This window comes from Heptranchias perlo, chromosome 5 (assembly GCF_035084215.1).
Source record: "Heptranchias perlo isolate sHepPer1 chromosome 5, sHepPer1.hap1, whole genome shotgun sequence".
Classification (NCBI taxonomy): Eukaryota; Metazoa; Chordata; class Chondrichthyes; order Hexanchiformes; family Hexanchidae; genus Heptranchias; species Heptranchias perlo.
Window position 1 is genome coordinate 46,635,534 of NC_090329.1, and position 72,089 is coordinate 46,707,622.

The following is a 72,089-nucleotide window of genomic DNA, read 5'->3' on the forward strand; positions in this document are numbered from 1 at the left end:
AAAATCAGATCAGCCATGATCTCATTAAATGGCGGAGCAGGCTCGAGGGTCCGAAAAGCCTACTCCAGCTCTTATCTCTTATGGTCTTATGACTTGTGTGACCATTACTGTCTTTCATATTCCAAACTGGTGACTGTATGCTGACAGAAATGATTGATGACAGTCATTCTTTAAACTACGGTACTTCAAAGCTTAACATTTACACCCCAATGCATATTGGCGCAATGTTGATTTGTCAGATATCCAGAAGTTCTCTTTAAATGAATAAAGAAGCTACATCATTTTGCACGAAAATCTGAGGGGAGGAGAAGAGTGCCAGCATTCATTCGAATAGAGGGGGAAAAGAATTACAATATTATCTGGGGGGGAGAGGGGTGAAAAGTGCCAGCACGAACTTGGGGGAAGTGAAGAGAGTGCTGGTGTGACCTAAGAGGGAGGGAGAAGAATACCTCTGTGTCACTGCGACAAGCATATTACCAATTTTGAATAATTTAACAACCAAGTTTAAAAAGAAAGGAAAGAACTTGTATCTCAGGGCGTCCCAAATCACTATACAACGAACAAAGTACTTTTGAAGTGTAGTCACTGTTGTAATGTAGGAAACGTGGCAGCCAATTTGCACACAGCAAGGTCCCAGAAACAGCAATGACTAGATAATCAGTTTTAGTGACGTTGGTTGAGGGATAAATATTCGTCAGGACACTGGGGAGAATTCTGCTGCTCTTTGAAATAGGGTCATGGGTTCTTTTATGTCCAACTGAGAGGGCAGACAGGGCCTTGGTTTAACATCTTATCTGAAAGACAGCAATTTCGACAATGCGGAGTGCCCTAAATACTGCGCTGGAGTGTTAGCCTAGAGTTTGTACTCAAGTTTCTGTAGTGGGAATTGAACCCACACTCTTCTGACTCAGAGGTGAGAGTGCAACCAACTGAGCCATCAGCTAACACTTTAGCGGCAGCAGAATTGTATTCCAGCACAATCTGTAACCTCATGGCCCGGCATATTCCTCACTCTACCATTACCAACAAGCCAGAGGATCAACCCTGGTTCAATGAGGAGTGTAGAAGAGCATGCCAGGAGCAGCACCAGGCGTACCTAAAAATTAGGTGCCAACCTGGTAAAGCTACAACTCAGGACTACATGCATGCTAAACAGCGGAAGCAACATGCTATAGACAGAGCTAAGCAATTCCACAACCAACGGATCAGATCAAAGCTCTGCAGTCCTGCTACATCCAGTCGTGAATGGTGGTGGACAATTAAACAACTAACGGGAGGAGGAGGCTCTGTAAACATCCCCATCCTCAACGATGGTAGAGTCCAGCACGTGAGTGCAAAAGACAAGGCTGAAGCGTTTGCAACCATCTTCAGCCAGAAGTGCTGAGTGGATGATCCATCTCGGCCTCCTCCCGATATCCCCACCATCACAGAAGCCAGTCTTCAGCCAATTCAATCACTCCATTTGATATCAAGAAACGGCTAAGTGCACTGGATACAGCAAAGGCCCTGACAACATCCCGGCTGTAGTGCTGAAGACTTGTGCTCCAGAACTAGCTGCGCCTCTAGCGAAGCTGTTCCAGTACAGCTACAACACTGGCATCTACCCGACAATGTGGAAAATTGCCCAGGTATGTCCTGTCCACAATAAGCAAGACAAATCCAATCCGGCCAATTACTGCCCATCAGTCTACTCTCAATCATCAGCAAAGTGATGGAAGGTGTCATCGACAGTGCTATCAAGCGGCACTTACTCACCAATAACCTGCTCACCGATGCTCAGTTTGGGTTCCGCCAGGATCACTCAGCTCCAGACCTCATTACAGCCTTGGTCCAAACATGGACAAAAGAGCTGAATTCCAGAGGTGAGGTGAGAGTGATTGCCCTTGACATCAAGGCAGCATTTGACCGAGTGTGGCAACAAGGAGCCCTAGTAAAATTAAAATCAATGGGAATCAGGGGGAAAACTCTCCAGTGGCTGGAGTCATACCTAGCACAAAGGAAGATGGTAGTGGTTGTTGGAGGCCAATCATCTCAGCCCCAGGACATTGCTGCAGGAGTTCCACAGGGCAGTGTCCTGGGCCCAACCATCTTCAGCTGCTTCATCAATGACCTTCCCTCCATCATAAGGTCAGAAATGGGGATGTTCGCTGATGATTGCACAGTGTTCAGTTCCATTCACAACCCCTCAGATAATGAAGCAGTTTGAGCCTGCATGCAGCAAGACCTGGACAACATCCAGGCTTGGGCTGATGAGTGGCAAGTAACATTCGCGCCAGACAAGTGCCAGGCAATGACCATCTCCAACAAGAGAGAGTCTAATCACCTCCCCTTGACATTCAACTGCATTACCATCGCCGAATCCCCCACCATCAACATCCTGGGGGTCACCATTGACCAGAAACTTAACTGGACCAGCCATATAAATTCTGTGGCTACAAGAGCAGGTCAGAGGCTGGGTATTCTGCGGTGAGTGACTCACCTCCTGACTCCCCAAAGCCTTTCCATCATCTACAAGGCACAAGTCAGGAGTGTGATGGAATACTCTCCACTTGCCTGGATGAGAGCAGCTCCAACAACACTCAAGAAGCTCGACACCATCCAGGACAAAGCAGCCCGCTTGATTGGCACACCATCCACCACCCGAAACATTCACTCCCTTCACCACCGGCGCACAGTGGCTACAGTGTGTACCATCCACAGGATGCACTGCAGCAACTTGCCAAGGCTTCTTCAACAGAACCTCCCAAACCCACGAACTCTACCATCTAGAAGGACAAGAACAACAGGTACATGGGAACAACACCACCTGCATGTTCCCCTCCAAGTCACACACCATCCCAACTTGGAAATATATCGCCGTTCCTTCATCGTCGCTGGGTCAAAATCCTGGAACTCCCTTCCTAACAGCACTGTGGGAGAACCTTCATCACATGGACTGCAGCGGTTCAAGAAGGCAGCTCACCACCACCTTCTCAAGGGCAATTAGGGATGGGCAATAAATGCCGACCTCGCCAGTGACGCCCACATCCCATGAACGAATAAAAAAAAACTCTCGGGTGAGCTCATTAACATAAAAATGTAAGAACCAGGAGCAAAGGTAGGCCATACGGCCCCTCGCGCCTGCTCCGCCATTCAATAAGATCGTGGCTGGTCTTCTACCTCAACTCCACTTTCTCACCCTTGCCCCATATCCCTCGATTCCCTTAGTGTCCAAAAATCTATTGATCTCAGTCTTGAATATACTCAATGACTGAGCATCCACAAACCTCTGGGGTAGAGAATTCCAAAGATTCACAACCCTCTGAGTGAAGAAATTTTTCCTTATCTTGGTTATAAATTTCCGACCCCTTATGGTGCGACCATGACACCTAGTTCTAAAGTCTCCAGCCAGGGGAAACAACCTTTCAGCAGCTACACTGTCAAGCCCTCTAGGAATTTTCAATGAGATCACCTCATTCTTCTAAACTCCAGATAATATAGAATCATAGAAAATTTATGGCACAGAAAGAGGCCATTCAGCCCATCGTGTCCGCGCCAGCCGAAAATGAGCCACCGAGCCTAATCCCACTTTCCAGCACTTGGTCCGTAGCCTTGTAGGTCATGGCACTTCAGGTGCACATCCAGGTATTTTTTAAAGGAGTTGAGGGTTTCTGCCTCTACCACCCTTTCAGCCAGTGAGTTCCAGATCTCCACCACCCACTGGGTGAAAAAAATTTTCCTCAGCTCCCCTCTAATCCTTCTACCAATCACTTTAAATCTATGCCCCCTGGTTATTGACCTCTCTGCTAAGGGAAATTGGTCTTTCTTATCCAATCTATCTAGGCCTCTCATAAATCAATTAAATCACCCCTCAGCCTCCTCTGTTCCAAAGCGAACAACCCCAGCCTATCCAATCTTTCCTCATAGCCAAAATTCTCCAGTCCTGGCAACATCCTTTGTACCCTCGCTAGTGCAATTACATCCTTCCTGTAATGTGGTGACCAGAACTGTACACAGTACTCAAGCTGTGGCCTAACCAGTGTTTTATACAGTTCCAGCATAACCTCCCTGCTCTTATATTCTATGCCTTGGCTAATAAAGGAAAGTATTCCATATGCCTTCTTAACCACCTTATCTACCTGTCTTGCTACCTCCAGGGATCTGTGGACATGCACTCCAAGTTCCCTTTGTTCCTCGACACCTCTCAGTATCCTCCCATTTATTGTGTACTCCAGTGCCTTGTTTGCCCTCCCCAAATGTATTACTTCACACTCCTCCAGATTGAATTCCATTTGCCACTTTTCTGCCCACCTGACCAGTCCATTGATATCTTCCTGCAGTCTACAGCTTTCCTCCTCACTATCAATCACACAGACAAATTTTGTATCATCTGCAAACTTCTTAATCATGCCCCCCACATATAGGCCCATTCTACTCAATCTCCTCATAGGACAAACCTCTTATCCCAGGAGTTTATCTAATGAACCTTCATTGCACCCCCTCTACAGCAAGTATATCCTTCCTTAGGTAAGGAGACCAAAACTGTACACAGTACTCCAGGTGTGGTCTCACCAGAGCCCTATATGATTGCAGCAAGACCGCCTTCTCTTATACTCCAACCCCCTTGCAATAAGGGCCAACATGCCTTTTGCCTTCCTAATTGCTTGCTGAACTTGCAATATTAACTTTCCGTGATTTGTATACAAGAAAACCCAAATCCCCCTGACTACCAATATTTCTTAGTCTCTCACCTTTTAAAAAATATTCTTCTTTTCTACTCTACCTACCAAAGTGGATAATTTTATATTTCTCCACATTATACTCCATCTGCCATCTTCTCACCCACTCACTTAACCTGTCTATATCCCTTTGCAGTCTTTTTGCTTCCTCCTCACAGCTTACTTTCCCACCTAGTTTTGTATCATCAGCAAACTTAGATACATTACACTCAGTCCCCTCATCTAAGTCATTGATATATATTATAAAGAGCTGAGGTCCAAGCATTGATCTTTGCAGCACCCCACTAGTTACAACCTGCCAACCTGATAATGACCCATTTATTCCTACTCTCTTTTCTGTCTGACAACCAATCCTCAGTTCATGCTTATATATTACCCCCAATGCCATGAGTCCTAATCTTGTGTAACAACCTCTTGTGTGGCACCTTATCGAATGCCTTTTGAAAATCCAAATATACTACATCCACTGGTTTCCCCTTATCTACCCTGCTAATTACACCCTCAAAAATCTCTAATAGATTCATCAAACACGATTTCCTTTTCATAAAAGTGTCGACTCTGCCTAATCATATCAAGATTTTCTAAGTGCCCTGTTACTACGTCCTTAATTTTCCCTACTATTGATGTCAGGCTAACTGGCCTATATTTCCCTGTTTTCTCTCTCCCTCCTTTCTTGAATAGTGGGGTTACATTTGCTACCTTCCAATCCACAGGGAACGTTCTAGAATCTAGGGAATTCTGGAAGATGAAAAGCAATGTATCCATTATCTCTGCAGCCACCTCTTTAAAACCCTCGGATGTAGGCCATCAGGTTCAGGGGATTTGTCGGCTTTTAGTCCCATTAATTTCTTCAGTACTTTTTCTTCACTGGTCTTAATTACTTTTAGTTCCTCACTCTTATTAAACCCTTGGTTCTGCATTATTTCTGGTTTGTTTTTATGTCTTCTACTGCAAAGATACAAAATATTTATTTAACGTCTCTGCAGTTTCTTTATTCCCCATTATAATTTCTCCTGTCTCTGCCTTTCCCTTAGCAGAGAGGTTAATAACCAGGGGGCATAGATTTAAAGTGATTGGTAGAAGGATTAGAGGGGAGCTGAGGGAAAAATTTTTCACCCAGAGGGTGGTAGGGGTCTGAAAGGGTGGTAGAGGCAGAAACCCTCAAATCATTTTAAAAAGTACCTGGATGTGCACCCAAAGTGCCGTGACCTGCAGGGCTACGGACTAAGTGCTGGAAAGTGGGATTAGGCTGGGAGGCTCATTTTCGGCCGGCGCAGACAGGATGGGCCGAATGGCCTCCTTCCGTGCCGTAAACTTTCTATGATTCTTTGCCTCTAAGGCATCCACATTTATTTTCGCTAATCTCTTCCTTTTTATATACTTGTATTCTTGCAATCTGTTTTTATAACCAATACCAATTCCTATTTTTACTCGGTGGCACCAGTCTGTATTCCTCTGTCAAGGTAGCAGAAAGGATGCTGGAACAATGAGAATTAATCCTTAAAAGTCCTAGACTTGAGTTCCTATCAGAAACCTAGCTTAAACCAACAAAATCCTGTTAGGTCAAGTAATCAATAATCCCTTGTTGTGACAGATGCCTAAGTACGCATCATTTGTTGCACTTTCCCAGTGTTAAAGTTCCCCTTTTCATATGTTTTAGTATCAGTATAGAACAACAGACATAGAAACTTAGTGAAAAAATTAAGAAATTATTAATAGAAAGTAATAGCAATGGCTTTCATAGCAACCTATTTGGAGCTGATGTTACAGGGGCCGGGGGAACTGAGAGGTATTAGTTTTTGGGACTGGCCAAATGGACTGCAGTCTTTTATGGTCTTGTACTTTCCTATGTTCCTAACTGAAAGTATTATAGAGAAGATACTGTACCCTTGCTTTGCTAAATTAGTTAGTATTTTGCTCAGAGTACTAGGCTGTTAGAATTGTAATGCAGTTAAACACATTCCAATCCATATTAAGTGACAGAAATAATCAACTATATAATTAAGTTAGGAAGGAGTAAAGAGAATTGTGAGCTAGAAATATGGGGCTAAAAAAAATGGTGTAATGAAATCAACATAATATACTAGGGTTGTTTTGCAAAGAATATTCCCTTGTGCCTTTTATTTTCTACAGAAAGCAAATACTGCTAATCACCCATCTTTTCATCCCGTCACAAACCTAAAGACTTTTGAGGTGGTGACAGTTAACGTATCTCCCAGTTGTGGTCACTGATTTTGTCAGATTCAGTGTATTTTGTAAAGATCTGACTGTGCTGAAGCCCAAATCAAAAGGCTGTGTGTTCCTTGTGACCGCTGCAGAGCTCTCTTGCTGTAGCAAGTGCAGGTAATAGTCAAGCATAGCACATGTGGTTTATGGATCATATAAAACATAGACATTCATAATGTCTCGTGGTCCATTGCGCAGACTCGATAGCAGAAAGGAGAAGGCAGTATGAAAATTATATTACAAATGAGTAAATACTGTATTGGCTGGCAATGTTCTCTGCTAATAATGATTCTTGAGTTTGCTGAGTACCCTGTACTGAAAAAAGATAAATTTAAGTTTAAAGAAATAGATATTACTTGTAGACAGCCCAAATCAAAGAATTATCACAGAATCACAACACAGAACAGGGCTGGTTGAAGATTTTATGGAGAAAGGACACAAATAAATTGTAAAAATGAACTGTGTATTTCCAAACAAACAAAAACACATGAACATACTAAAACATGCTTAATGAGTGAGAAAAGACCATCACACCCATCAAGCTCACCCCATCTAGACAATGGTACAACCACATACACCCATTGATCCACCTCCTAACCTCACGATCTCCTGGGAAAAACAAAAAAAAAGAAAAAACGAAGGGCAATTTAGAAAAAAAATCTTGGAAATTACTTTCTGACTCCCTTTGCCAATCAAGCAATGCTCCAGAAGACCATGATAGCCCACAACAATAACTCCTCATAATCCCAGCTAACTAACAACTTACTCTCTATAACTGAAAACATCCCCTTTTCCAGGAACTTGTCAAATTCCCTTTTAAAGGAATGTAGCAACTCCATACTCACAACCTGTCTTGGCAATTTGTTCAAAGGCGATGAATCTCTGTTAAAGGACATACTTCCTGGCAACAAATCTAACTCTTTACCTATAGCAAGTTAGCCTCTAGCCCTACCATCCCTATCCATCTCAAATAGCCTATTCACCCAGACTGAGCCTAATCCCTTCATAATTTAAAAAACTTCAATCATATCCTCTCTAGGGCTGGATTTCTCTAAAATTAATAGTTCTAACTCATGAAGCCTATCCTCAGAATTAAGGAGTAAGGTGACCCATCATCCTGATTACCTTCCTCTGCACCCCTCCAGATATCCTTCACCATGTGCAGGGATCAAGAATGGCCAAAGTTTTCAAATGCAGATATACCAAAGCCTTGTACAGCTTAAGTATAGTACTCTTCATTTTGTACTCAGCGTCCTAGAAATACAACCTAAAACCCCATTTTCTTTCCCTGTAGCAACTTCACATTGCTCATTAAGGGTGCACAAGCAATAAACTATTACTTCCAGGTGTTTTTCTTGATCTGTTACTTTTATTGTGTACCTCTACATGGCATATACATGCCTGGAGTTTCCCAACTCCAAATGCATGGCTGGATTTGTCCACATTAAAGACATTGCCACATATGATCCCATTTCCCAAACTTATCTAAATCATCTTGAAACCTATTGATTTGGTCTAAATTATTTTCATGTCATTAGTGAATTTAAAAACTCTTTCAAAACTGTTTCATTAATGCCCAAATCTAACTCATTAATGAAAATGATGAACAGCAATAGTCCCAAGCCTCGTGGAACTCCACTCATGATCACACCCCATTCAAATCTACTCCCATTAATAACAACCGCCTGCTTACAAGATTTCAACTAGTTATCTATCCCATAAGAAAATTTGTCCTCAGTTTTGATATCTTCTGTATACCATCAGCCCAGTTATTTTACTAAAGCTTTGTATTTGGTCATGATATGCTTTTCTATTTGAAGAAAAAAGTATTTTGTTTTGCATTTTTGCTTTGAAGATATTTTAAATAGTCAATATAACAATGACTGGTAGGATGGTAGGTGTAATGATTACTCATTCTTTCAAGTTCCTAGTGTTAATTGCACTACTATGGGGAGGCACTGAGCGGAAAATGTGTGTCTCACCACAGGGGGGGGGGGGACGGGACTGCAGGTGGAATTGTCAACTGGTCACTTTCATGTTCCCAGCTTGAGTGACATTGGTGTAGGCTTGGAAGCAAGTCTCTCAAGCCACTAAAAATATCACATGGAAAAAACAATTAATGTGTCTCAGCAGACATTAGTTCAGAAGAACACTGGAAAGTACAGAATGAGAAAAGGCAATTCAACAATACTTATGTTTCAGCTGTTCATATTTGAAATACAAAGCTACCCAACCCACTGCTGATGTTTTTTCAGTTAGAGAGCCGTCTCCACTTATTGGACACTGGAGACGAACTAGACGTTGTATTTGCAGACATTTTGAAAGGATATAATCACTTCAATGAGGCTGCATTCTTGGAACAGGCAGAAAAGGCCTATCAAAATTCCACTAGTACACAACTGTATTGTTCCTGTAACAGGCTCAAATTACATTACTTGATATTTTTTGAAGCCATCCCTCCTCCACCCCCCCACCCCACCCCCACCAAACTCAATTTTCTCCTCCACTAAAAGCTAGGGCATTTGTTGAGGCCAGTCCTCCAGTACTTACTCATTTTTTCCTTTGTGAGCGTAAACAGTGAATGCCAATGAGGGGGCCATCACAGCCGAGCCTGATCCCATCACACAAATGTTTTCCAAAAGGATCACTGGGCATGAGGGAAAATAAAATCCAGTTTTAGATTTACCGCCCGAGTAATATTTGCCCTCAACTACTGGCCACACAAGAAAATAGAGCCCATCTTGTTGGTGGAAAACCTTCTAATTCAGGAAAACACTCCATTTTTTTTTTAAACCAGTGACTACAAATCCTAGCAGTTTCTTTAAATAAAAGTCCTATTGAGTCTGAGAAACAATTGGCTAATTTTCAAATCTGTAGTCACATATTCAGAGCCTAGAAGAGGATATGCACTATTCCTAATTTTCAGTTTTCTTATTTGACATAAGCAGCTAAAAAATTAGCAAAAAGCTTGCCTTCTACAGTGACAAAAAAGCAACATTTTGCATCATGTTATTTGCTTCTTTTTGTCACATTAAATACTGGGTTAAAACCAGGTTGATTCAGAAAATGACCCCAGCTTGTTTTGATGCACAACAGCCCCAGAATTGATGTGTCTATAATAGGTAACCAAGGAAGGGACCAAGCTATTCAATTCAAATACAAGCACAGTGAGTTTTCTTTCAATATATGTTTGATTGGCAGCTCTATTAAAAGATGCATATTTTAATTTCCTTTGTCCTTGTCACATTTTTGCAAAGTATTTCTTAGCCTGTTTTGTTCGAATTGAGTAGGGTGATATAGGCCAGAGAAACTCACCACGTGAAGTTAATGTTCAGAGACTTTGTGCCAGTTCCAGTTCACAAGTTTAGCAAAGCATTTGTTGCTGTTTAATACTCTTTATCTTCTAAGAGATAATTAAGCCTGTAACTACTGTAAAACTATAGTGTATTATTGCTCCTGCTTATTTATTTACTATTGAATAAACTAGCATTACAGTTTATAGCTTAAATCATGGTCAAGTTGCATGTTCATTCTATCACCTTCTGAAGTCACAGCAGCTCACATAAGGACATGATATAACCAGTAAGTCAAATACAGTGATTAGGGTTTTCTGTTCAACCTTGGCTTGCTAAAAATTACTTGAATATTTAGGCAGGTAAAGCCAACTGTGATTTGTAAGGAAGCAAAGATGTGCCTATGCGAATGGTCTTCAAAACTGAGCCCAAGAATAATATCTAGAGTAGAAAAAAACAAAACACATTTCTGAACTGATTAGGTAATGGTTATGTGATCTGTCCATGGGCTGTGTACACCTATGCTAATAAGCTGCGTTGAATCTAAGAAATGTTCTATATATATATATATAATATATATATTATATATATATATATATATATATATATATATATATATATATATCTATCTAGCTTTTGTTTATGGTTTTGCAGACATGACATGGAATTTAGACTTTGTTCATTAAAATGGGCCATGCCCCTGTAAAAATCCAGTGGGTTTCTTTCTGAAGATGTCAAATTGGAACATAAGGCATGTGCCATAGGATTACTCATCAATTGGTTTACTACAGCTCCAACTTGTTAGTAATAGAGCCTGAGTTCTACATGTGAAAAAGTTCCCTTTTTGTTTCTATTATCTATAAATCAGCAGTAACCATGTAAACACTATGAATAAGATCCTGTACCTTAACATGTAAAAATCACATTATCCTTTTAGGAGCCCTGTAGAATCTGAATTTTCAAATAATAAAGTTAAGACTTTTAAATCTACAGCAATTTTTTTGTTGACCAATCATAATGTGTTTGTTTTTACATTGGAGAACAGCACAAGGAACTACTGACCTGCCTTGGAGCTGCCCTTCTTTCACTGGTGAATAAATGGTATTTGAGGCACACACACATTGTCAATGATCCAGAGCACAGTTGTGGCTTCTATCCACAAGGTGTGCCCTAGTAAGTCCAGAAACTACTGAGGAATCTCACGGATATCAATGGCTCAGGTTTCATGGTAAGCACAGGTCATCTAGAGGTCCATGGAATAACCAGAAAGAAACAGAAGATTTACTCTCGAGGAATGCGTAAGACACATTGGGCTTAACAGGAGATTGTAGGTCATAAGGCTTGGGGGAACCCCACTTACACTGCTTGCGTCCATTTTCATAAGCCTTTAAAGCCAGTGCGTCCCTGAAGTACCTCTTGAGAAAATGTAGAACCTACATTTAGAACAGTTGGGGGTGTATTCAGAGTAGGGGTTTACAAAGCGACATTTTGGTTCATACTCTTAAAGAAACTGGAAGCTATTGGAGTCCTATGCCAAATCTTGTGTCCTCCAGCTACAAGACATTTGTACGAATAGAGAGAGACAAGCTGAACCTACCTCTCTGAGGAATGAGGCACAGTTATCCATTGTTACTCATCCTATTCGACATCTTCATCAATAATGTGTTAGATACTAGTTTAAGGGATAGACTTGGAGTAACTGTTCCAAGTATTTCTACAAATATTACAATGTTCCTTTTAGCAGATGATATTGTTGCTGGGAACCATAGGGTAGATTATCTAGAGTCCTTGCATGCTGCAAACACAAATTGGAAAATCACAAGCAGCAGGTCCATGATTCACCGGTGTACGGTTGAAACGTACCTCGCTATAAGCGAGCACACGGAAAATTTATCCTCTAGTGCACTATTCATCATTAACCACTATTTCCAGCAATGTGTTTAGCATTTTTATTTCTTTTTACATTATATATGGAGTGTTACTCTACATGAGAATTTTTTTTCAACTGTATGTTATGGCATATCACCAGTAACTCTGGAGACATATTTAAAATCTATTTATGCTAATTATGAGCCTTAATTACACACCAATAATCCTACTCCAATTTACAAGCCTCTTTTAGGAATTATAATCAAAACAATAAAGTATCCTGTATTTTGGCATAATTTTGAAGTCAGTAAACAGATCAGAGGAATACTTTCAAGAGAAAATTAATGAAGTTTCACGTGAGGATACTTCTATTTGCTCAAATTTGCTAAACTCGGGCTTTCATGAAGTCAATAGAGCAGGTAATGTGCAGTGAATATGGACACTTCAAATTAATTACTTTTCATTTTGCCTCAATATATCAGAACGCCAAATATATTTTGCTAATTGTCAGCTTGTTCATCGACCTATAAAAGTATTTAAATTGATTTCTGTGCAACAATGCAATTTTCTTGTGGAATAGTGATTTCTATGCTATAGAACCATGTCTTATACATTTAAAAAGGTTCAAGTTAAAACAAGGGAAGTAAGCATACTGATGCATACCAACCAAATGTTTCCAAGGAAGACTATATTTATTCTGTAGAAGAATGTTTTTCATGCCCACAGAAATTAACCTTCATACTAATGAAAATTAAAATCTGGGAGGAAACATTTAAAGGAGTTCAAAACCTTAAGCTGGGTGTGATTTGTTTTATTGGGTTGATCATCAGACATCATATGCTTTTGGGAAAGCAATGGCACCTAATGTAGTATGATAATGAAATAAATACATGTTCACTAACTGAATTATTCACTTGTAAAAGCAGTAGCAGTGTTGCTGCTGAAATTCAGTAAAGCATAGTGTTGTACATGTCAAATTTTGCATTATGTCCTCTTGAACTGTGAAAAATATTCAATAATTGTATGTTTTCTTATTCCAAACAATCTGTCAAGACAATAAAACATTAACTCATATCAGCAATATCACTTGACATTTAAAACTTTATAACCAGCTTCCTTTAATGACAAGAACCTTTTAAGTGAGGGGACAGGACAAGGAAGAATGGAAAGTCAGAATAATGAGATGTAGGTGGAATTTCCTCATCTGCCTCCTCCCCTACCTGCCCCAAAGCAAGCTATCAAAAGCTTCAATGAAAGCCATTTTAATGACATTAAATAATATTCTCATCTTGACTTAAAGGAAGCCAAGAATGCAGAGTAAAATAGGAATGGCCTCCTGTGTTCTGGCCACTTAATTCAATGGTGTCAACAGGCTTGGACCACAGGCAACAGTGGCTTCATACTCACATGTCAGAGTGCAATTATCAGACTAATGCCTCAAATATAAAAGCATTTTACATTTTAATGTACATAAATAAGTTTTTGAATACACGTGTGTACATACTTGACAGTGAGAAAAGCTTCAACACTGGAATCACTCGCTGGTAACTGTTGTGCATCCCCAGTAAAAACACTTGGAAATGTAAACACAACCTTTTGGATTTAAACTTAATTATGCTACGCATTAAATCAAAAAGAACATACATCAAAGTTACATAGACTTGACTGATTTTTGATCTCTGAAAAAGCCAAAATAAATGGCACTAACATTTAAATCAATAACCATCCACTTTGTTATTCTAAGTAAATGGTTTTCTTAATCTACAATAAATGGGTGATATTTAGCCAAATTGCTAACAGTTATTTGAAATGTTCAAGAGCCCCGTCAACGATATTTACAATGCAAAATTAAAATATAAAAACTCAAAGCTTCATTTGGTTTCAGTGTTGATTCCATACTTTTCCTTGAGAATTTTGAGTTGCTCTTCCTTTTTCTTTGTATCCATCTTTTGGAATGCCTAGGGGGAAAAAATACATTTGTAGAACAAATGCTAAAATGAAGATCACTGAGAAGATCACAAAAACAGCCAGACTTAGGCTACAGATTTACAAATGTGCATTTATGTCAATAGAAAATATACATGAGTTACCACGACTTAAAGCATTTGAGAGTTTCAAAGGTCATTGACCACAAAAGTACACCTGGAAGAATTTAAGAGGACCAAGATTTCCTAAATGTCTTGAACCCATGTTGCACTTTTTAACAAGGCATACAATCAGCAATAGTAGCATGCCCTAATGTACGATTGTTTGTGGATCGTTTATTAAGAGTTAGACACTGTGGAATACAACATTTAGAATGGTTTTCAAGGATGACATTGTAATCCATGCAAAACATAGTAATGTTGAGAATATAATTACATCCATAACAAGCAAGCTTGTAACTTCCTGATCATATTATTGTTAAAAGGGTATTACAAGATGTTATTTTCTAGGCAAGTTACAGTGCTTGTCCAGCATCAAGTCCTGGATGAGTCACAATTTCCCCTTGTTCAACATTCAGAAAACTAAAGCCACATTCTAAGCACCACACCACATCCCCACCTCCCCCCAACTTCCACCTCTACATCAGTGTACACCTCCACAACTACCACAGATCGTCTGCTCCTGAAACACTCATACATGGCGTTATCACCTCCAGACAACTACACATATGCGCTTCTTGCTGGTCTCCCATCTTCCACTCTCATGAACTTCAACTTGTCCAAAACTCTGCCACAAACATCCTGTCCCACCTTAAGCCCTGTACTTACTTCCTATCCTCCATACTAAATTTAAAATCCTTGCCCTTGTCTATAAATCCCTGCATTGCCTTGCCCCAAATCATCTCTGCATTTTCCTTCAGCCTTATATTCCCTCACATACAGTACATTCCTCTGACTCCAGCAATCTGTGCATGCCCTTCCACCCTCCATTGGCAGCAGAGCCGTAAGCCACCTTGGTCCTAATCTTTGAAAATTCCTCTCTAAATCTGTCTCACCACCTTTAAAAACCTTAAGATCCATCACTTTAACAAAGCTTTTGCTCCCCCCTTCCAAACTCTCCTTTCCTGGTTTAATGTTGGTTTTCTTTACAACCATTTGTGAAGTGTCTTGGGTTTTTAAGCATTAAAGACATTATATAATTGTTGATGTATCCACTATTCCTACATCAATTATATCCATCATGCTGTACATTAAAATTGTGAGCCAAGTAACTAAACACTTACCCTGTTTGCATTGTAGTATAAAACCACAAGATATCTGTTGCACACATTGAATCCAGATAAATGGTCACAAGCATTCTTGGCATCAAAAATATCTTCATACACCACATATGCAGTTCCTCTTGTCTCAGGCGTATTTCCACTGCAATGCAATTAAGAGTTACTTATGCAAATTCAAGATAGCTAAAAATTTTACATTGTTTGCTATTAGTTTCATTAAATCATTTATTCTAGCAATTCATTTGCTGAACTGACATTACTGTACAGCATTTTTTTTTAAATTGTGTTTTTAAAAAGTGCTGTTAGAACCACTAAGGAACTTCCAAAATTAATGAGATTGCAAATTTCAGTAAAAATACAATATGATTAAAAGATTATGAGGGATGTCTGCAATTTATCTAGTGAGCTTGTGAACCAGCAATAGGCCAAGTAACACAGTCTACTTCTCCTCTGAATGCTAGTTTTGAATGACTTTGTTGGATCTCAAGAGTTATGGGTGAAATGAGCTTTCGCTTAGTTAAGGCAGCTCCCAATGAGTGTCTGTCCACAGCATGAAAATACCAATAATTATGTACCACTTAGTTTCATTAGAATGACAAATGTGTGCTCTAGTGAAGTAAAGGGCACTCTTCAGAAGTTGGTGCAGGGTACAGGCAGCTTTCACTTGCATTTGGATAGTGTCGTTCTGGACTTGGTTGATATGGTTATTGGGTACCAGGAGAAGATTTTAAAAAATCCCATTCCCAAAAATGAGGAAAAAGTAAATCTTCTAATTCCCCTTTTTTCACAAAATCATACTATAAATTACCTTGTGCAAATATGGTTATGGTTAGACCAAAGTTGGAAAACTGTTTTGGGAGTCTCATTAAAGAATGAATATTAGAGCCAAACAACTTGCAGTGCCTATGCCTCGGGATGACACCAGGGAAACTAGTTATGAAGATAGGCTTGATGTACTGAGTTTACTTCCACTGGTGCAGAGATGGTTAGGAGGAGATTTAGTAGAGGTGTTTAAAATTGAAGTGTCTTGACAGTCAATAGGGAAAGACTTTTTTCTGGTTGAGGAATCAGTGTTGAGAGGTCATCAATTAAAAATTGTCAGGACAGTAAGGAGATAGGTTAGGTAAAAGTTCTTCAGAGTTTGTTACAGCTTGGGATACTTTGCTACAGGAAACAGGTGAGGCAGAAACTGTTGCATCTTTTAAAAGGAAATTGCAGAAATATTTGCAGCAGATGCAGGGCTATATGGAGAGAATGCAGGGACATGGGATTTGTTTCGCTCTAGCAACAAGATAGGCTAATTGGCCACCTTCTGTGCTGCGAACTTTAAGCATAAAGGTCTGCTTACTTCAACCTGGAATTCATCAGCATGCAGCCATTACAAGACATAAACCATGGAAATACTGAAAACACATTAGTGCAGAAATATACAAGAATTATGAATAGTATTGCTGGAAAACTACAAGTCTCATTTTCAAATTCTTCCAGCTTTTTAAACTATTTTTCTTCTTCCTCTCACTCTTCCAAATTCTGTTTCTATTTTATGCCCTTCTATTTACTTCTTGATTCTAACCACAAATGAAATACAAATGAATATTAAGCAAATTAATTCTCTCTTTCTCCCATACAAATCTCAATCTTTTGATCCACAACTTAAAAAAAGCAGCTCTCAAATCTGGGACAATGACATGTTTAACCCTGCAACAAGGCATGATGAATGGTGTGTGTCCTAGTTCAGCATGAAGTAAACCTTTAACTGAACTTGAGACATTTAGGGAGATGTAAGCAAGCTGGATTTTATTACTGGGGCTTATCTAAGCTCTTTGAAAGTGATCTGGGGAACTTATGCTGACTATTATTCTATTAATAACGCAGTCTAGGTCTTCAATGGCACGAAGCTGCATTTCTTCACTACCTAATCATGTTAAAGTTGACATCAGCTTGTGGGATAAAGGCTTCACCGCACTATTCACAGATAGCCAATGTCTCATTACATTTACTGGCAGCAGGGGAGCTCTCCTCAGTGTCCTGGTCAATATTTATCCCTCAATCAACATCACTAAAAAACAGATTATCTGGTCATTATCACATTGCTGTTTGTGGAACCTTGCTGTGCACAAATTGGCTGCCATATTTCCCACAGCAAAACAGTAACTACACTTCAAACGTACCTCATTGGCTGTAAAGCTTTGGGACATCGTATGGTCGTGAAAGGCGCTATACAAATGCAAGTCTTCCCTAGCAGTGAGCAGCTTAATTTCTTTGCTCGCTCACTGGCATGTTCACATAGAATTCTAGTTTTAAAAAAATACATTTAGGTTTCTATGCAGTAACAGCTTCCAGCAACAGTGGATCTTCAGCAGTATTAGACTTTACCAAGGTATCCGGCCTTAAATAGTTGCATCTTCAGGACCAAACTAACAGACTGAATTCTAATAAGAAACAAGAAAGCCACTTGTACATCTTGTTTAGACACGTATGCCGGAAACACATCACTTTAACCTCCATCCTTTGGCTCCAAGCTGGTGTACTTTTATTCCGTGTTGAGTCAAGAAGTTGTCTGTCTGTACATTTTAGTACACTTCAGAACCACAGACTGATTACATTCTCTGTTTTCTGTATTTCTCAGTGTCATATACGCTTAGAAATCATCAACTCCAATTTTGCTGGCTACTATTTCAGGCTGAGCGCAGTGGTGCTAAACGGTAGTGCACTGTTCAACCCTGATCTTAGTCTTTTATGCCACATCCCACCATTCACTGAAACCATATTCTTTCATCTCAAACATGTTTGACTTATATCCCAGCCTACCACCATTATTGAAACTCATACCATCATCACCTCAAGGACTTTTCTTAAATGCCATCACCGTTTCTACCTTTTGCAAATTTCAGCACATCCGGAGAGCAAGCTCCACTGGCTCGCTGTATCCCAGGGAATGATTTTCAAATCCTTCCAATTCACCCTTGTTCAAAAAAGGGTGCAAGGATAAACCCAGCAACTACAGGCCAATCAGTTTAACCTTAGTGGGCGGGGAAGCTTTTAGAAACGATAATTCAGGACAAAATTAATAGTGTTTTGGACAAGTGTGGATTAATAAAGGAAAGCCAGCACGGATTTGTTAAAGACAAATAGTGTTTAATTAACTCAATTGAGTTTTATGATGAGGTAACAGAGGGTTGGTGTGTATGTGGACTTTCAAAAGGTGTTTGATAAAGTGCCACATAATAGGCTTGTCAGCAAAATTGAAGCTCATGGAATAAAAGACAGTAGCAGCATGGATACAAAATTGGCTAAGCGACATGAAACAGTACTGGTGAATGGTTGTTTCTCGGACTGAAGGAAAGTGTACAGTGGTGTTCCCCAGGGGTCGGTACTACGACCACTGCTTTGTTTGATATATATTAATGGCTTGTACTTGGGTCTACAGGGCACAATTTCAAAATTTGCAGATGAGACAAAACTTGGATGTGTACTAAACAGTGAGGAAGATAGTAATAGACTTCAAGAGGATATAGACAGGCTGGTGGAATAGGTAGACATATGGCAGATGAAATTTAATGCAGAGAAGTGCGAAGTGATACATTTTGGCAGGAACAACAAGGCGAAGCACTATAATCTAAATGGTACAATACTAAAGGGGGTGCAGGAACAGAGAGAAATGGGGATATACAGAATCATAGAAAGGTTACAGCATGGAAGGAGGCTACTCAGCCCATCAAGTCCACGCCAGCTCTATGCAAGAGCAATCCAGCTAGTCCCACTTCCCCACCCTTTCCCCGTAGCCCTGCAATTTTTTTCCTTTCAAGTACTTATCCAGTTCCCTTTTGAAGGCCATGATTGAATCTGCCTCCACCACCCCCATGGGCAGTGCATTCCAGATCCTAAGCACTCACTGTGTAAAAAAGTTTTTCCTCACGTTACCTTTGGTTCTTTTGCCAATCACCTTAAATCTACGTCTTCTGGTCCTTGACCTTTCCGTCAGTGGGAACAGTATCCACTCTGTCTAGACCCTTCATGATTTTGAATACCTCTATCAAATCTCCTCGCAACCATCTCTGTTCCAAGGAGAACAATCCCAGCTTCTCCAGTCTATCCACGTAACTAAAGTCCCTCATCCCTGGAATCATTCTAATAAATCTCTTCTGCACCCTCTCTAAGGCCTTCACATCTTTCCTGAAGTGCAGTGCCCAGAACTGGACAATACTCCAGTTGTGGCCGAACCAGTGTTTTATAAAGGTTCATCATGACTTCCATACTTTTGTGCTCTATGCCTCTATTTATAAAGCCCAGGATCCCATATGCTTTTTTAACAGCTTTCTCAATCTGCCCTGCTACCTTCAACGATTTGGGCACGTATACCCTCAGATCTCTGTTCCTGTACCCCTTTCAGAGTTGTGCCCTCTAGTTTATATTGCCTCTCCTCGTTTTTCCTACCGAAATGTATCACTTCGCATTTCTCTGCGTTAAATTTCACCTGCCACGTGTTCGCCCATGCCATCAGCCTGTCTACATTCTCTTGAAGTCTATCACTATCCTCCTCATTGTTTACTACCCTTCCAAGTTTTGTGTCAACTGCACATTTTGAAATTGTGCTCTGTACACCCAAGTCCAAGTCATTAATATATATCAAGAAAAGCAGTGGTCCCAGCACCAACCCCTGGGGAACACCACTGTACACTCCCTCCAGCCTGAAAAACAACCATTCACCACTACTCTGTTTCCTGACCCTTAGCCAATTCTGTATCCATGTTGCTACTGCCCCCTTTATTCCATAGGCTGCAATCTTGACGATCTCTACTATGCGGCACTTTTTCAAACACCTTTTGAAAGTCCATATATACCACATCAACTGCATTACCCTCTCCTACCCTCTCTCTTACCTCATCGAAAAATTAACGGGTTGCCTTTAACAAATCCGTGCTGGCTTTCCCTAACTGATCCACACTCATCCAAGTGACTTAATTCTGTCCTGGATTATTGTTTCTAAAAGTTTCCCCACCACTGAGGTTAAACTGACTGGTTGCTGGGTTTATCTTTACACCCTTTTTTGAACAAGGGTGTAACATTTGCAATTCTCCAGTCCTCTGGCACCACCCCCATATCTACGGATGTTTGGAAGATTACTGCCAGTACCTCAGCAATTTCCACCCTTACTTCCCTCAGCAACCTAGGATGCATCCCATCAGGACCAGGTGACTTATCTACTTTAAGTACACCTGGCCTTTCTAGTACCTCTTCTTTATCAATTTTTAGCCCATCCAGTATCTTCCTTTCCTGAGGCTCTGGCAGAATCTTCTTCCTTGGTAAAGACAGATGCAAAGTGCTCAATTAGTACCTCGGCCATTCCCTCTGCCTCCATGAATAGATCTCCTTTATGGTCCCTAATCGGCCCCACCCCTCCTCTTACTACCCATTTACATGCTTGTAGAAGACTTTTGGATTCCCTTTTTTGTTGGCCGCCAGTCTATTCTCATACTCTCGCTTTGCCCCTCATTTCCTTTTTCACTTCCCCTCTTTCTATATTCTGCCTGGTTCTCACTTGTGCTATTAACCTGACATCTGTCATAGGCCCCTTTTTTCCCCGTTTCATCTTACTCACTTACAGGTAAGTCTGGCTTTAATTGCCCTACCTTCCTGCCTCGTGGGAATGTGCCTAGACTGTACCCGAACCATCTCCTCTTTAAAGGCCGCCCACTGTTCAATTACAGTTTTGCCTGCCAATCTTTGATTCCAATTTACCCAGGCCAAATCTGTTCTTATCCCATTGAAATTGGCTCTCCTCCAATTGTGTATTTTTACCTAGAGTGGTCCATGTCCTTTTCCATAGCTGTTCTAAACCCTATGATAGCTGCTTCCTAAATGCTCCCCCACTGACACTTGCTCCACTTGGCCCACCTCATTCCCTAGAACCAAGTCCAGCAATGCCTCCTTCCTCATTGGGCTGGAAACGTACTGGTTAAGAAAGTTATCCTGAACACATTTCAAAAATTCGTCCCCCTCTGTGCCTCTTGTATTATTGTTATCCCAGTCTCTATTAGGATAATTGAAGTCCCCAGTTACGTACATAAACCTTTGAAGGTTGCAGGGCAGGTTGAGAAAGCGGTTAAACAGGCTTATGGGATCCTGAGCTTTTTTTTTTATTCGTTCATGGGGTGTGGGTGTCGCTGGCAACGCCAGCATTTATTGCCCATCCCTAATTACCCTTGAGAAGATGGTGGTGAACCGCTGCAGTCCGCTTGGTGAAGGTTCTCCCATTTATAAATAGAAGCATAGAGTATAAAAGCAAGGAAGTTATGGTGAAGCTTTATTAAAAAAGCACTGGTTCGGCCACAACTGGAGCATTATGTCCAATACTGGGCACCACACTTTAGGAAGGCCTTAGAGCGGGTGCAGAAAAGATTTACTAGAATGGTTCCAGGGATGAAGGACTTCAGTTACGTGAATAGACTGGGGAAGGTGGAGTTGTTCTCTTTAGAGCAGAGAAGGTTGAGAGGAGATTTGACAGAGGTATTCAAAATCATGAAAGATCTAGATCGAGTCGATAAAGAGAAATTGTTCCCACTGGCGGAAGTGTCAAGAACCAGAGGACATCGATTTAAGGTGATTGGCAAAAGAACCAAGGACAACATGAGGAAAAACTTTTTTTTTTAACACAGCAAATGGTTATGATCTGGAATGCACTGCCTGAGGGGCTGGAGGAGGCAGACTCAATCATGGCTATCAAAAGGGAATTGGACAAGTACTTGCAGGGAAAACATTTGGAAGGCTATGGGGAAAGGGGCTAGCTGGATTGCTCTTGCAGAGAGCTGGCACGGACTTGACAGGCCGAATGGCCTCCTGTGCTGTAACCATTCTATGATTCAGTCCATGTACCGTGAATTCTCTCCCAAAACCACTTTGCCTTGCTACCTCTCCTGCCCCATCCTCGAAATCTCAAGATTCATCTCTTCAATGGTGCTTTTGACCTCAGCCCTCTCCCAATTCCTTCTTTTCCAGCTTCGTGTCTACTTCTCTGTCCTGTAAAGCACAAACACTGTTCAAGACGGGAAGTGCATAAATGCAAGTTGTTGTAAATACAACTTTCTTCTGAATTTCGAGATTACTTTTTCAATCTAACATTCAGATATACAAAATAATCTTTCGGACTTCAGAAAAGCAACTGGCTAACAAGAGTCTATATGCTCCCTTCAATCTCTTCTAGCTCTGCTGCCACCTGCACTTCTGCCATCCAGTCACAAAATGTTGTATGACAATAATAGGACAAATAGACCTGATGATTAAATGAGCCAACAACACCAAGAAAATATTAATGAGACTTAAAAACGTTAACATAGAATAAAACGGGGGGGGGGGGGGGGGGGGGGAGTTGAGAGGCGAGGAAAGGAAGAAACTTCATAACATGTATGACACTTCAACAGAAGTGCAAAACAAAAATAAGCCGATGCAGAAAATATTCCAACACTTTAGGAGAGGAATGGTTTTCCACCTTAATCAACCCTCCTGCATGTCAAGAGCACGTCCTGCCATATCAGCTTTGAAAAAGACTTGCATTTATATAGCGCCTTTCAAAACATCCCAAAGTAATTTACAGCCAATGAAGTACTTTTGAATTGTAGTCACTGTTGTAATGTAGGAAATGCAGCAGCCAATTTGCAAACAGCAAAGTCCCACAAACAGCAATGTGATAATCTGCTTGCGATGTTGGTTGAGGGGTAAATATTGTCCAGGACACCAGGAGAACGCCTCTGCTCTTTATCGACATAGTGCTGTGTCCACCCGAGCAGGCAGACTCGGTTTAACGTCTCATTGGAAAGACAGCACCTCAGAAAGTGCAGCGGCCCCTCAGTATTGCACTGAAGTGTCAGCCTAGATTTTGTACTTTGAAATGAGCCTTGAACCTACAACCTTCTAAATCAGAGGTGAGAGTGCTACCAACTGAGCCACAGCTGACACACAGCTAGTTTTACTGTTCCATCTTTGGGTATCCTCAAGGCTCTCAGGAAGATATGCTTAACTAACAAATTCAGAGCAATTTTGTGCTGTTTTCTCTTTGATGCTCAGAAGCCAAGACTGGTAACTGACACCTCACCCTTCAGAAGAAGTTCCAGTGCAAATGTCAATCAAGTCTGGAATTTAAATTTAGGTCCTAATCTATACGTCCAATTCTTTATATCGCTGCTTGCCCACCTAATAGTATATTTGCCCCCCTTTCTAAATGTGTAGTTAGGAAGCGTGATGGCAACTGCAATAAAAAAAACTTCCAATTGAAAGACAAATACCATCAGAAATGTCATAGTACTTACACTCTGATTTGCCTGATTGGTCCATACTTTCCAAATATATCATACATTTCTTCTGCTGTTATTTTGTATGGCAAATTTCTTATATACAAGATGCGGTTTACTTCAGGAGGCAAACGAATCTGAAACAGGAGATTTTTTTTGTTAGTTTTAGAATTTAAATATTTCTACTTGCAATTTTGGCAAGTGGTAAGGACACATTTGCGCATCCCTAGTTACAATGATTATTTTTACAACTGGCTTGCTAGGCCATTTCAGACATCAAAAGTTAACTACACGGGAATGAACCAGACCAGGCCCTCTTCCTTGAAGTACATCAATGAACCAGTTGGGTTTTTAACGACAGTCCAGCAGTTTTCACGGCAGTTATTTTCTGGTGCCAGCCCAGATGGTTGAATCCAATTTTACAATTTATGATCTCTGGGCTGCTAGTCCAGTAACAACCACTAAAGCTACTATACCCGATTAAACTACTGTCCCAGGGTGGGGAGTGCTTTTATTCAAATTTTTTTTTAAAATGCAGATGAGTGGAAGCATCGATTTCAGCGACTCAGCGTCATGACACTGTTTCTGCTACATGCTTCACCACTTTAATTGCTCTCAATTACCCATCTGTCTTCATTTACCACCAGATCACTAACTTCCCCTTCCACTCTTTGAAAATGTAGTTCCATGTCCATCTCTCCCAAAACAGCCTGTTAAATTTCCTTTGGCTCAGCTTCCACCCTGCTCACATCAAGTCTACACTGGCCAAAGTAACAAATGACATTCTCTGATGTGACTAAAATGCATTATCTCTCTCTGTAGTTCTCAACCTCTGCATTGTTTGATGGTCAATGCCATTCTCCTCTCATCCACTGTCCAGCTCTGTTGACTGCCTTTGTCGTCACATTCATCTGTCCAAGTGCAGCAGCAAATCTCCAACAATGGATTCTCTTCGCACTCTCACGCTATTACCTCCAGAGGACCCCCTCCCCACCCCAGGATCTATCTGTAGTATCCCCCTCTTTAGCATCCGCATGCTGCTCCTTGGTGACATCATCATCTACAGGCACAAGGTCAACTTCCACATGGATGCCGATGAGACCCAGCTCTAGCCCTACAACTCCACCACCTCTGTGCCAGAAGACTGCCTGTCTGACAACAAGCTATGGATAAGTCAATTGAACACTGGGAAGACCAAAGTCACTGTTTTCGACCCAGGCATAAACTCCACTCCCTTGCCACTTATTCCATTCACCTAACCATCCACTCAGGTTTTTTTCAGTCATGTTCAACCTGGCATGCTGTTCGAATCTGAGCAGAACTTCAAACCCCACATTCTGTCGACCACCAAAACTAGGTGACATTGTTCACCTCTGCCACTGAAACCCTTTGTTATAGTTAAATTTGATTTCAACATCCTCGTTGGCTTCCCACCAATAAACTCCACTGTGTCCAAAACTCAGTAACTTATATTCTGTCCGTCAGTAAATCCCCATCACCCCACCCTCACTGAAACTTATATTCTGTCCGTCAGTAAATCCCCATCACCCCACCCTCACTGACCTACAATGGCTCCTTGTTCAATGCATTAAATTTAAAATCTTTGTCCCCGTCTTCAAATCACTCCATGGTCTCATCCTACCCTATCTCTGAAACCGTCACCAGCTTTACATTCCCTACCACACTACACTCTTCTAACTGTTTTTGTGTATCACGCTCTCCGTCCACTCCATCATTGGTGAAAGAGCCTTCATCTGACTCAATCCCACTCTCCAGAACCCCCTCCATAAATGTCTCTACCTCACCACTTCTCCACCCATCTCTAAAAACTGTCAAAATCCATCTTTTTGACTAAACTTTTCAGCCACCTCCCTCAAGTCCCGCACAACAAATGCTTCGATCTGTTCCCTTACCTACTACTTCTTCCCCCTCCCTCCCTAATACACCATAGCATATTTTCTACATTAAAGGCACTTTATAAACTTAAACAGTCTTTAAAATTATGGAGAGCGATAGGGTAGACAATGAAAAGATATTTCCACTTGGGGCAGCCCAACACTATGGGCCATATTTAGAATAGTCACTAATAAATCCAATAAAGAATTCAGGAAAAACTTCTTCACTCAGAGTGGTGAGAAAGTGGAACTTGCTACCACATGGAATGGAACAGCGTAAAAGACAGAAAGAGACTTGCATTTATATAGCGCCTTTCACGACCTCAGGGCGTCCCAAAGCGCTTTACAGCCAATGAAGTACTATTTTTTTGAAGTGTCGTCACTGTTGTAATGTAGGAAACATGGCAGCCAATTTGCGCACAGCAAGCTCCTACAAGGGTGATAGGGTTAGATGAAGCAGGTTGGGAGGAGGCTTGTGTGGAGCATAAACACCAGCACAGTTTCTGTGCTGCAGACTCTTTGTAAATGAAAGTTGTTGCTGGCTGATGTTTTAAAAAAAACTTAACGTAAAGCAACAGTTTTAACAGTAGCAAGTCAAATGCAAATCTACTTTCTGAAAGCTTTGCACTGTATATATAATTATCTAAAAGAGCTTCTCTTGCTCTTCCACTGACTATGTACTGCAGCATGGCTTGCAAGATTGGGGATGGTTTTGGCTAAATCAGGGATTGGCCCATCTTCCTTTCGATGCCCCATTTCTTCCACCAAGAATCCCACTACACTCCTCCAGGCACTCATATGCCTGAAGTCATTGGCACTTTCTGGAGGCGGCCAGGTTACTTAATCGCCGTCCGGCACTTGGCGTTGACCAGCCCCGAGTAGTAACGTCCACTATCATTACGGCAGCAGGTTTTAACACTTGACCTATTGGTGGCCGTGACGGGATCAATATTAAGAGTGCAAAAATGAACTATCAATAGTACATTCGGGGAACGCAGCTGTTACCTGGAGATATGTTGCCCATCACATGGCCAACTGGGTAGCACAGGTGAGACAACTGTGAAAAGCCATTCTGGCAAAAAGACCCACTGGTTTAAAATCTGCCGAAAGGTGCAGACCGAGGAGTGATGTAACTGAGATTCACCCGCTGGGGACACAGAGTCTCCGCCCAGCACCACAGCTGGGGGCGACTGCACACCTGGACTGGAACCCTGCCACCTGTCCATGTCAGACAGATGGGGCCCATCATATCATTCCCCCACCGGACGGGGCAGAGCCCGGGGGGGTGGTGGTGGTGGGGGTGGTGGCGGCGGCGGCGGCCCGGGGTGGTGGCGGCGGGGGGGGGGCGCCGGGCCGGCATTTATTAAGTTCAACAAGTCAGGCAGCATCTGTGGAGAAAGAAACAGAGTTAACGTTTCAGGTCGAAGACTCTTCGTCAGACCCGCGGGCCGGGGCAGCCTCGTTAAAAGGTTGCGAATGAGGGCCCAGTGCAACAGGCCGTCCTTTAAACCACGGGGTGCCGCACTCGACAGCTGCAGCCCCCGCCCGTAAACTGCCGGCTCGGCTCGGCTCGGCTCCTCGGCCCGCACTGACCCTCGGCCCCTTGTGAGTTAGCACCGGGGTCCCTAACGGACACCCGACAGATCACGAGGCCCAGCAGACAGGCCAGTCCGTACGGGGCAGGAAATGAGGGGAAACCGAGAAGCTCGGCCGCGGTGGCGGCGGTCCCGCCGGGCCGGCCGGCCGCTCCGCGACACTCACGTTCGCTCTTTTCGCCGCTTGCATCGCCATCTTCACTCGTCCTCGTCCGCCGGCTCCCCCCCCGGAATATTCCAGAAACAAAAACAAACCAAATGGAACCTCGGCCCTCGCCGCGATCCAACCGGAAGTGCGGCCAACCGTGACTTGCGTCACTTGGGCCGTGACGTCACACTTCCCGCTGAAATGTCTTGGTGCTGGAGGATCCTGGGACACTAAGCCCCATGGCCCACCTGTCAAGTTTAAATTAAATTTCATGCTCTTTTGGGAGTGATTTTAAACCCCAAGAACGGGTGGGTTGGAGTTGAAAATAGTTGTTTTTTGGGTCGCGACCGCAACCCAGCTTTATTTCTGGGTTTAACGTCGGCGCGGAAAAGTACAGGCTTCCCACTGGGAACGGAAAGTGCGAAAATGTTGCCTCGCGATGGAGAAAAGCAACTGTTTTCAACTCCCACCCACCCGTTCTTGTGTTTGCCCCCAAACTAATTACCAAATATTTCTCTTCCGAGCCAGGGTGGCCCTGGAGAAGGAGCACGCGGTGTCTGCCAGTACGCTTGAGGCTTGAGTGTATAATCGACACTGACAAAATTATTATTTAATTGGCTTTTTGTAATTGTCTCCAGTAAAGGGACACTGGGGCTTTCTCCCTTTTTTTAAGGGGCTTAAATTTTTTTTAATTGCCAAATGTTAACATAACAGTGCACTAATTGAAAGAAAAGCTGCCAATGTTGGAAATCAGGTCAACTTTTCAAGACATACACCATTTCTTGTAATTGTGGAAGATAAGCAAATCACTTTGTAGGGTGGAAGAGGAGGAAAGGTGATAAGAGATACTTCAAATTGCCACATCATTTCAACAATAACAACTTGAATTTGTATAAAAATAACAGAAAATGCTGGAAACACTCAGCAGGTTAGGCAGCTTATGTGAAGGGTGGAAAAAGCGAGTTAGCACAAATAGAACGGGGTTGACTGGACTTCATGGGCTGCACTGCCAGGGCACACAGGTCGGCTATGGCCATAGGGCTGTAGTTTGTAAACAGGCTGGGCATTGTTGCATACTTAGTTAAGAGCTTGCTGGCAAAGTAGACATACCTATGTACAGAAATAGAACACCATCATAAAATTTCATTAGATGCTAACATGAAAAGGATACCTTGATACAAAGAAGACAAAAAGAGTACCAAAAAAAACATGAAATATGTACAATGGTAACAGCACTGTGGGAGAACCTTCACCACACGGACTGCAGCGGTTCAAGAAGGCAGCTCACCACCACCTTCTCAAGGGCAATTAGGGATGGGCAATAAATGCCGGCCTTGCCAGTGACACCCACATCCCATGAACGAATAAAAAAAGTTGTAATTCTCAATTTAAACCTAGGGCGAGAATTGGGCAGGAGGGCACCAGGGCGGCCGACAAGTCCCCATGATGTTTCCAACATGGGGCACGGGCAATTATAACTCCTGGGCCTCACTTAAATTTGATGGATGGACTGGCCTCCCGATCGCAGAATCAGGCGTCCAGCCCACTTCACCCACATAATTTCTAGTGGAACTCCCAAAGCCTACATAAAGCGGGGATACACCATTTAAAGCAAGGTTGCATCCCCTGACCACCTTTCTCATTCAATGACTCTCAAAGACCTTTTGGTAAGACTGTTGAGTTGCAGGGCTGCCCCCTGCTTTTCTGATGCCTCCCTGGAGGTTCTACTGGAGCATGTGAGGGCTGGGGTGGCGGGGTAGCCCTTCCCCAAAACCTGCAAGGGCAGAATGAAGCAGGCCTGAATAGAGTGGCTGACAGGGCCATCTTCATGGATGCTGCAGTCAGGCCCTCACAACATGAGTCCTTGTTCGCACCATTTGTAGCTTTGGTGGAAGCTTAAACGGCTGCCATGCAGACTCTGGGCTCCACAATGGAGAGATTAGTGGATGGAATTGAAAGGGGCTTTAAAGGGATCACTCATCTTCTGCAGTCTGCTCTCCTGCAGATCAGTGGAAGTGATAAGTCTCAGCCCCACGAGAGTGGCAGTGGTGCGATGGGAACAGTACCTCTCCCAGGATGTTAGCATGTCTGCTCCTTTCCCCCCACCAAACAATTCCTGGGCCAGACTGCCCCAGCAGCAGCTTAGTTTCAATAGTCTGCGGCTAGGCCTTCACAGGCTCGAGGGCCCAGAAATCACCAGCCAACCTCAAGGGTCCTTATATGAGGAACAGTATCCTTTTACCAATTCTGTTGATACCAAAAGACGAGCACCTTGTAGGAGTAGTAGAGTTAGGAAACCTTCTTTAAAGAAAAGCACTATGGGTTAATCACCTGGGTGAGAAATGAATAGAATGCATTTATTATGTTTGGCATGAAATTATTCACCTTTATTATATTTAGCACATTGGTCTGCAGTGTGGTTTAATAGCAGCTTCTGAGTCTGCATGTCAGAATGTCATTGATACAGAAGTTAGCTGATTGGTTTTAATGTCCTTCAGTGTAGGATGAAGGAAGTGGTGAACGATGTAACAAGGATTGTTATGCAGAGGGGCTCTATCTAAGTTCTGAGGGCTGCATGTGAGAATCACTGAGCTATGAGCTGATCCCTGACATCTGTGGCTGCGAGGTGTTGAGGTGGCCCTCCTTCCTCTGCTGCTTCCTCTCCTTCCCCCGGTCTTACTCGTCGGATGATGACTGCTGCTGCTGCTATGCCTCTTCCAAATGCAGGCGTCTCTGTAATGCAATATTATGCAATATGTAGCAGACCACAACAACATGTGACACTCTATCTGGGGCATATTGGAGGGAGCCCCCCTCCCCCTGGAGCAGTCGAGACTCCTGAACCTTTGCTTGAGTATTCCTATCTAGTGGTTTGTAATAATCCTGATTGTGCCTTGGGCTTTGGTTTTATCTGTGCTGCTCTGGCGTGGTGGGCCTGCACAGGGGTGTCATCAGCCAGGTCTGCTGGGGTTATCACTTGTCCCCCAGCAGCCATCCTTCTATGTTGCTCACAGGGTCGAATATTGGGGGGATGGTAGACTCTCTCAGGATGAAAGCATTGTGGCAGCTCCCTGGGTACCTTGCAAAAACCTGCGTGATGGTGTTACTGTGATTGACCACTAGCTGCACATTGATAGAGTGATAACCCTTTCTATTGATGAATGTTGCTGGCTCGAGTTCTGGTCCCCTGATGGAGACATGTGTGCAGTCAATGACGCCCTGCACATGAGGGAAGCCAGCCACTGCAACCAAGCCCCAACTGTTGAAGACAGTGAGGAAGGTAATGTACTGCTCTGCCCTGGTAAAGAGAGCATCGATCATCTGCTTAATGCAGCTGTGTACAGCAGACTGTGAGATGCAGCTGATTTCCCCCGTCATAGCTTGAAAGGATCCAATGGTAAAGAAATTCAGGGCTGTGGTGACTTTGAGGGCTACTGGCGGAGCATGCCTCCCTGATCCAGCAGGCAACAGGTTGTGTTCCAGGAGGCTACAGAGGTCTGCAACAGCTTGCCTGGAGAAACGCAACCTCTTCCTGCACAGCTTCTCAGATAGGTCCAAGAAGGTGACTCTTGGCCTATAGACCCTGTGTGCTGGGTATGGGGTCCTGCGCGCAGTCCCCCTCACCTGTTGTCTTCTAAAAGGCCCAGGTGCTGGTGGTGGTGGTTGCTGAACTTGATAGTGTTACTGCTCCTCCTCCTCCAAGTCTTGCTCCATCCAGAACAATGAAGCAAGAATGGCACCCATAGTAAGTAAAAAAGAGCTGACTAAAGAGCCATAAGTGTAGAGGTAGCGATCTGGGTGCTGGAAATTCTCCTGGCAATCTAGACGGCAAAAGATCCTGTGGTCCAGTGCGCTGCAGCTGAAAGCCTCCTTTTATACTGCTTCTGGAGCTCTCAGACACCAATCCCACCAGATTTTGCTGACGTGTCCGGAACTGGGCACAGTTCATGATTTTGAGATAAATTGCATGGGGGCAGGTATGACACCATTGGAGCTCGACTTTGAGATTTTACTGAGGCCCCCACTTGCCTTGAGCATGTGTCTGACCCAAGCCAAAATTTGGTAAGCTAAAATTGCAGAAACGATGGGGGGAGTCTCCAGACACGTTTTTAACCCCTTGCCTAACTGTTCCTACCGCGTGGGCTGGGTTAAAATCAGGGCTGTAATCACCGTAAATGAAAGATACCCAAAGTTTTCAATTACAGTCATCAGAATATTTCTACCTTTGTACACTGAAGGCCAGATATATGGGGCTCACATTTCAAATGGAGCTGGGAAGGGGGCGGGGGGGTCAATTTGAGGTCGGGAAACTCATTAGTAAGGGTTTCCCGGATGTCCTCACGATTTTGACGTAAGGACGTCTTTTATTTTTTTTGTTGGTTTCCCGTCCGACTGACCAACTGATTGACAGGCTGGTCTCAGTTGGACGGGAGGCCAGTCAGGGAGAGGACGTCTGCAGGTAAGTCTTTCTTTGCATGGATGAGGGTGGAAATGGGGACGGGGGCATAGGTGGGCAAGGGGCATGGGTGAGCAAGGGGCATAGGTGAGCAAGGTGCATGGGTGGGCAGGGGGCATAGGTGAGCAAGGGGCATGGGTGGGAAAGGGGCATAGGTGGGCAAGGGGCATGGGTGGGCAAGGGGCAAAGGTGGGCAAGGAGCATGGGTGGGCATAGGTGGGCACAGGGGTCGCGAGTCATAGGGGATGGGATCGGGGGTCAGTCACGGGGGGGGGGGATCGGGGTGGGGATCGGGGGGGGTCTGTGTTCATTGAGGGGGAGGATTGGGGGTCAGAGGATCGGGGTCGGAGGATCGGGGTTGGGGTCGGAGGTGGAGGATCGGGGTAGGAGGGGGATGATCGGGGTCAGAGGTTGGGGTTGGGGGGTCCCCGATCGGGGGTGGGGGCTACGCGATCGGTTTGAGGGTTGGTGTGGGTCGTTGCAGGTAGGCTAGTTGGGCCTGGGGGAAGCACTCCTGCTCCTCCGGGCCCACAAGCTATACCTTTCTAGGCACTTAACTGCAGTCTCGGGCCTTCTCGCCTCCTTCCACGAGGCATAAAACTGAAGACCCGGGAGTCCTGGCCCCCCGTGGTTGAAATGGGGAATGGTTAAAAATGGAGGCTTGAAGCCTCCTTGAAAGGTTTTAAGGCCCGACCCGTCTCCTGGGTATGGGTTCGGCCACCCGGTCCTTGTCCTGTCCCCGTGAAAACTGGAAATGGGGGTTTGGAGGCGGTTTGGGGGCGGTTCTGAATGGTAGCAATTTTCAATGCCCCCAGGCCCCCAACCCACCCGTTTTTTACTTTTAAAATCAAGTCCATGATGTTCTATTTAAGTTTATTCACATGGTCTGAGATTTATAAGAGAAAGAAAGACAGCTATTGCAAGCTGAATTTTTCTGACCACAAATTAGGCAGACACTTGAGTGCACTACTGAGGGAGTGCTGCTTTGTCAGGGATGCTGTGTTTTGGGTGAAATGCTAAACGGAGGCTCCATCTGCTTGCTTAGGTGGACATAAAAGATCCATGACACAATTTGAAAAAATTGTGGAGAATTCTCCCAGTGTCCTGGCCAACATTCATTTGTAAACCCACACCACCAAATAGATTAATTGATCATTTATTTCATTGCTGTTTGTTGGTCCTTACTGACAAAACAAGTGACTACAATTCAAGAGTAATTAATTGTTTGCAAAAAGCTTTGGGATGTTCTGAAGTTATGAAAGGCGAGTTCTTTCTTTTAAAAAGAACTCTTTTGATTTTGCACTCATTTATTAAAATAATGGACCACACATTTTCTTATATGGTGAATTCTTGATTGCCACTGGAAGTTCAGGAAAGGCATCATGAGTATGTGAGGTGGGAACTGCACCCCTTTCTCTATGTGGAAAAAAGAATAAATATGCATATTACTAGCACTGAAACACAGTTGAATTTGTTAGCTGCCATTTTTGGTTGTTTTACCTCCAGAATCTTTCTTTTGATATCAGTTATGGGGCAGCCTGCATCCCTGAGTGGCTCTATTCATTTTATTTGGGGTCATAACAAGTTACACCAGGCCATTATCATGCACTTCCTAGATGCTAGATATGGGATGACATTAATAAAGACAGAGGAACAAGTCAGCTGCCACACCTGGCCAAACATTGCTGTGTAACATGGAAAAAACAGAAAGTTTAAAAATGGGAGAGTTTTTAAAAAATTGTTCTCAGGACGAGAGCGATACTGGCAAGATCATATCTTCAGTTACCCTGAGAGGGTATTGCTGTGCTTTTTTCGGGAATCATTGCAAGGGAATTCCATAATATTAATCCAGCGACAATGAAGACATAGTCAGGTTGTCCAAGTCAGGTTGGTGCGTAATTTGAGTTTTGGATGAGCTCCAAGTTTATGGAGGGTGGAAGGTGGGAGGCCGGCCAGGAGAGCATTGGAATAGTCAAGTTTGGAGGTAAATAAAGCATAGGTGAGGGTTTCAGCAGTAGGTACACTGAGGCACGGGTGGAGACGGCGATATTACAGAGGTGGAAGTAAGCGATCTTTGTGATGGAGAGGATATGAGGTAGGAAGCTCAGCTCAGGGTGAAATAGAACATCAAAGTTGTGGAAGTCTGGTTCAGGCTGAGGTCAGGGCAGGGAGACGGATGGAGTCGGTTGCAAGGGAACGGAGGAGTTTGTGGCAGGGGCCGAAGACAATGGCTTCTGTCTTCCCAATATTTAATTGGAGGAAATTGCGGTTCAAATAGGACTGGATGTCGGACAATACAGAGGCAGTGGAGGGATCGAGTGAGGTGGTAGTGAGGTAGAGCTGGGTGTCGTCAGCGTACATGTGGAACCTGTCCCAAGCACAAGTATTCTTCTGCTGCATTTTATAAGTGCTGAAAAGATTGCATCATGCATCCTACAACTATAATTTATCATCTTTTCCTATACAATAGAAAAACTGCAGAGACTGCACTAACACAGGCTTCAATTATTGTAATGTAGGAGGAGGTAATTTTCAGCTCTAATAGAGTTCTACATTGAGTCTGGTTTGATTGGTGGCTTGGACACAAAGGCAGAATTTCTTTCTTGTTTAGAATGCATGCAGGCATTATTTCACCCAATGTGTTAATTTCATCCTTTCAATCCCAACACTAATAAATTCATTCAGTTTTTCCAAAAAAAAATTGGGAGACTGATAGCTTAATCTAAGATGGTTTTAAATAGTATCCACTATAGTCCAAAGCTTTTTACGCTACAGTTGATTGGTTTTTAAAGCTTTATAACATTCTCCTCGTGCTAGCTTCATTCCCCACTGTTGGACTAACAGCAGGAGACAGTACTATTGAGGGCACATTAAATGTCAAGAAGAATTGCCATTTTGCAAAGAAAATGAAGCTGATAAAAGTATACAAATATGAATTACTTCAATTTCAATTACATTTTATATTGATGACTTGTGGAATATTTTTAAATGATAAAAAAACTGCTTAAGATTCTTAACATTTAGCTATACAAAAACTGTTTTCCATTATTGAAAGACATCCAGGTTCACGATAAAAAATACCAATATTCTAGATGAAAATAATACCAAATTAATACTTCTTATTAACTCTTTAAAGAATGAAGTTTGCACTCTCCTGATGGTTTATCTGGTGAGGAACTGAGCCACACAGACCAGTTATGTTTCCCAGGTTCAATTCGTACCTATTCTGAGTTAGCTGATCGCATCAGGGGTGCCCACAGAGGCATTACAACTGACCTCAGTGCCTCTGTACGAAGGAAGGAAAGATTAGTCCAGTTCCCACTCTTGACTGCTATGCTCCAACTTTTTTTTTATTCGTTCACGGGATGTGGGCGTCGCTGGCAAGGCCGGCATTTATTGCCCATCCCCAACTGCTACTGGAAGTGCTTGGGCTCGATTTTTAAAGGGTGGCAGGATGGCAGTGGGGAGGTCAATGGGTGCGCGGGTAACCCGACTAATAAAATCCTACCGTTTCCCACGCGATCGCAAGTTAATTGGTGGCCCTTAACATGGCTACCGGGCTTGCCGTTCGAAAGTTACGCAGTGGGCGGACTGTGCACGCGTATGAAAGGCTGTCAGCTGGAGCTGCTCTATTTAAAGGGCGGTTGCTCCAAGAGCTTTTGCTGGAGCAAACACCAAAAAAGCACAATGGAGCAGCACAGGGGCGAGACTGCTCCAAGTTTTAATGATGCCTCAATGCAGCAGCTACTGGCCGGGGTGAGGAGGAGGAGGGAAATGTTTTACCCCGCGGACGGAAGGAAGTGGCCTGCCTCTGCCACCAATACAAAATTAATATAAGTAAAGCAACAGTAATGAAGAAAATAATAGCACTAAAGAGTGACAAATCCCCAGGACAAGATGGTTTCCATCCCAGAGTTTTAATGGAAGTAGGTGAGCACATTGCAGATGCCCTAACTATAATCTTTCAAAGTTCTCTAGATTCAGGAACTGTCCCTCTAGATTGGAAAATTGTACATGCCACTCCACTTTTTAAGAAAGGAGAAAGAGGGAAACCAGGGAATTATAGACCAGTTAGCCTAACATCTGTTGTGGGGGAAATGCTGGAGTCTATAATTAAGGATAGGGTGACTGAACACCTCGAGAATTTTCAGTTAATCAGAGAGAGCCAGCATGGATTTGTGAAAGGTAGGTTGTGCCTGACAAACCTGATTGAATTTTTTGAAGAGGTGACTAAAGTAGTGGTCAGGGGAATGTCAATGGATGTTATTTATATGGACTTCCAGAAGGCATTTGATAAGGTCCCACATAAGAGAATGTTAGCTAAGATAGAAGCCCATGGAATCGAGGGAAAAGTACGGACTTGGTTAGGAAGTTGGCTGAGGGAAAGGCGACAGAGAGTAGGGATAATGGGTAGGTACTCACATTGGCAGGATGTGACTAGTGGAGTCCCGCAGGGATCTGTCTTGGGGCCTCAATTATTCACAATATTTATTAATGACTTAGAAGAAGGCATAGAAAGTCTCATATCTAAGTTTGCCGATGACACAAAGATTGGTGGCATTGTAAGCAGTGTAGATGAAAACATAAAATTACAAAGCGATATTGATAGATTAGGTGAATGGGCAAAACTGTGGCAAATGGAATTCAATGCAGACGAATATGAGGTCATCCACTTTGGATCAAAAAAGGATAGAACAGGGTACTTTCTAAATGGTAAAAAGTTAAAAACAGTGGATGTCCAAAGGGACCTAGGGGTTCAGGTATATAGATCATTGAAGTGTCATGAACAGGTGCAGAAAATACTCAGGAAGGCTAATGGAATGCTGGCCTTTATATCTAGAGGATTAGAGTACAAGGGGGCAGAAGTTATGCTGCAGCGATACAAAACCCTGGTTAGATCACACCTGGAGTACTGTGAGCAGTTCTGGGCACCGCACCTGCGGAAGGACATATTGGCCTTGGAGGGAGTGCAGCGTAGGTTTACTAGAATGATACCCGGACTTCAAGGGTTAAGTTACGAGGAGAGATTACCCAAATTGGGGTTGTATTCTCTGGAGTTTCGAAGGTTAAGGGGTGATCTGATTGAAGTTTATAAGATATTAAGGGGAACGGATAGGGTGGATAGAGAGAAACTATTTCCACTGGTTGGGGATTCTAGGAGTAGGGGGCACAATCTAAAAATTAGAGCCAGACCTTTCAGGAGCGAGATTAGAAAACATTTCTACACACAAAGGGTGGTAGAAGTTTGGAACTCTCTTCCGCAAACGGCAATTGATACTAGCTCAATTGCTAAATTTAAATCTGAGATAGATAGCTTTTTGGCAACCAAAGGTATTAAGGGATATGGGCCAAAGGCGGGTATATGGAGTTCGATCACAGATCAGCCATGATCTTATCAAATGGCGAAGCAGGCACGAGGGGCTGAATGGCCTACTCCTGTTCCTATGTTCCTAATAAGGCCTGGCTCGAGCAGCAGCAACATCTCCCGCACTTGGGTCTAGTGCAGAAAGTGTTTCAATGACCTAACTAGGTCAGCAAAAGTGAGTACACTTATTGATTCTCCTGCAGTCTCTGTTCCACATCACCCCCCCCCAACTAATTCTGCACTGCCAAGACTACTCCATCACACCACTCCTCACACCCACTTAAGGCTGATCACCAAATTACCTGCACTTCCTCACCTCCCCATTAGTCACCTCACCACTACCACTCACCCCAATCCTCATTCAATGTGGTGGCTCTGTCTCATACTCACCCTCTGATGCATCTCTTTCACGGTCAGCCTCACCCAAAGCAATGCATTCATCGGTTGGCTACTTCACCATCACTCACTCACACGTCTGTACTTTCTCCCCTTCTAGAAGAGAGCGCAAAATGCACACGAGAGGGCGAGGAGTGGAGAAGGGCCACAGCAAATAGTGATCCTCACAGACGCGGAGGAGGAGGCACTGGGGATCAGCCGCACCCTCGAGTGCCTGTCCATCGGGGAGACCGAGACTGGCATCCCACAAACGTCCGGTGACACAACTTTAACATCCATCACACACAACATGAATTGATGTTAACAATGATTGGCATGTTGAACACCTCAGTATGCTCATCGCAACATGACACATCTGTGATGATGCTTAATATTGCCTTCTGTTCTCTTACAGGCCCTTCAATGAACGCAGTGACATCAGAGGGCGATTCCTCAGAGGAGCTCCTGGCATCTGAGGGTGCACCGTTATATCTTAGCGAGCCATCCACCAGCGCAGATACTCACACCTCGGTGGCTCCTGGTAGTCAGTCGGTTGGGTTGGGGCCTGGTGAGTCACCACACACAAGTGAGCACGAGCAGACACTGGTGACAGGGGCAGATGTGGAGAGTCCGCGTTGGTGGGCACAGTCCTCTCCAGGCTCTGCTCAGCTGGAAGCAGTTGCTGAACCCCGGGGCCATCCTTTAAAAGGAGAATGATCGAGGGACAGCAGCACATTCGTGAGGTACTGGAACAGGTGCCACGCACACCCTCCACAATAGTGCAGAGAATAGAGGAGTCCAACTCCTGCATTAGTGGAATGGCAGCACAGATAAGTTCGGGAATGTCTGCGATGGAGAGAGTGATAGCCTCTGTTGAGCTTCAAGTACGGCTCACAAATGAGTCCATTCAGGCCCTGACAACAGTTGTTCGGACTCAGGGTGAACAACATTCTGCCACCTTAAACAGGCAGACAGATACACTAGCACTGGCCTTACAAGGCATCACACATATCCTCCAAACTCTTGTCCAGCAGAGTGGTAGGAGTGATGTGGGCCTGGTCCAGGGGAGGGATGATGGTGAAAAGGGACATGGAAGTGGGGACGCCACTCAATGTGCTCTCAAGTCTCACCCGTTGCCCCCCTCTCAACCAGTACCTGCAATGCTGCCTCCTCTCCAGATGGCTGAGTCTGCCCCTGCACAGTTGCAGGTGGAGCAGTCTTTGGAGGGGCCCTCATGGGCTCCAAAACCCGGAGGGCGTAGGCCAAAAGTATCTAAGCAGTCAGGGCATGGACATGAGCAGACTGCCACCAACTCTGCTGCAGCCACAGGGGATGCACCACGTAGAAGCAGCAGGAAGAGAAAGGCTAAGGATTTATGATCACGAAGGGTATGCACGAGGGTGTCTGACAGATGATCATGTTTTCCATTTATATTTGGTTTTTGTTATATTCACATTAAATGTTATCATTCTCACCACTACTGCCACGTCTTGCCCATTCTTGACTAACTTTTGTGATAGGGCCCTTTCATGAGCTTCACCATGAACGGCGAAACTTGATGTCACTTATTGAGTCACTTTACAGTGGGTATATGTGTAGTTGCAGGAGTGTTTTGTGCAGGGAGGGGGCTGGTGTGGGCGCTGCTCTTTCCAGGTGGTCTGAGGAATGGACTCTTCACATTTTCTGATGTTAGGAGAACCGTTCACGTATCAGTGGCTCCCTGGCCTCACGAGCAGCCAGGTGAGCCGCTGCTCTGGCCATAGGTTCGTCCTCCTCCTCCACCTCCTCCTTCTCCTCCCCTCCTCCTCAATGTGGATGGCAGATGTGGATGGGGCCTCCTCAAGCGGCACCCTTCTCTCTTGTGCCAGATTGTGCAGGACACAACACATGACTATAATGCGTCCCACTTTGTCTGATGCGTATTGAAGCGCTCCCCCAGAACAATCAAGGCACCTAAATTGAATCTTGAGCAGCCCTATAGCATGCTCAATTGTAGACTTGGTGGCGATGTAGGGTCGTTGTATCGATGCTGTTGCTCAGTGATGGGGTTCCTCAGAGGTGTCATGAGCCACACGTGCAGGGGTTATCTCTTGTCCCTCAGGAGCCAGTCCTTAAGGGTGCTCGGTACGTGGAAGAGGCCTGGGATGTTGGATTCCCTCAGAATGGAGGAATCGTGGCAGCTGCCAGGGAATCTGGCGCACACGTGAAGGAATCTTTTGCGGTGGTCACAAATGAGCTGAGTGTTGATAGAGTGATACCCCTTCCTGTTGATGAACAGTCCTGGCTCTTGTGGAGGTGCTTTTATTGCTATATGGGTACAATCGATTGAACCCTGCACCCGTTGGAAGCCAGCCACAAAGTGGAATCCCACTGCCCTCTCCGTCTGGCTGAGGTCGTCCACGTGGAAGTTGAGGTAGTGTGAGGCCCTGCGGAACAAGCTGTCCGTGTCCTGCCTTATGCACTTGTGTGCAGACGACTGAGAGACCCCGGTGGCATCCTGAAATGATCCGGAGGCGAAGAAGTTGAGGGCAGTGGTGACTTTGACAGCGACGGGTAATGAGATGCCGCCAGGCTCAACCGGGAGCAGCTCGGTATGAAGGAGGCTGCAGATGATTGGAGACTCACTCTCAGCCTCTGTATGCACTGCTCCTCAGAGAAGTCCAGGAAGCTGAGCCTTGGTCTGTGGACCCTCTGGCAAGGGTAGTGTCTCCTGCGACGTCACTCTCTCTGTTGTTGCCCTCTGTGCTCTTGTGCAGGTACCTGTGGCGCAGCACTGTGTTGTGGAGCTCCAAGTGGCGGAAGTGCACGCCATGCCTGTCGAGGCTGGTGATGTTCCTTGTCCTCGGATGTAGTGGTGAATGCAGCCATCGCACCCCCCCCCCATTCTGATGGTGTCAGTTTGAGGGGGTCCGAAAAGTTGGTAAATATGCATAAAGAAAACAATTCTGAGTGGAAACCAAGAATTTTCAGTGTAAACACAAAGATCTCCCAGCCAAAAGTTTGTCTGAAAGAACTGAGGGCCCTGTTGCAATAACTCACCTTTTATCCCCATCTGTCAAACAAGCATTTCAATGTCTAACTGGCTGCTGGCTGAAACACGTCTCCTAAAACATGGAGTGTTTCCCACAGCGCGGGAAACACACTGAGGCTGAATGAAAATCGATCCCCTGCCTCAATCAGCATGAAATTAACTACTTCAAATACTTAAAATATCCAAATAACTGTGTTAACCATCATCCTGCCGGCTTTAATTGCCAGTGGGATTTCCGCATTCATGAGGCGCACGCGCATACAGAAGCGTCTGTGGGAAACCCGGAAGTCGGCGGGTTGGAGCCGACTTCATCACCTGCTCAGGATTTCCCCGATTTTCGCAGCTCCCCTGCCCCCAACGCACCCACAATTTCCTTTGAAAATCTGGGCCCTTGAGTGTAAATGCCTGGTGAGAACAGGATACCCCTGCTGCAGAATAGCCTGTGGACATTCAGTTGGAAGGTTCATACATGAATAATGCCCACTTGGCTAAGGTACTGAAGGGCAACTGGTCCCCTTGCAGGCACGCTAGAGCAAGGAGTCAATGTTTTCAGAAGGAGAAGGGAAAAAAATGGTGCAAAAAAGAATGAACTTTGGTGGGAATGATAAATCCATAAATTAATATTAACTGAAGGGCATTGGACAAGTCTTTTAGCCCTTTTCTATAATTCCACATCAGAGAATTTGGTTGGACATTTACCAAGCACAGTGGGGACACAATACACTGCAGGTGAAACGTTCAAATTTTAATTGTCAAACTAATCAAAAATGATGTCAGACAGAGATGCATTAGCTAACATTACTTTATTAACACAATTATGATAACATAGTTTACACCATCAAAAGATTAATTACTTGGGAATATGCAAAGTACATAGGTAGATATTATTAATTGATAGAATCTAAATTGCTACAGGTATGAATGTAGTTTAAGTGTATTATTAGTATCTCATTGTTAGCTGCGTTTGTATTATAATAGTATAACTGTTGTGCTCAGTGTCTACTATCTCTATATGATTAACAAGTTTACTTTTACAGTTTATATTCAATGTATCACTGGGACATATCCATCCAGGAACATTTAGGCTATTGCCTTAGCCTCTTACAAGTCCAGACATACAACTTTGACTGTCTTTGTGCGCAGATTGGCTATTGTAGCATCAGTTGTTCAACTTCCACTGGGATTTCCAGCTCTACCTCTGAGGAGTCCTCAGTGAGTCGCCATACATGGTAATTGTATAGTTGCTTTTATCTCTATTTCACCTCCCTCAGGAGATTAAAGGGACAATTCCCTGACCATGGGGAAAAATCAGCCATGATTGTGGTGCTTGCCAACACTCCCCCCACAAATAGAGTGGCCAACAGTCTTCACTGGATTTGGCGAGATCTGTTTACTTAACATGCTCCCTGTACATTTTCCTCATGCACAGGGACTGTGCAGTCTGCTGGGGGACAGGAAAGCAAGAATGCCACAGCTCTAAGGGGTTGCTCTTTAAGGGCTACTGCACTTAAAGGAGAATGCCACATTTAGAACACAGTCTGACTGCTGTGCCATAGTGGAAGGGAAGAAGAGGCGTCCCCCGCCCCCACAATGCCTTCTCAGGAGAAAGCCTAAATGAGTTGCTAGAGGAGATCCAGCAGAGGAAAGTAGCCATTTTCAGCACTGAGGGGAAATCCTATTAACAGAGGCAATGTGCAGGAGGTGGCCAGCTGTGCCAATGTAGTCTCCCATGTTCATAGATTGTGGGAGCAAATATGCTGATTGGGTTAGGTGAAGTAGGGTGGGAGGAGGCTCATGTGGAGCATAAACACTGGCCGGGTTGGGCCGAATGGCCTGTTTCTGTGCTGTAAATTCTATGCAATTCTATGTAAAAATGAGAAATAAGTTTTCTGGACTGAAGAACAGTGCCAAGGTAAGGTTGTGTAAAGTATGCACCCTGAAAGGAAAGGAATGCATGTACCGTGCATGCACAAAGCACTCAGCCTACAGCCTGGTGTTACATCAGTAATGCAACCTGCAAAGCAATTGCCCCACCCCTCACACCTTTCATCCCCTAAATATCATTTTAGTAATTGCAGTAGCAACTTGGTGGTTGCCAAAGTGAAAACCTTCTGTTTTCTCACATAAATATTGCCTGTATTGTAGCCAAAGCACTATGGTTCTCCAAGCTGGTTCAATAATGTTCTTCAGGGAAGGGAAACTGCCAATACTACTTGATCCTCTGGAAGTGATGGCAGATGCTAAATCCGTCTGCCCATCGCATGTTGATGAAGGAAGTACATCATTCTAGTTTTAACCATATGCCTACAGCAGTGATCATTATATGGGATGCAGGCTGCATTAAAGCCTACTGAAACCTATGACAAAGATCTATACTGTTTCTATAATTTTAAAGATGGATCAAAGGATCTTCTGGCCTCTAAAGATATTACACTGAAAATCCATTGACATTTGTTTTCTGGGAACTATGACAAATTTCCACTGAAGGGTCTTTAAAACATCCCAAAGTAAAGCACCCTGCTCTTCTTCAGAATGGCTCCATTAATTCCATCTTTGGGTAGAACACCTTTGTGTGGTGCACTGCTTGTATTGTTATGTTATATTGGAGCTGACTGTGCTCCCCCCTCCAACTAACTGTAAGTCAGGCGGTGAGCTTCCAAAATATGCTTGAGTGGAATACACTTAAACCCACCCATATTTCCAATCACGGGTGATTTGCAGGTTGTGGGTGTGTGTCGGGCATGCTAGCTCCTGGAATTGAGCACATGCCTAATAGGAGACGGGGAACTTGTAATCTGTTGCAGCTCTTATAGGCCTGTAGGAGATTAAATTGGAAATCACTGATTTGGAGATGTTGGCTCCACAGTTCAGCTGAAAAATGCCTGGCAACAGTTTGGGCACCCTGCTTTGATGAGGAGGTCGATAAAAATTTTACTGCAGCAAGTGCAGGTCATGAGGGACCTCCTCCTTCCACAAATTAGACGATGGTTCATAAAGAACAGAATTTGGCAACAGGTGGCAGACTTCATAAATGGCAGTAGTGCTGTCCAGAGGATGTGGTAGCAATGTTGTAAGATATGTAATAACCTCACTAGGGTCCCACAATACCAGCTCATATTTACGTACTGTGCCAATTATAAAGTGTCCCTTCCTATTCACACATTCTTTCTCTGTGTCTCCACCTTCCCATGGGTGGCTATTACACTGCAATGTGCACTATGGGCCCCGACAACATCCCAGCTGTAGTGCTGAAGACTTGTGCTCCAGAACTAGCTGCGCCTCTAGCCAAGCTGTTCCAGTACAGCTACAACACTGGCATCCACCCGACAATGTGGAAAATTGCCCAGGTATGTCCTGTCCACAAAAAGCAGGACAAATCCAATCCGGCCAATTACCGCCCCATCAGTCTACTCTCAATCATCAGCAAAGTGATGGAAGGTGTCGTCGACAGTGCTATCAAGCGGCACTTACTCACCAATAACCTGCTCACCGATGCTCAGTTTGGGTTCCGCCAGGACCACTCTGCTCCAGACCTCATTACAGCCTTGGTCCAAACATGGACAAAAGAGCTGAATTCCAGAGGTGAGGTGAGAGTGACTGCCCTTGACATCAAGGCAGCATTTGACCGAGTGTGGCACCAAGGAGCCCTAGTAAAATTGAAGTCAATGGGAATCAGGGGGAAAACTCTCCAGTGGCTGGAGTCATACCTAGCACAAAGGAAGATGGTAGTGGTTGTTGGAGGCCAAGCATCTCAGCCCCAGGGCATTGCTGCAGGAGTTCCTCAGGGCAGTGTCCTAGGCCCAACCATCTTCAGCTGCTTCATCAATGACCTTCCCTCCATCATAAGGTCAGAAATGGGGTTGTTCGCTGATGACTGCACAGTGTTCAGTTCCATTCGCAACCCCATAGATAATGAAGCAGTCCGTGCCCGCATGCAGCAAGACCTGGACAACATCCAGGCTTGGGCTGATAAGTGGCAAGTAACATTCGCGCCAGATAAGTGCCAGGCAATGACCATCTCCAACAAGAGAGAGTCTAACCACCTCCCCTTGACATTCAACGGCATTACCATCACCGAATCCCCCACCATCAACATCCTGGGGGTCACCATTGACCAGAAACTTAACTGGACCAGCCATATAAATACTGTGGCTACGAGAGCAGGTCAGAGGCTGGGTATTCTGCGGCGAGTGACTCACCTCCAGGCTCCCCAAAGCCTTTCCACCATCTACAAGGCACAAGTCAGGAGTGTGATGGAATACTCTCCACTTGCCTGGATGAGTGCAGCTCCAACAACACTCAAGAAGCTCGACACTATCCAAGATAAAGCAGCCCACTTGATTGGCACCCCATTCACCACCCTAAACATTCACTCCCTTCACCACCGGCGCACTGTGGCTGCAGTGTGCACCATCCACAGGATGCACTGCAGCAACTTGCCAAGGCTTCTTCGACAGCACCTCCCAAACCCGCGACCTCTACCACCTAGAAGGACAAGGGCAGCAGGCGCATGGGAACAACACCACCTGCACGTTCCCCTCCAAGTCACACACCATCCCGACTTGGAAATATATCGCCGTTCCTTCATTGTCGCTGGGTCAAAATCCTGGAACTCCCTTCCTAACAGCACTGTGGGAGAACCGTCACCACACGGACTGCAGCGGTTCAAGAAGGCGGCTCACCACCACCTTCTCAAGGGCAATTAGGGATGGGCAATAAATGCCGGCCTTGCCAGCGACGCCCACATCCCGTGAACGAATAAAAAAAAATTTTAAAAATCCAGCACCTCCCTTGCCCAGCACTCCTCCTTCAGAAGAAGGCTGCACAGAAAATCTATTCTTTCCATGACCAGCACCTGCATGCTGCACATTTCTGTCTTCATAATACCAAAGGAGGGCATCTTGACACATTGCATCCAGGACCTGGCTGCAATGCTGGAAAAATTCAATGATCTCACCAGCACTAAGGTAAGACTCCTATTCACATCTCTCCTACTTTCTGCTTAGTCCTGCATCACCTGTACCCCTAGCAACCACAAGCTTCTCATCACTCTCCTCCAATCACAGCAGAACACTTCACTCAACCTTCTTCTGCTGCTACTGACACTATTGTTCTCACAATTATTCCCCTCGCCTCTCAATTCTTCAAACTATGCCATCTTTCATGCATAAGCAACATTATTCTACCCTGACAAATATATCTTCACAACCTTTCATCAGCCCACACACTAACATATTCTCTTTCTTTTTGCAGGAAAAGCTGGCAAACAACAACAGGAAGGAGGCACGGACAGTCGAAAAAAGATCATTCATCCATGGCGTCTGCCCATTGGAAGAGACCACCAGGGATATTGTGGGCAGGAATTGCGTCAGGAGCGTAGGAGGATCCACTCCACAGGGTGTTTCGCCATCTTATCCTTTCTTTCTTTTCTCACTCAAATCCCTCCCTGAACACACTCTACATGACAAAGTGCTGCTTTGAGCTGACACTCATCCGTCTCTGCTTACCCTTATCACCACCTGCTCACATAGAAATTACAACATGGAAACAGGCTGTTTGGCCCAACCAGTTTATGTTGGTGTTTATCCTGCACACAAGCAGTAGTTCTAATCTCATGTCCCCACCCTTTACCCCTCTTTCCTTCAACCATCTATCTAACCCATTCTTAAATGTTGACATGGCCTTTGCTTCAATCATTAACTCCGGCACTGGATTCCACAGTCTCACAACCTTCTGTGTAAAAAGATTTCTCTTACTCTCTGTCCTAAGTATGTTATATTGAAGCTTATATTTATGTCCTAGACATCTCAACCACTGTGAACAGTCTGTTTTGATCTACTCTGTCCCATCCCTTAAATATCTCTTTCAGATCACCACACAATTATATTCATTATGGTTTTAAACAACTTCATATTCACAAATATTAAGCAGCTCCTTGTTAGCTTACAACTTCCATTTTGCAGATGGACTCCTCCAGCCTGGATCTATTTGGTTGCTTGATTGCAATAGTGATATTTAAGGAGCATCTCAAAATGCTGATACTCAAACAGATATATATCATTGCGGTACTTAATATGGATAATGGTGTCTCAAGACTACAGCTCCCTAAAGAGTGCCTCTTACGGTATTCGTATAAATTCCAACTATCCTTATGGCCTCTCTGAATAATGTAATCAAGTTATTATGAAGTTGTGTCAAATTGTAAGAGGTTTTGTACTATGGGCCTTCACCCACAGAAACAGAGCTGAAACTTACCAAACTCACCAAACCCATTTCACACAGGACCTCTGCAACCCACAGAGCAAAGAGACTTTCATCCCATCAATGTGGGCTGCATTTGAACCAAAGTCGCAGAGGTGAAAGCATAGTGTGGTAACCTATTACATTCATTCCGCTTCCTCCCTGTATCTAACATTAAGACCCTGGCTGTTGTGAATTGTTTCAGAAAAGAACATAAGCTTTGATATTAAGATTGACTGGGAAAGATTAAATACTTATATGAGGCAGAATTTCTGAGTGTATTAAATTGTTTGGACGCAGTATGTAGAGGAAAATTGGGTGGGGGGATCGCTGTCAGTAACAGAGCCCATCTGATTTTCTGTCCATTTAAATTAATGGATGGAAAATCGGGTAGGTGATATTACCAGCGTGCAATTCTCTCCACTAAACCTTCCTCCATGTGCTGTACCCATGCTATCCAATATGAACAAGGAAAATAAAAGGAAAATCTGCCCCATATATTTTTGATTCCCTTGTTATTTGGAGTTTCAGCAGAAATGTTTTAAATTTTCAGCTGGCGATAATTGTAATACACTAAATACATTTAAGACTAGACTATGTTGACACTGGGATTTTAGCTATCAAAATTATATTAAAAGCATCAAATTGAATAACAATTTTCCACTGACAAAATTTGGATGCATATAAAAATTTTAAATGCAGGTGTTTCAAGTGGACTAGTTAGAAGAGATTTATACATTTTTAGGTCAAAAATACTTGCTAACTGGTTAACTGCTTATGCATAACAACCATTCTAAATCTAATCTAAGCCAAATGAAAATTGAATTTTCCCCAATGTTTGGGCAAAACTTATCTACAAAACATTTTCCTTGTTTTAGAGCCCATGAGTTGATGCAGAGATTTCACTTTAAAAACTATTGATTAAATGATCCTTTTTATTTTTGTTCAAAGCGAGATTTCAGCAGCTTTCTTCCTGTAAGATGAAAGGTAATTATTCATATCTGCGACAGGCCTCAAGCTGGAAGTCTAAATGCCCAGAGGACTCCAGTCATTTGAATAGCTGAGGATTTCTTCTCCGACTAATAAATAAATACATTGTACTTTATTTATCTTAGGCTGTGAAAATGCACAGCTGGGAAGTGTTGCGCCATGCCACAAAGGCTTTACTTCTCAAACCTCCTCAGGCTGCAATTATCACTCTTGTTACTATAAACTTCTCTCCAAATTTAAAGAAAGAAAGGCTAGAGGGAGTTCAGTCTGTGCAAATCATTCCCCCCTTTTCACTGTTAAAAAAAACCTAGTACTTCCGACCTACAAGGAGACATTCTCATTTTTGCCTGGAATTTTCAGCCTTTGCATTTTCTCCCAATATACTCTGATGCCATGGGTCACAGTGATGGCCTGTGAGCATCCTGGTTCAGTTACTTTAGTTTTAATGTGAGCCAGTGCTTAAGACTGTTCGGGGACTGATCTGAAGCCACACAAGGTGGGATCACTATCACTGGGTGTACTTAATGGTTTTCATCTGGGTTATGTGGCTTGGGGTCCAACACACCATCTCACATTGAAATCCATAGAGCCTCTTCAGCACAAATAGGACCCCTCCACCTCCACACTATCATTAACATACATTACTGGAACAGCTCAGGAGGACAGTAAGACCCAAAATGGTAGGACCCTGAATTTCCTCGAGGCCGATGGTATACTTGAAGAGGTTTCGTGGTGGCAAAAATTGACAGGGCAGGAAATGGGATCAGCCCAGCAAGTTTCCACCACCTCCAGGAAGCCTGGCATTCGAAAAGAAGGTGGAACCAGTGGGATAATGTCATTTGCTGGAATTCCCACTGCTCCTGTCTCCTATGCCCTAAACAAACTGGACTGGAAGATACTGGCACTCAGTGGACTGGAATGACAGATCTGGGGTCTACCAACATGTTGCAGGCCAGAATCATGGCCTGGAACTCTCCAAAATATAAATTTCAGCCCTAGTGAAATCAGCTCTCTAATAAAGGGGATTGATTTCAGCTTCTAACAGCTACATCAGCCAGATCTACCAGCTGCTCATAAAAGCAGTTGGCAAGAGCAACATTGCACCCCACCGCACCCCGCCCCCCCCACCCCCCCATCCCACTCACCTAGCAATACCAGAGAAGCACCGATAATAGTGCGGGTACTCACTGTATTTATGCAAATGATGTGACCCTGGAAACTCCAGCCGGGTCAGACTGGTATCTTATCGATGGGGCACGATTCCCTCTCCACCACAGTTATGGCAACGAAGTGGGATCACAGATATTCAGGGTCCAGCTCTCCACAAAGGTAGAAATACTATACAAAAATGAGGATACCTCTTCACTGTCATTTTCATTAAGGGAAAGATGGGGAGTGATTTGTACAGAAAGTATTTCTTCTAGTCCTTCCTTTTCTCCAAAAGAGAAATTATGTCTAAAGCCTACACATGGTGGATTTTTTTAAAACACTGGTAAATTTTTTAAAATTTGCTATTAAAATACATCCTACCTATAGTACTTCCCATATTCAGGGCATCATATAAAAAGATTGCAAGATCCTAAATGAGCTATGATGTTACTTGGAAATATTTGGAATACCTCCTGTGTATCCTATCTAAAATGAAGTGTTGAAATGACAGAATATCAACCATTGCCTCCAGACAAGAACCAGAAGAAATCCAATGTTTTCAAATCCGTACAAGAATAAGGTTCACATTAGTCTGTGAATCCAAATGCCCTGTAAATTTCCTCTGCAGAAAATTGAGATTTGTATGGCAATTTACTCCCGTTATTGGGTAATTCCAGAAAAAGTTACAGCATTAGAAGATAAATTGTGCATTTTACACATTGTGATGATTTGGCCAGTGGGCATTAATCCCCAGTAGAATCCTGTATTCTTGGGGTGTTGTATGAACTTGAAAGTAGCACCACAAATGATCTAGCTATTCATGGCTACAGTGAAGTCTTCAGCACTTCCTGCTCGCATATGGGGAACCGTAAACTGATCAAAACCTTCAGCTATCACTTCAATCTTGTCTTTGTCCTCTGTTCTAGCACAGAATCTGCACTATAACCATTCTAAAATTAGAATATAACAAAATTAAACCTTCTCATTCAGATTATAAGCCTTTTTAGCCTTACCATTGCACTGCTGATGTGTTCATACAGTTCTATTGTTATTACTTTCACTGTCTATTTTCTTAATTTATCTAATTTTCAAGAAGCCTACTTGAAATAAGATGACTATTGCATGCACTTATCTGAAAAGAGTATTTTTCCCACACATGCAGTGGAGAGTTCGCAACAGTAACCGATGGAATATACTACACGGGACAAGGATGTGCTTAGGTCCAGCTTTGATTTCCTTTCGTTTCTCTGGGTTCTTGACCTCAACCATGATGCATGGGCAACATATCAAATACTTCCCTGTAAAAGGAAGGGAGAACCACAACGCTACCACACTTTCTCGTGGCTAACTCAGTAAGGTATTGGTAGAAATCTGGGAGCTGGTCAACAGCCTACTATGTCCACCAGGCTTGGTGAGTGCCCCAGAGATGGCATGGCCAAAAATCCACCAGGGGAGGAGGGACATCTCATCATGTGCCAGGATATTCCCACCTGGGACTTCTGCCGCTGACCCTGCCATGGCAAATCCCTTTATTTGAATAAGAATAGCAGGGCCATGAATTAGAGGTACATCTGGGTTGCCTGCCTGCCAAGGAGACTATACATAGTGAGGGAAGAGCGGCTGCCCAATCTCCCCCTCAGACAGGAATTTTGACCTGTTCCTAGTAATTAAAAAAAAAAAAAAAATGTTATGGGATCATTGCCACAGTCCCGGCCTGGATCCCAGGTGGGGCCCATTTCTACCATTCAGTAGCCTGGTACAGATGGTCTCAGGCATACCAATGCCAATGGTATGCTGTGTTCCTCTGAGAGTCAGTAAAGTAGGAAAACCTGGCATTGAAAGTCCCAATCCCCTGGCCCCTCTTGTGTCACTGGCCTTGTAAATGGGGAGTGGAAGTTCTTCCCCCTACAAGGCCTGTGGAATTCCCGGTGTATCTGGGTCCTGGTCCAATTTCCAGTCCTTCTGACACATTCCCGCTGGAGTTGTGTCAGGAGTATATCACAAGTGCTGCATATCTTTGGCCCCAACATTGCTAGCCAGGAAAAAAAAGGATTTAATACCCTCAAAAATAAAAAGAATTTTTAAAAATCAAATATACTGTGTAATACGGAAGGAGCAAGACTGTTATAATCCTTGTTGGGTAAAGACGTCTTTTGCATAATGAAAAAATGTGCATTGTATCTTTTCTCATTTTGTAACAAACCAATGGGTGTTAATTGTTTCTATGTGATTTACATCAATTAGTGTTAATTGTATTCAGATGGTGGGTATCAAATGGGGACTCTCTTGTATCCAGTCATAGGAGGGTGTGTAATGTTGAGCTGTGGAAATAAAGGCGTGGAAGCCACCTGGTTATCTAATTTATAACAATGTCGGGGGGGCGGGGGGATGTGATTTTCAACTTCGTCACTTGGGCGGTAACCTGGCGGAGAGGATCGCCCACCGTTGTACAACCTGCCTAGTTTTTGTTCCATTGCTTTCGAAGTTTAAAATTACCCCTATTGTTTGTTTGGTTTAAAATCACATTTGTGCGCACAAGTCATTAAATGCAGATTGCTTGAATTATTTGCCTGTCATAATTTTTAGGTTCTCTGCCTTTCACCCAACACACAAAAGACACCAATTGTGTGGCCCAGTGGGTGGAAGGATCACCTGTTCTCACAGATGATGCATTGCAGGCAGCAGTAGGAGGTTGATTTTTATTTATATATGTCTGCCTCCCTCCAGTGTGACATTTAGCTCTTATTAAAAGTTTCTAATTACTCTTACTGCTTCACACATTGGCTTTTCTCATGTTACTAATTGATTTCCCTTGACGTTGCACACAAGGAGTCAATACCAATAATTTTCAAATATACTGGTGGTGGGGAACATTGCCAGTCATGAGCATATAATGGAAGGAAATTTCCTTCCATTGGATTCAATGGACAGAAAATCATGGGTTAGCATCTGGTGAAGTTCCCCACTGCCAGCTTATACCTGGTATATCCCTTTTCTTGCTTATGAAGCTTTAAACATTTTTTTTCTATTTTACAACCAAACTGTAAACCATCTGAAGCAAATGTCCTTTATGCAGAAAAGCATCTAAAGGCAAATTTTGCAAGGCTCTGCAATTACTCTTCAGAAAACCAGGAGTGTTGCAAATCAGGCGCACTGACGTCTTTACCCAACTCTCCAATCCGTGCTCCCATTGAGTGAGGCGTCACCTTGGGGAGCCTCACCTTGCAAAAGTGGCAGCGGAAAGTGGGGAACCTGTGCCTAATTTTCCTCCCCCATCTGTTGGAGTTACAACAGAGAGCCAATGGGACCTAGGGGAAAGTCTGCCCCATTAATATCTAAAAATATTTCAGTTGGAATTCTAAGGCTTTTTTCCAGTAAATTTATAGATCAGATTAGATTCAGATGAATTGTGTGACCTCTTGTAAAATGGTGGCGAGCATCTAGAAAATGATGAAGACCTTCCCACATAGATTTGGCTGATTCCACCATGTCTGAAATAAAGTATGCATTTCAATTTAAAATTTGGGAGAAACATTTTTCTTATATAGATTATGGATAGTCCAGTAATAGTTAAAAAAAAGATATATAAGGATAGGTCCAGTAATAGTTTAAAAAAAGCAGGTTCTCAGGATTTGACACTGATAATCCAAGCATTATAATGAGATCTGTTCTTTCTGAGCCTAAATAGCACACAATACAATGTTACACACAAATAATGGATGCTTCCGGATGTAAGATTCAGTAAAAATGCAAGCTTCTTTTGCATGCAAGCATCTTTATTTTCTGATTCTGTTCAACAATTTGGTGTATACCTTGACTGAAATGTGACGATATCTATACCTAGAAAGTCAGAGATTCTTGCCGACTGAAGCAAATTTTCCAGCAGCCTTAGTTTTGTATAAAAACAATTCATTTTCCATTCACAGTACATTCTGTTTTGGTTGGTAGGAGAGCTGAGTCTAACATCGCATTCTGATTTTCTGCCCTTTTTCCTAATCGTTATTGCTCAACAGAGTGTTCAGAAGACCTGTCTAGAAAATCATGCTGAATATTTATACAAAGTATTTCAAGGTATATAGTAAATTGTTGCTATGTTGGAGGATACAATAAAAATTCAACACTCAAAGGGCTAATGCATTACTTCTTAAAATCATTTCAGACTCTTGTCATCACAAAGCCTGATACAGAGTGGCCACCACAAATGTTAACAGTAAACAGAAATAAACTGGTAAATGGAGAGAAAGACAATGCTGCACATGAGAGCAGGACAGAGTAAATGGAAACTACAGCAGGATCCCAGTTTCCATCAGAATTTCTAAAATGTCCAGTCATACAGGCGGTGAAATTTGTGAAATTGTGGCAACACACAGCTCTGAATCATGGGATTTGTAAGAATGTGATTTTGTTAGCATGTGATTAATTATGGCAGGTGAAAAGCATTCTCACAACTTTTTGTTAAAAGCCAAGTTTCACCCCTAAATGTGTTAATTCGGAAAGAGATCAGAGCCTGGAAATTATTGTTGGAGATGTTATTGGTCACTCAATATCATCACCTCACCCCCTCCTCCCGAGAGGCGCTCAGACATTGAATTGCGCAGGTAGCGCTGGCAGCATGCACGAATCAATACAATAAGCAGGCAGCACGGATTTTGCATGCTGCCTGCATGGGTAATAACTGGTGTGTGTAGCCCATGCCCTGCACCGCCCCCCCCCCCCACTCCACCATCCCCACTCCACCATCCCCCCCCCCCTGCCAATTTTCATGCTATCCGATTTCTAGGCTAATGTTCTAAACAGCATTTCTTTCTTTCCACCTTTGCTTAATTTAATAATCAACACCATTTCTGATCAGATATTCATTCAACCCTGTTTTTAAAAAGCATTTGTTAACATCTTTAATAGAGCTGAGACTTTATTCTGCATATTCATGATTCTGTGGAGGGAGGGGGAGGAGGGAGAATTCTTTCTAATCCCCAGTATTAGAGTTTAAGAAAAGACAGAAATGAGAAATGGCCATTCAGCCCATCATGGTATCTGATAATATTTTGAATAATATTTTTGTATCTATCATCTTGTTTGGTAGATTATTCAAAATATTTATCATTCTATGAATAAAGAAGATTTTCCTGAATTTGCTTTTCACTAATTTCTATTTAAGTCCTCTGGTCCTACTTTCTTGGCTTACTTTGAAGTGATAATCTATGTTTACCTTATCGATACCATTTAATATTTTATAAGCTTTGAGAGAGACCCCCTTAAGCGCCTTCTTTCTAAACTATTATGCTTACGTTTCTCTTATTTTTCCTCAAAGCTCATCCCCTTCACACTTGACGTCAGTCGTGTTGCTCTGTTCTGCACTCTTTCTGCTTGTGCATATTGCTTCAGGTTTGTTAATTTATACTTATGTCCTCTAATTCTATGCTCATAATCCATGTTAAATAACCTGCTTGTATATAAAAGTATATGAAACATTAAGTTGTACATTACCATGGGCTAGAAAGAAGCATAACCAGCCCAGGATAATCTTACTATGCTGACGTCCATTTGAATGCTGTTCACTAGCAGGAGTTAAACTCAAAGCTATAGTTGTGTAATTAACTATCTTTAATGCACTACTATGTAGTCTCTATAAAAAATTCTGAGATGAGGAATGGAATCTTACAATTTTTATTTTTGCCAAGAGCAACAGCTGAACTGTAGTATCTAGCTACATAAATATGTTTAATTGAACTGAGCTTCAGGGTATAATCCACTTTTAATGGATAGTCAAATAATGATTGACTACGTAGCAAGAAACCTAGGAAAATCTCTAGCTCCCAGCTTTGTGTTTTCCAAAAGATTGACTTTAATTATAAATTTGGAAAAGAAAGTAAAAGGAAAAACTGCTTAGGATGTTATTAGTATAATTTGTGCAGTTCTACTGACATAAGCACGATATTTGGGGAAGAGCCTAAAGTTTTTATATTTTGTTTAATGAAAACAGTGTGCTAATCCAATGGAAGTGCCTTTTTCCTAGAATCAATCGTTACAATTCAGGCTCTCATCCTTAATACTACTTACTCCCGCTTCATTAAAACAGGCAGCCTCCATAGGTGAGCCCATGCTTCCTCTGAACTGAAACTTAACCACGATGTATGAAGAGCATGGCATGTAGTTGGCGACCTGGAGAACAATTTACACTTTTACTATAAACTTGTCTCTGGATAATACATAGGATCCTACTGCATCTTGTGTTATGTCAGAAGATGGATGTCAGTCACATAAGACACTTTTCATAACAGGCTAATCTGTTCTTTGGATATATTTACAAAATAGAATTATTTAGAGGCAGTTCAGGCAAGTAATTCAGGTGAGGCAATCAACAGCACATTACAGTACTAGTGGTCTGGAGACAGGTTTATTATGGGTTAATGAAACAAACCATCAGACAATTCCCTTTGCAATTCTTCTTGTGAATCTTGAGACCAACTGTTTCTTGGAAATAAGTATGTGTTCTTGTTCCTCAGGAAGATTTACATAAGCACTAGCTTATGGAGTCTAATTTGGGGTTATTTTCAAGTGACCCCATTCATTGGGTGGGCAGTAGGAAGAGCAAGCCCACCGCCCACCCGATGAACTTCACCAGAAGCATGAACCATTTTAATGGTCAGCCATATTAAAATATTATCGGCGAGCTGCTTGTACGTTTGGCAGCTCACCGATTGGCGGGGGAGAGGCAAGAAATTCGGCGGCTCCTCTGCGGAGTCAAGCCAGTAGCTTTTCTTTAAAGGGGAAATCATGAGGTGGGTTTAAAAAAAATTAGCTGAAGTATTTTCCAAGCAGGCTGTGCTTTATTAAGAGTTCCGTTGGTTGGATTTACGCGTTGCAGCATTAAAATCAACAACAACTTGCATTCATATAGCGTCTTTAACGTAGTAAAATGCTCCATGGCGCTTCACAGGAGTGTAATCAGGCAAAATTTGACACCAAGACACATAAAGAGATATTAAAAGCTTAGTCAAAGAGGTAGGTTTTAAGGAGCATCTTAAAGGAGGAGAGAGATAGAGAGGCGGCGAGGTTTAGGGAGGAAATTCCAGAGCTTAGGGCCTAGGCAGCTGAAGGCACGGTCACCAATGCTGGGCCAATGGAAGTGGGGGATGCACAAGAGGCCAGAGCGGGAGGAATGCAGAGTTTTCAGAGGGCTGTAGGAGGTTACAGAGATAGGGCATGGTGGGATTTGAATACGAGGATGAGAATTTTAAAAGTGAGGTTTTGGTGGACCGGGAGCCAATGTAGGTCAGCGAGCACAGGGGAGATGGGTGAATGGGACTTGGTGTGAGTTAGGATACAGGCAGCAGAGTTTTGCAAAAGTCTCCTCAAAACCTAGTTATTTGACCAAGCATTCAGCAACTTTTGCTAATTCTTCTCCGAGCTCTTACTCACTGTCCAGTCTCCTCCCCTATTATGAAGTGCCTTGAAATATTTTGCTACATTAAAGGCACTATAAAGGGCCAAAATTCTGCAGAACTTCAATGTAAATGAAAATCAGGAGAGATGTATAACGGGCAGTGAATCAATATTGGCCGTTTCACACTAACAGAGTCAAAATTAGTCCTAGTGTGTTTTGTTCTGTACTGGCCATACTCTGCATCATTGTTGGATTTTGTTTGCAAGTGTAACTTCTTTGTTTATGTTCAACCCAACATCCTTTGACCTCACACGACGCGGTAAATTTTAACCAGGAGCCGGGAAGAGGGCGGGGGCGGAGGGAATTCCTGACAGGAAACCCAGAAATACAGATTTCCTGGACGACCATACGATTTTGACATAAGAATGTCTTTTAACTTTTTTTTGCAGGTTTCCCGCCCGATGGCCAGCTAGATTGATAGGCTGGCCGACAGACAGACAGGAGAAGAGCCAGGGAGCGGATGCCAGCAGGTAAGTCTTAGATGGGGTGGGGGGTCAGGGCCGGGGGTCATTGGGGTTTGGGGTCATCAGCAGGTCAGGGGTCATCAGGGGGTCGGGGTCATCAGGGGGGTTAGAGATCGTGGGGTTGTCGGAGATCATGGGGAGGGGTCGGAGATCATGGAGGGGTCGGAGATCGTGGGGGGTGTTGGAGATCACGAGGTGGGGTTCGGAGATCGTGGGGGGGTTGGAGATCGTGGGGGGTGGTTGGAGATCATGGGGGGGTTGGAGATCATGGGGAGGTCAGAGATCGTGTGGTGGGGTTGGACACAGAGTGGGGGGGGGGGTCGGTTGATTGCGTGTGTGGGATCGCGGCAGGTAGGCTAGTTGGGCCTTGAGGAAACATTCCTGCTCCTCCAGGCCCACAAGCAGTGCAACAAAGACACTTACCTGTTGATCTGGGCCTTCTTGCCTCCTCTCACGTGGCGTGAAGCAGAAGGCCCAGGAATCCCAGCCCCCAGGAGTTAAAAATAAAAATCTTGTCAAAATGGAGGCCCACAGCCTCCTTAAAAGATTTCATTGACCGACCTGCCTCCTGAGAGCGGGTTGGTCTCCCGCCCCTCGACCTGCCTCCGTTGAAATCAGAAGTGGGTGGGTTGGAGGTGACCTGGGGTCAGGTATTAGTTTTTTTACAATTTTTACCTTCTCACCCACCCCCAACCCACCCGCTCGTGGGGTTAAAATTTACCCCGACATGTTCAACATGGTTTTCTAACAGCACACACTTCATGTTCAACTGGGTTTTCCCCGAACTGATTACATTGCATTTCTAAGCTATCTTTCCCCAACTTCCTAAAGGCACCGACTCTTAGTGAGGTATTGTTGCACAGAGACCTGCAGCCTTTCCGTACTTCACTCAAGTGCCCATTCTTCATGTGTGAGGGTAGACTGACTTTGTGACTGTGGGGGATAACACAACTGAAACGGATTCTGTCCTCACCCAACCTCTAGACGTGCACTTTCCGCAGGGGACGCTGGATAGGAAGGAACAGTGAGAATCATGCCCAGGTTTTTGTTTTCCCTCCCTTGTCCAGGGGCACTGAGGCCAATTGCGAGTATCCAATCTGCTATCCTGGTTGAAATCATCTAACTCGGTACAAACTGAGGATGAAATCTGGAACCGTCCAGGTCAGTATGCTCAGTTCCACATTGGACAGATAATTTACCAATTGAGCCATCAGGACATGTACAAAGCACTTTCAGCAGCAATATACTGCATAGGTTACTGTGCCACTTCTGGAAGCTCGTTACAAAATGGGTGGGAGAATCAATTTAATCAAATATAAGGGAGAGTTTTGTATCATGAAATTATCTACTGTGGAGTATACTGCCAGTGTTCCATGGAATAGTGCACCAGTCATTTATTCACAAGGCAAGGATGATTTCACACCAAGGGGGGAAGTATTTATCCTAGAAACACAGGATAAATTGCCAGACCTTTCCCATTAGGAATTATTAATTCTGATCCATCAATACAGCAATATTGATGTATATTTGCCATTTTAAACAGGGAGGTAAATTTTACAAATTAGCATTCCTGGCACAGAGACTCGCTTGATGGGACAGCAAATCAGGCAACCAGGCATCGGGGTTGGGGGGGGTGGAAATCGGTGTGCCCGATTTGCAGAAGATCAGGAAGGACATTTAGCCCATTAAACCTACTCCCTCAGATTACATCACTTTTCTTTATCTATTAGCACTGGGAGAGAAAGAGTGAAGTTTATTTCCACAAAGCCCTAATGTGATGCAGCCATTGTTTCATCCACATCATGGGCTCGATTTTCGCACCCCCAAGCGGGCGCGTTCGTGGCGGGGGGGCTGCAAAAACCGGGGATTCTCGGGGCGGGTCTGGAGCCCAGCTCCAACCCGCCCACTTCCGGGTTCCCCACTGACACGCTGACATGCGCGCGCAGCCCCCGTATGTGGGACTCCCGCCGGCAATTAAAGCCAGCGGGGTGCCACTTAAACTAATAATTAAGGTATTTCAGGTCATTTAGAGACCTGATTAACATGACATTTTAGGAGGGTTGGGATTTTGCAAACAACTGGGACTGTTTTCCGTACTGGGGGAAACACTCCCAGTTCAAATGGACGTGTTGCAGCCATCAGCCTGTGGCAGCTGCAAAGGTCCATTTGACAGGTGGCGGGGGGGGAGACCCTCACTCATTGCAGGAGGCCACTCTGTCACTTTGGACAAAGTTTGGCCTCCACCACCCTCCTCCTAACAATAAAAGTCACCAATTTGCACACTTACCCCGGTGTCCAAACACATGTACCTACCTTGCGGACCCCCTCAGATGTACATCTTCCGGATGGAGGCTGCGGTAGCTGCAGTCATGACCTCCTCGGAGGGCGAACAGCATCACCAGCCTCGTCGGCCATGCCGTCTACCTCAGACACGTGGAGCTCCACAACAGAGTGCTGTGACACATCCACCCGCACAGCAGGAGGGAGGGCAACGGCAGAGAGAGATGCATCACAGAAGGCACTACCCTCGCCACAGGGTCCACAGACTGAGGCTCAGCTTCCTGGACCTCTCTGAGCAGCAGTGCACACGGAGGCTCAGAGTCACTCGACATGTAGTCATGGACATCTGCAGCCTCCTTCATGCCGAGCTGCTCCCGGCTGGCCTGAGCACCATCTTCTTACCTGTCGCTGTCAAAGTCACCACTGCCCTCAACAACTTCTCCTCCGCATCCTTCCAGGGTGCCACCGGGGACATCGCCGACGTCTCTCAGTCGTCTGCAAAAAAGAGCCCTGCAAATACACCTACACCCACTCTGCAGTGACACAATGGGTGACATCAGTTGTGGGTCTTCATAGTGATCCTCAGGAAAGGGCATTATTGCACAAACCAGACAAGATTCGCAAAGACGTGGCAGTAGTGGTGCCAATATAATATGTAATGTGAGTTGCTCAGAAATTAAATAAGTAAAAACCATGACAAACCCTCAAACACTCTTGTGCATCCCCTTCATGCTCACGACACGTTTGCCTTACGCTGCCTACTGCACATATGTGATGCATGCCCTGTGGCTGCAGCACAGGTAGTGGCAGGTTGAGTGAGGCTGACCGTGAAAAAGATGCATGAGAGGGTGAGTATGAGATAGAGCCATGAGATTGTATGAGGATTGGGTTGAGTGGTAGTGGTGGGATGAGTACTGGCGAGGTGAGTAAGTGCAGGTAAGATGAGGATGAGCTTTGAGTGGGTGTGAGGAGTGATGTTATAGAGTAGTGTTGGCAGTGCAGAAGGAGATGTGGGGTGGGGGCGGTGATGTGGCAGACAGAGTGTAGGGGAATGAGTAAGTGTACTCACTTTGGCTGACCTACTTAGGTCATTGCAGCACCTCCTGCACTGTATGCAGGTGGGCGATATGTTGGTGGTGCAGGTGACCTCCTCTGCCACCTCGAGCCAGGCCTTCTTGGTGGCAGAGGCAGGCCACTTCCTCCCGCCCGCCGGGGGAAAGATCTCTGTCCTCCCCCTCCTCCTCACCCCATCCAATAATACCTGGAGTGAGGCCTGGGAGCAGCCTGCCCCCTGGGCTGCTCCATGCTGTCATTTTTCCTATTTCCTGCAGCCTCAGTCAGTGGAGGACTGCCCCTTTAAGTAGGGCTTCTCCAGCTGACAGCCTATGCAGCCCGCCCGCTGAGCAGCTTTCCAGCGTGAAACCTGGAAGCACAGGTAAGTGGCTCCAATCAAGCTGCAATCGCGTGCGGAGCACCCCGATTTCACTGGGCACGTTACCCACGCGCCCAGTCGACCCCCCCACTGCGAACCCGCCGCCTTCCTCCTATCGGGCCCCATATCTTTTAGTGTTTTCTACAATTCTATACAAACATGTACTACAGTAGCTATCAACCACAGTCAATGTTTGTCCCAAGAGATACAGAAATGACCAGGTAAAGTAGTACCCCTAAAGTTTGAATCCAAAGGCCTGAAGGTTGAATGGATTATTATACAGTGCCAACCTGAAAAGAAATAGCTTAGCTTATAGCCATGAAACAGCAGTCATTGTTTGTTTTATTGTACCCTTGGATCAGGACTTGAAAATTCCATTTGTTGCTGGCCTGAGGTGAATTACCTTCCAACTTTGTGATCTCAAAAACAAAGCAGCTCATTGACTTTGAAATGACATTGCCATTTTCCCTCTATCTTCAAGCCTTTATTATTTATTTTCTGTCTTCTTTTGCATCAGATCATTCTTTATGCTTTGGAGCCATGTTCTACTTACTGATTAACATCTGCATCAGAGGTGTTGTCTATTCACATTTTTAAAAATGTATTATGTCCTCTGGTTAGATTTCAAGTAGCCATGAGAAGGGAAAAGTTAACTTAATCATAGAATCATAGAAAGGTTACAGCATGAAAGGAGGCCATTGGGCCCATCGAATCCGCGCCAGCTCTATGCAAGAGCGATCCAGCTAGTCCCACTCCCCCTCCCCTTCCCCGTAGCCCTGCAAATTTTTTCCTTTCAAGAAATTACCCAATTCCCTTTGAAGGCCATGATTGAATCTGCCTCCACCATCCCTTCGGGCAGTGCATTCCAGATCCTAACCACTCGCTGTGTAAAAAAGTTTTTCCTCATGTCACCTTTGGTTCTTTTGCCAATCACCTTAAATCTATGTCCTCTGGTTCTTGACACTTCCGCCAATGGGAACAGTTTCTCTTTATCTACTCTGTCTAGACCCTTCATGATTTTGAATACCTCTATCAAATCTCCTCGGAACCATCTCCGTTCCAAGGAGAACAACTCCGGCTTCTCCAGTCTATCCACGTATCTAAAGCTCCTCATCCCTGGAATCATTCTAGTAAATCTCTTCTGCACCCTCGCTATGGCTTTTACATCTTTCCTAAAGTGCGGTGCCCAGAACTGGACCAATACTCCAGTTGTGGCCGAACCAGTGTTTTATAAAGGTTCATCATGACTTCCATACTTTTGTACTCTATGCCTCTATTTATAAAGTCCAGGATCCCATATGCTTTTTTAACAGCTTTCTCAACCTGCCCTGCCACCTTCAAGGATTTGTGTACATAGACCCCCAGATCTCTCTGTTCCTGTACCCCTTTTAAAGTTGTGCCCTCAAGTTTATATTGCCTCTCCTCATTCGTCCTACCGAAATGTATCACTTCGCATTTTTCTGCGTTAAATTTCAACTGCCACGTGTTCGCCCATGCCACCAGCCTGTCTATATCCTCTTGAAGTCTATCACTATCCTCCTCACTATTTACTACCCTTCCAGTTTTGTGTCAACTGCACATTTTGAAATTGTGTCCTGTACACCCAAGTCCAAGTCATTAATATGTATCAAGAAAAGCAATGGTCCCAGCACCAACATCTGGGGAACACCACTGTACACCTCCCTCCAGTCCGAAAAACAACCGTTCACCACTACTTTGTTTCCTGTCCCTTAGCCAATTCTGTATCCATGTTGCTACTGCCCCATTATTCCTTGGGCCGCAATCTTGATGATAAGCCTACCATGTGGCACTTTATCAAACGCCTTTTGAAAGTCCATATACACCACATCAACTGCATTACCCTCATCTACCCTATCCGTTACCTCATCAAAAAACAGGTTAGTTAAACATGATTTGCCTTTAACAAATCTATGCTGGCTTTCCCTAATCGATTCACACTCATCCAAGTGACTGTTAATTCTGTCCTGGATTATTGTTTCTAAGAGGTTCCCCACCACTGAGGTTAAACTAACTGGCCTGTAGTTGCTGGGTTTATCCTTACACGCTTTTTTGAACAAGGGTGTAACATTTGCAATTCTCCAGTCGTCTGACACCACCCCCGTATCTACAGATGTTTGGAAGATTATGGCCAGTACCTCCGCAATTTCCACCCTTACTTTCCTCAGCAACCTAGGATGCATCCCATCCGGACCGGGTGACTTATCTACTTTAAGTCCAGCTAGCCTTTTTTTTTATTCGTTCATGGGATGTGGGCGTCGCTGGCAAGGCCAGCATTTATTGCCCATCCCTAATTGCCCTTGAGAAGGTGGTGGCGAGCCGCCTTCTTGAACCACTGCAGTCCGTTAAGTGAAAGTTCTCCCATAGTGCTGTTAGGTAAGGAGTTACAGGATTTTGAACCAGCGACGATGAAGGAACGGCAATATATTTCCGAGTGACTAGTGCAGGTGGTGTTGTTCCCATGTACCTGCTGCCCTTGTCCTTCTAGGTAGTAGAGGTCGTGAGTTTTGGAGGTGCTGTCGAAGAAGCCTTGGAGAGTTACCGCAGTGTATCATGTGGATGGTACACACTGTAGCCACGGTGCGCCGGTGGTGAAGGGAGTGAATATTTAGGGTGGCGGATGGGGTACCAATCAAGCGGGCTGCTTTGTCCTGGATGGTGTCGAGCTTCTCGAGTGTTGTTGGAGCTGCACTCATCCAGGCAAGTGGAGAGTATTCCATCGCACTCCTGATTTGTGCCGTGTAGATGGTGGAAAGGCTTTGGGGAGTCAGGAGGTGAGTCACTCGCCACAGAATACCCAGCCTCTAACCTGCTCTTGTAACCACAATATTTATATGGCTGGTCCAGTTATGTTTCTGGTCAATGGTGACCCCCAGGATGTTGATGGTGGGGGATTCGGCGATGGTAATACCGTTGAATGTCAAGGGGAGGTGGTTAGACTCTCTCTTGTTGGAGATGGTCATTGCCTGGCACTTGTCTGGCGCAAATGTTACTTGCCACTTATCAGCCCAAGCCTGGATGTTGTCCAGGTCTTGCTGCATGCGGGCACGGACTGCTTCATTATCTGAGGGGTTGCGAATGGAACTGAACACTGTGCAATCATCAGCGAACATCCCCATTTCTGACCTTATGATGGAGGGAAGGTCATTGATGAAGTAGTTGAAGGTGGTTGGGCCTAGGACACTGCCGTGAGGAACTCCTGCAGCAATGTCCTAGCGCTGAGATGATTGGCCTCCAACAACCACTACCATCTTCCTTTGTGCTAGGTATGACTCCAGCCACTGGAGAGTTTTCCTCCTGATTCCCATTGACTTCAATTTTACTAGGGCTCCTTGGTGCCACACTCGGTCAAATGCTGCCTTGATGTCAAGTGCAGTTACTCTCACCTCACCTCTGGAATTCAGCTCTTTTGTCCACGCTTGGACCATGGCTGTAATGAGGTCTGGAGCCATGAGGTCCTGGTGGAACCCAAACTGAGCATCAGTGAGCAGGTCATTGGTAAGTAAGTGCCTCATGATAGCACTGTTGACGACACCTTTCAACACTTTGCTGATGAGTACCTCTTCTTTATCAATTTTTAGCCCAGCCAGTATCTCAACTGTATCTTCCTTTACTGAGACTCTGACAGCATCTTCTTCCTTGGTAAAGACAGATGCACCGTATTCATTTAGTACCTCAGCCATCCCCTCTGACTCCATGAGTAGATCTCCCTAATCGGCCCCACCCCTCCTCTTATTACTGTTTACATGCTTGTAGAAGACTGTTGGATTCCTTTTTTTGTTGACCGCCAGTCTATTCTCATACTCTCTCTTTGCCCCTCTTATTTCATTTTTCACTTCCCCTCTGAACTTTCTATATTCTGCCTGGTTCTCACTTGTGTTACCAACCTGACATCTGTCATACGCTCCTTTTTTCCGCTTTATCTTACTCACTATCTCTTTTGTCATCCAGGGAGCTCTGGCTTTGTTTGCCCTACCTTCCTGCCTCGTTGGAATGTGCCTAGACTGTACCCGAACCATCTCCCTCCTTAAAGGCCGCCCACTGTTCAATTACAGTTTTGCCTGCCAATCTTTGATTCCAATTTACCCGGGCTGATCTGTTCTCATCCCATTGAAATTGGCCCTCCTCCAATTGAGTATTTTTACCTAGAATGGTCCTTGTCCTTTTCCATAGATATTCTATGACATTATGATCACTGCTCCCTAAATGCTCCCCCACTGACACTTGCTCCACTTGGCCTGCCTCATCCCTAGAACCAAGTCCTGCAATGCCTCCTTCCTCGTTGGACCGGAAATGTACTGGTTAAGAAAGTCATCCTGAACACATTTCAAACATTCTTCCCCCTCTGTGCACCTTATATTATTATTGTTATCCCAGTCTATATTAGAATAGTTGAAGTCCCCAGTTATCACTACTCTATAGCTTTTGCATCTCTCTGTAATTTCCCTGCAAATTTGCTCCTCTATATCCTTCCCACTAGTTGGTGGCCTATAGAATACACCCACTAGTGTAATGGCACCTCTTTTATTTCTTAACTCTAACCAAATAGATTCTGTCCTTGACCCCTCCCAGACATCTTCTCTCTCCAGTACTGCAATATTCTCCGTAGCCAATACTGCACCCCCTCCTTTCTTTCCTTCCCTATCTTTCCTGAACACCCTGTATCCAGGAATATTTAGTACCTAATCCTGCCCTTTTTTGAGCCAGGTCTCTGTTATCGCCAAAACATCATATTCCAATGTGGCTATTTGCGCCTACAGCTCAACAACCTTGTTTACCATACTTTGTGTGTTTACACACATGCACTGCAAACCAGTCTTAGACTTTCTTGTACTCTGTCTTAGTCTGATCCCACCTAATACTGCACTATTACTTGCTCTAGTACCCCTTGTTTCTCCTTTCCATTGCTACATCCTGGTGCCCATCCCCCTGCCAAATTAGTTTGACCCCCCCCCCCCAACCCACAGCACTAGCGAACCTCTCCGCGAGGACATTGGTGCAACCCGTCCGGCCTGTACAGGTCCCATCTTCCCCAAAACTGGTCCCAATGTCCCAGGAATCTAATGCCCTCCCTCCTGCACCATTTCTCCAGCCACGCATTCATCTGCTCTATCCTCCTATTTCTATACACACTGGCGCATACCTGGCGTAATCCAGGGATTACTACCTTTGAGGTCCTGCTTCTTAATCTCTTTCATAACTCCTTGAAATCTGCCTGCGGAACCTCATCCCCCTTTCTACCTATGTCGTTGGTATCATTATGGACCACGACCTCTGGCTGTTCACCCTCCCCTCCCCCCAGAAAGTTCTGCAGCCGCTCAGTGACATCCTTGACCCTGGCACCAGGGATGCAACATATCATCAACTTAAAAAAAAAATCTCCTTACCAAATGGCAACTGAGTTAAAATGTAACATTTTTCCAGCATTGCCTTGGATTTAATTTTAATTTCAAAATGACAAACCTCTTCATCCATTTGGCACAGTAAAAATATTACTTATACCTTTTACAACCTTTTTTATGAATGGGGCGCCATATTGTCAGTTACCAGTTTACCAAAAATTCCTGTAAGACGCTAACAAAAAGTTTTACCACAATTTATTTTGTACCTAAAAATGTTTCATGTTTCACCTTAGTTTCTATCAATGATTGCTTTGAATATACTTGCCATAGAGGGAGTGCAACAAAGGTTCACCAGACTGATTCCAGGGATGGCGGGATTGTTGTATGAGGATGGATTGAGTAGACTAGGCCTGTACTCTCTAGAGTTTAGATGAATGAGAGGTGATCTCATTGAAACAAACAAAATTCTTACAGAGCTCGACAGGGTAGATGCAGGGAGGATGTTTCCCCTGGCTGGGGACTCTAGAACCAGGGGTCACAGTCTCAGAATAAGGGGTAGGCCATTTAGGACTGAGATGAGGAGAAATTTCTTCACTCAGAGCGTGGTGAATCTTTGGAATTCTCTACCCCAGAGGGCTGTGGAGACTCAGTCATTGAGTACATTCAAAACAGAGATCGATAGATTTCGAGATATTAAAGGCATCAAGGGATGTGGGGATAATGCAGAAAAATGGCGTTGAGGTAGAAGATCAGCCATGATCTTGTTGAATGGCGGAGCAGGCTCGAGGGGCCGGATGGCCTACTCCTGCTCCTATTTCTTATGTTCTTATGTTCGATAACTAACAGGAGAAATATTGGGATCCACCAGCGGTAGAATTGCATCATATTTAACAACAAAATTCTGGCACTTGTCCAAAGCAACTTCACCTCACAGCTAAAAGATTCAAGGCCACATTCCAAAACAATAGGATTTATATTCTTAAATATATTTAGCACATGTTATAAATAAGAAAGTGATTTTAAGACTGTAACCCAAATAAGGGGTTCAGTACTATTATCTAATTCTCAAAATTAGACTCAGTCTTGTAATCTTTCAACATTATTTGTTACTATATATACTTACATACTGTAGATTGATTATTTGTTCAATAATGTGGAGGATATTGAAATATGTGTCTAACTGAACAAAAGTATAAATGGGCACTGTCGTCATACTAAAGGAAAAATGAGAGCACTTACTATTCAATTCCCAGCCTGACAGCAGCCAAGCAATGGGGCAGTATGGTTTTACATTTTATAATGTTAAGCACTGCACAGTTTCATTATCCTTATTCGGCTATTGCAATTACACGCACTACATTTTCATTTTATCTGGATAATGTGTATTTCAAGTAGTAGGGGTTAGCTGATGAGATATGCTACAGTGTCTATCAGTAAGACTCCCTTAATTACCAAATGCTTCGGCCCATTATGTGCAAATGAACGAGTTTTGTGGCTCTGCTATAATATGGACCAGTGATTTTCTTCACTTAGAAATGAATATGCAACTTCACATTTTAAGGCAACTCCAGAATTGGCTTTAGATTCTGTGTAGTAGCATTAGTGTCTTCATATCAAATCAATGTATTCCCACATATCCCAGTTTCTCAGTTTTTAAGATCAATGTGATACATACATATATAGGGTAATTTTTCAACTTCATATTGTTACCAGTGGGTAGCTTCGCCTGCTGGTGGTGGGTGGCACGTATCAGAAATGTGGCCAGGCACACCGCACTATTGAGTGACCATAATTTTAAATGGTTGGTAAATCGTGCCAGTGTGCGCTGACTTTCTGATATGGTCTGCCGATAGTCGAGGCTCCCCACTGGTAACATAACTTCAGGAAATCACTCCATAGTATTGATGTGCTTAATGTGCCAGGTATTACAAGATTGGCATGACAGTTTAAAATGTTAAAATTTGTGCCTTTTCAGATATAGTACTGGTGTATGTCCTCAACACAACATTTACAGGAGTGTACATTGATATCCTTGAGGTCGTGAAAGGCACTATATAATTGCAAGTTCTTTCTTCCTTTATTTGTGCTTCTTTGAACAGCTATTTAACATAGTTCAGGTCCGTGTAGGATGGAGCAGCACAGCTGGGCAAGGGCTATCCCACCACCCCAGGTCTTTTTTTTATATGGCCAGGGACTAGTGATGGTGTGTGTTCTCATTGGTATTAGCCTGCGCCTCCCTCTGCAGTGGATGTGTTGCGTGGGTTGTATAAGGGAACCTCTTGTATAGTTTTCCAGGAATGGGGTTCAGACTGCTCAATACTTTTCTTGTTCTAGGCATAATCTGTCCATCTTGTACTCTTACTGGTATATGAACCACAGGTGCTTGATCAACATGTTTGTGGTGAGAGTTTGTCCATAGTGGGGTAGGACACATCAACTTGCCCTTAGAAGTGATTGTTGTGCTAGTCTGTGGCAACCCAGATCAGTTCCCAAAAAGGTTAGCTTCGGGAGCAGAACTAATAGGTAGGTATAAATCACCACTCTGGCCACACTCTCTCCAGCATTGATCTGACAGAAGGGCCGAATCTAAGAATCTTACATGAGGTGGGGTACATTTGGTGTATGAGTTTGACTTCTGTCTTTTGTAAAAAAAAAGTTTTAAAGAATGTTAAATTTTTTAAAAGAAATTATACCTAGACTGTTAATTGTTAAATGTTTTCCAGCTTTTTAAAAAAAAATCAACTCGTAATATGTGTGTAATGTTTAGTTTCTTAAAATAAATCAAGAAAAAATCTATGTAATCGATGGGAAGGTACAATTTTACACTAATTAAGTGAGATCCAGTCTATTACATTGTCTGTGATTCTGTTTCCCAATAGTTATAACCAACTCAAACCTTTCAAAAAAACTAGTTTAATTATCCCTTCCTGGCTTATGGACAGTCTATTGTCATTTTACCTTATAGCTCAATTGATCAACTTCAAGTAGTGTTTTCTCTGTAACCTTGCACCTGCTTACATCTAACAAAGTTGTATTTTACCTCAGGATTTCAGTGGCGAGACATCTTTGAATCCATTAAAAAAAAATCCCTTCCCCAATGTTTCGGAAGCAAAGCCTGTTTCAATAGTGTAGTGGAGCCTTCTATCCTTTCACTTTGATGATTGTTATCATTTGTCCTTCAGGTGCTATTAAATCTCCACACTACACCTTGGTCTGGGCTGCGACCTTCTCAGTACTTGCCATTAATTATGTTCTTATGGAAGCAGGCTATTAGACTCTGCCAATTGACGGGTCTCTTCCTCCTCTTCTCCTTCCCCTGGTGGAGACCTATTGCTTCAGAGCACTAATGCCTGAGAACTGAAGGTCATTCAACTGAGTAAAGAGAATGCATGTAACAGACACCTGGGACTCCAGCTTGTAAAGATCTGATTGCAAATCAAGTGATTAGACTATTGCAGGTAATGCACCACTAAAGTAATACAGACCTCTTATTCTGCTCAAACTACAAACCAGAGTTATTGAGGGCTAACATATAAATCGGGCTTACCAAACAAAGGAGGAAAGCTTGACACAGGGCTATAAAATTAAACAAGGCGAACAGTCAGTTCAGTAGCAAGCCTCCCCTAAAATCAGACAACTCCCAGCATGCATAGCTGACCGCAATAGAATAACAGTGACATGAAGATTTCAGCATCATATTATTTCTGTATAACAAAACAGATTTTTTGCAAATACAAAAACTGGGGGGTGGTGGGGAGAGCTTAATTCTAAGCAAAATGAAATACACATATTAACTTGAACTTTGCTGCACAGAGATTCATCAACTAGACAGCAGCAAACTTGAAATGCTACTGATAGGCTGTTCATTGGCTTCCACTGCTCTATTCCTTTCATTTAGCTGGATCCAGATAGATCAGTTAAGTAGCATTCCAAGGGGTTGGTTGAGAGGGAATGGTAGTCTGGAACTGGAGCTTGAATTTGAATGCAAAGCAGCCTGGAGCTTTGGTGTATCTGGGAAGGAGGAGGATGGTAGACTGGCAGCCAAGGAGTATGATGAGGGTGTAGGGTCTGTGAGTACTACTGGGGAATGGAGGGGAAAGCTTTGAGGTTTGGGAGCACAGCAGGGTGGGATAGCTGGTCTGGAAGCATTGTGCAGAGGCCCTTTGACGCTAATATGGGATGGACTGATGCCTGGGAGCACTGGTGTACACTGCTCATGATGGGCAGATGTCTGAGGGAGTGATGCAGCCAGAAGCTCAAACTGGTCGCCAGAATAGGACATAACCGGTGGCTGTCTGACTGAGCAAAATGGCTAGGACTGATGTATGGCAATGAACTCAGAGACTGCGACACATTGACAAGTTGAGAGCATAAGCTGACCAGAAAGACATTGATTAGGGTCAGGACATGATAGGCAATCATCCTCTTTCCCACCAGCTACGTAGAGAACAGCCTGGGCCCAGGAAGGTAGAGAGACAGCTTAGTTTGATGTGTCAAGCAGGGCATTGCAACAGGCAGCGAGTGGGCACTAGGGCTGCCCAGCATATAACAGGGAATTGAGTAGAGGCTTTGGAGTTTTATTGGTGGCTGAAATTCTTTTTAGTAGCCAACCCATTCTGGTTGAGCCTCTGTCACATGTGTTGTACAATTGGTCTCAAAGTTTGTCAATCATAGTCAGTATCAACCACATGGAGCAATCCAGCAGACTTGGCAACAGTCACGATTTCCATTGACAATCAGCGTGCCAAGTGAGGCTGTTTACTTAGGAGATCAATCATCTCATTATATTTGTGACCAGAATTTTTAATACTACTGGATCTCCCATGGCTTTGCTCAAGGTAAGTCAGAGGATTCATTGTTTATTATGAGATTGTTATTGTGTGAAACAGAGAATATATTATTATGGGAATATATTTTTGACAATGTTGTAAATAAAGGGAATCTTGATTAAAAATAAGAAGTGATGGTGAAATTTAATATACAAATTATATATAAATTGAAATTAAATTAATTTAACTTATAGCTATTAGAGCTTTACAAATAAACAGAACATGGGTTAAAATAAATGAATGCAAAATAGATTAAATATATTTACATATTTTTATATAATTATAAGATATTTTCTGTTGGTGTGCAGTATATTTCAAATGAATAGTTTTCTTTCTTTGTTTTAAGATTGTTGGAAATGCTTTGCATATCAGCCAGTCAGCTGAAAGTAGTTTTCCTAGAATAAACTTGCTTATAATTAGGTGTCACAGAGCAGTGTGATGCAAGAAATGTGATGTGTTAAATAGGAAATGCTTGCACACATACTGTTTTTATTATAAGACTAGGAGATCTCCCATAGTGTTGTTGAGGCAGGAGAAAAGCACACTCTCTTACCAATCACAGTTGTTTTCATGTTGCTTTTTTTCTCTCTCACTTTTTTTCTGTCCTTTTGCGTACAAGGCAGTGGATGGCACGTCAGGGACAAACACGCTCAAGATTTTTTTGGTTTACATTTTCCAGTGGCAAATGCAGGCCACCAATGGGGCGAGGGACCTGGCCAGGGTCACAGGCCAGAAGGTTTGCTGATGCCTTTCAGGCCATATGTGGTGCTTGAAAGATGTGGGAAAATATGAAAGCCCTGCTTTATTTAATAATAGCACTATTTAATAATAGAAGGCTTCATAAAGCATGAACGCCCAAAATAAAATTTGCTGTCTGCTGCATTCCCTTTCGCTGCCAAGACCCCGAGTCACCACCAACCACTGCACCACTCAATGAGGACCCAGATCCCAAACGTCCACCACCTGCTATATGTCCACCTGGGCCCTGAGCTGTCATTGGCTCAAACTTCCACCATCATTGACCTTCTGCTACTGACCCCCCTCCCACCACCCAGAACCCCCACTAGTTCAAGTTCCCTTGCACCATCAAGGATCGCCTGACCCTCTCTGACCTGAACTCTGGTCCAGATCTCCACACTGCCATGCACAGAAACAGCTTTATGTTTGCTATGCACTTATTAATATTTTTTAAAAGCACTTAAAGGAACTTAAAGAAATTTCTACTGGCAGCAGGAACATGAGAAGGACCAAGGGGCGAAACTGGAGTTGACCACAGATGGGGTGTTGCTGTCAGCACACCATCACAGTGCCACCTAGCTTGAGATGCAAATCTCCGGAGCTGGCAGAGCTGAAAGGTTAAATATAATGTAAGTATATGGGAAACTCACCAGCTTACATATAATGCCCAGCATAACACCTACGTGTGATAGAAAT

The 72,089-nt window shown here is 43.7% G+C and overlaps 1 protein-coding gene across 1 annotated transcript; it reads right to left on the reverse strand.

Moving 5' to 3' along the window:
* Nucleotides 1–13,550: 13,550 nt before the first annotated feature.
* On the reverse strand, nucleotides 13,551–27,399 carry sf3b6 (splicing factor 3b, subunit 6). The gene is made up of 4 exons (XM_067984310.1): nucleotides 27,256–27,399; nucleotides 23,618–23,736; nucleotides 15,315–15,453; nucleotides 13,551–14,064 (listed from the first exon to the last, which is right to left on the reverse strand). Exons 1-4 carry the CDS (start codon nucleotides 27,283–27,285, stop codon nucleotides 13,978–13,980), a joined length of 375 nt encoding a protein of 124 aa, XP_067840411.1. The 5' UTR covers nucleotides 27,286–27,399; the 3' UTR covers nucleotides 13,551–13,977.
* Nucleotides 27,400–72,089: the final 44,690 nt, after the last annotated feature.

Bases quoted from the DNA above. Each gene is read 5' to 3' on its own strand.
- sf3b6 (XM_067984310.1), bottom strand. From the start codon at position 27,285: ATGGCGATGCAAGCGGCGAAAAGAGCGAAC. The intron at 23,737-27,255 runs GTGAGTGTCGCG...CTCCTGTTTCAG, and splicing joins AAGCGGCGAAAAGAGCGAAC to ATTCGTTTGCCTCCTGAAGT. The intron at 14,065-15,314 runs GTAAGTGTTTAG...TTTTCCCCCTAG, and splicing joins TATACTACAATGCAAACAGG to GCATTCCAAAAGATGGATAC.